Source organism: Cupressus sempervirens, chromosome 10 (genome assembly GCF_028749045.1).
Source record: "Cupressus sempervirens isolate cs-2001-9-10 chromosome 10, ASM2874904v1, whole genome shotgun sequence".
Classification (NCBI taxonomy): Eukaryota; Viridiplantae; Streptophyta; class Pinopsida; order Cupressales; family Cupressaceae; genus Cupressus; species Cupressus sempervirens.
This window is the reverse complement of record NC_143127.1, coordinates 147,922,089-147,994,177: the sequence shown is the minus strand read 5'-3', so window position 1 is coordinate 147,994,177 and position 72,089 is coordinate 147,922,089. Positions and strand designations below refer to the sequence as shown.

General features: G+C 34.7%; 1 pseudogene; it reads left to right on the top strand.

Annotated features, from left to right (window-relative positions):
- Positions 1-33,883: 33,883 nt before the first annotated feature.
- On the top strand, positions 33,884-59,887 carry LOC149533008 (DNA repair protein recA homolog 3, mitochondrial pseudogene; annotated as a pseudogene).
- The last annotated feature ends 12,202 nt before the right edge of the window (positions 59,888-72,089 follow it).

Here is a 72,089-nt window from a genome sequence, read left to right as displayed (position 1 = left end):
TCAAGGCATTGCAAGCTGTCTCTACTCTTGTCAATTCTCTTGATTGTCTTAGATCCACTCCTGCTACTTCCAATCTTCCAAGCAACATTTCCCTAGTAAATTCCTTAGTGTAGGGTATTAGCAGTTGAATCTTTGAGCAACTTGCTTGAATCGTGATGTAAAAGTTTTTAAGATCTTTCACACAACCTCATCTTCTTTCTTGGTTGAACCATATGATTTGATTCCTGCAATAATATATGATATCCTACCAATATAGTTTCTTACGTATTCATCTTTCATCATTTTAGCATCTTGAAATGTACATATCCAATTCTACAATCTTACTCTCTTTGTATGTGTATCACCTTCAAAAATAGATTCTAATGCTTTCCAAATTTCATGAGATATTTGTAGTGACTTTACCTAGCTATATTCATTCTCCAGAAGAGTTGATAGTAAAGCTCCTCTGGCTCTTCTATTGCAAATGAACATATCTCTTTTTGCTTCTTCGCATTCTTCAATCTTCTCTTCTTTCACAATCATCTTCACACTATTTGTCAAGAGCCAATAACTTGGACCAATGTATAAAAAATGAGTCCTCATCTTCTCCTTCCAACTATCATAGTTGGTCCCATCAAATCTAAGACTATCCTTTCTGAAAAGATTCACTGTCAATCTCCCAAAGTTGTTAAGTTTATCCTTCAAGGACCTGATGCTCTAATACCAATTGTTAGAATATATAGTCCACCAATATAACTAAGAGGGGGGAGGGGGGTTGAATCAGTTATCCAACTATTATCACAATTATCAACCTTAAACAAACTTAACCATATGAGAAATATAATAAAAAACCACAACAAGATACTCATGCACAATAACACCAGATATGTTAAATAGGGAAACCCTTGATTAGAGGGAAAATCCTGGTGGGGATGGTACCCACAAGATGATGTACTAATATAAATATTCCTTGTTAGAGGATGGAACCTGTTAGGAGTCTATAACAACATTCAGTACATATTAGTCCCTGTTAGGAGACTTTGAATCCCTATTAGGAGATTCCAACCCTGTTAGGAGTTGTGGAAGATAGTTGGACCCATTGTCCAAATAACTTCAAGGGAAAGACCAATGAACCCATTGTCCAAATGATCTCTGTATTATTCCTTACAGAATAATAGAAATTAATAGTACTTCCTTCCCCTATCCTATCAATTGAAGCTCTGCTCCTTCTAATTTTGTAACTAGATCACAAAACTTGCATCCAATAATCCCTTGGATTTCTTACTCACATTCAGTAAACACTTTTCTCCTTTTCGCACTTTGCACTTTATACAATGCTTGATACACTTTACAAACAAGGAAAGCACATTTCCTTTATATCATATCTTCAAAACAATTACTTGAGTTAGCTTTGAGGATTTCCCAATTAATTATAATAAGATAATTAATTAATTGTAATTATAATAGTAGTGTCGGCTCATAGTCTATACAAAACTTCACATGTGTGATACTAGGGTTTGTGCATCCACTAACATCACCATTTGATTGTCTTATGTCATTGATTGATTGTGCATCTCCATATTACATCTTAGATGGAAGCTATAATATAAACATTAAAAACTACTTTCCAAGCACTTTGTCTATGTATTGCTCTTCAGTAAATCAAGTACAACTTATGTACATCTTTGACTTATGTGATGCACATTATACCTCATCATCAAGACATTATACTAGATATGCCCATGATCTTGCATCACTAGACAAGGAAAACCTTGACCATATGACAAAGATCTCTCTTTGCTGCTCTACCAGTCTTCACAGACTTACTGCTATGTTGACATCAATGAAAAACACAATCATGAATGCAACATGTCAATACTCTCCAATGCTTACAATACTCCCCCAATATAGTATCATCAGAATTCATGCTAACAAAAGTTATGTGCAAACTATAACCAATAACACAAAGGAATAAAGCAGACATAAATAGAACATAATACACAAAGATTTAGCATTGTTTACCCAATCTTGGGCTACATCCACCAAACAGAGAGTCCAATAATTTCAACATGTTATAATCTATAATCACCCCTTACATTTTAATATCATTGTAAGAAGATATATATTCTCTTTATAAAACCCTAATACTAAGTCAATATTACATGACTTATGCCGGCTTAACAAGTTTACACTAAACATACTTGGTGAGTCAAGCTTGGGAATTGTTGGATGAGTCAACTTGGAGTTAACCCCATGCCTGATGAGAAGTATATAGTACTTGTTTGATCAATTACCACAAACTAAGAATATCCCACTTGGGGACTGATCAAGTTCTATACTAATCCACCTCCCACTTGGAGACTGGTCATGTAGCCACATTGCTACCTTTGAAGCTCCTATTGGATTTATGCACCCCAAACTCTATCGTTCTTTTATTATGTTCAACCTAGAAGACTAACCAAAGTTGAAGAGGAGTTCAACTTATGCCTTGGAGTCATCTTTCTAAACATATCTACTAGATTTTCATATGTATGTATCTTTTCCATATCTAAATGTCCATCATCCAAAATTGACCTAATGAAGTGGTACCATAATTGTATGTGTTTTATCTTTTAATGTATAGAAAATTATTAGTAAGATGAATGAAACTCTAGATATCTATACACAAATAATTTATAGCTTGTGAGTTTCTCAATTCTTCCATGAAAGATTATAGCCATATCATCTCCTTAGTTGCCTTTATTGTAGTAACATGTTATGTCTCTATAGTGGATACAACAGTCACCTTCTATAATTGAGAATTCCAACTTATTATTGTCCCACCAATAGTAAATATATATATCTTATAGTACTCTTCCTAGTATCTAAATCCCCTACAGATTATGAGTCAACATAACCTTGTAAATCAATAGTAGAGCTCCCAAAATGTAATTTTTTTTTGGATGTACCTCTCAAGTATACGAGAATCCATTTGACTTCATTCCAATGCTCAATTCCAAGATGAATAATATACCTACTAATGACTCCCACAACATGTGCAATAATTGGTCTAGTACATACCATGACATACATTAAACTACTTATTGCTTAGGCACAAGGTACCTCATAAATGTTATCTTCCTTAAGTCTTGTGTCTTTGGACACCTTTCCTTAGTCAATTTCAAATGACTAGGAAAAAGTGTGTTGACAACTTTTGCATTCTCTATATAAAATATTTGCGACACTTTTCAACATAATAAGCCTAAGATAGAGTCAATTTCATGTTCTTCCTATCCCTACAATTTTTTATACCAGGAATTTTTTTCCTATCCCCAAATCCTTCATCGCAAAAGAACTTTCTAACTATTGTTTAAACCCCTTAATGTGATCCATGTTAAATCTTGAGAAAAGCATAACATCAATGTATAAACATTAAATAATGTAGTTACCAACATCCAACCTCTTTAAATGAAACCAATTGGATTCATTTTTAGTCACAAAACTATCAAATTTAATATACCACTATCAAGGTGCTTGCTTCAAGCCATATACACTTTTATTCAATCTGCATACAAAATTATCCTTCCCCTTGACCACAAATCCATGTGATTATTACATATACATTTCTTCTTATAAATCACCGTAAAGAAAAGTTTTAACATCAAGTTGTTTCAGATGCAAATCTTTAGTAGCTTCAATACAAATAGAAGTCATTTTAATAACTAGATAAAATATATCATCAAAATCAATACGTTATTTATATGTAAATCCTTCTACAACTAGCTTGGATTTAAATATTTTCTTACCTCCATCCTCCTCTTTCAACTTATAAACACATTTAGTTTGTAAAGCCCTTTTACCTCTATGTAATTTACATAATGCCCAAGTTTGATTTTTCAACAAGGAGTCCATTTATTCTATCATTGTAGACTCCAATTAAATATTGGTATCCACCTGCATAGATTCATAATATTATTTTGGTACACTAGAATTTGCTAATAAAATGGAGTACAAAGAGGGAGAAAATATTTTAGGAGTTCTACTTAGCCTTGTTGACTCTCTAACATTCAATAGAATTTGTGGTATAGTTTGTTATTTTTTTTGTTATGGATCATGAGGAACCACTAAAACATCATATTTTAGAGTATTATCCAACACTACATAATCATTTTCTTTCTTTTCAAGTTGTTGCAACAAATCTTAGTACAAAACTTTCTCATTGAATATGACATCCTCACTTCTTACAATTTTATGGTTTTCAAAATCCCAAAGTTTATATTTAAATTTATCAATGCCATATCTAACAAATGTATATTTCTTTGACTTAGATTCTGGCTTGGTCATATTTTTAAAATGTACATATGCAAAAGCTTCACAATCAAAGGTTTTAATAAATGAATAACTCACCTTCTTGCCTCTCCATGCTTTCTCTAGAATACCACAACCCAAAGGAGTAGATAGACATATATTAATTAAATAAAAAAATAGTGTTTACTACCTCTTCTCACATGTTTAAGATCATCCTAGTATACAAACACATACTCCTTGCATGCTTCATTATTGGCATGTTCATGCATTAAGCCAATCTATTTTCTTGTGGAGTCCTTAGAACAATTTTCTTCCTACAAATACCATTAGTGGAATAATAATCTTGAAAATATTTTCTGCAATACTCACCACCATTACAAAATCAAAGACATTTTAGCCTTTTCCTTGTCTCATTCTCAACCAAGCTTTTCCATATTTTAAATATTTCAAATACATTAGATTTCTATCTAGGGAAATAAATCCATAGTTTTCTAGTTGCATCATCAATGATTGTAAGATAACATAGAGAGATGTCAAGGGAAGATACCTAATATTGTCCCCATCCATTTGCATGCACAAGCTCTAATTTCTCATATTTTTTTTCCTCCCCACTCTTCAAAAATCTCTCTATTTTGTTTTCCATACACACCACTTTCATAGAAATCCATATTGACACATTTTATAGACTAGATAAAACTTTACTTTAATGAAGTCATTTCGTACCTTTCTCACTTATGTGCCCAAGCCTATTGTTTCAAAATCTACAACAATTGTTTGATGTTCTTCCTACTTAACTACAACAACTTCTCCTGAACATTGATTATTCTCTGAAATAATTAAATTAGAAGGAACAATATGATCTGTATAAAGATATAAGGTACCTACAATCACACCTTTTTCTACTACTAAGGAACCTTTTTAGACCTTCCAAATTTCATTATTAAAGGTATTTGTGCAACCTTCATCACCTAGTTTCCCTACTAAAATTAAAATTCCCACTCAACCTTGGAACATGCCTTACTATTTGTAGTAACTAATAGCTCCCATCCTACAACTTAATCTTAATTCTTCCCTTCCTAAAAATCTGATAGGGTTCATTATCTCCCAAATAGATTAGACCAAAATCAATAGGGGCTAACAATCTCCCCATTTGGCATTGATGGAAACACATAACATAAGATTTTACATAATATAATAAAAAATATGCATTACATAATATAATAAAAAATATGCATTGACAATAATATAATAAAAAATATGCATTGACAATAATATAATAAAAAATATGCATTGACAATAATATAATAAAAAATATGCATTGACAATAATATAATAAAAAATATGCATTGACAATAATATAATAAAAAATATGCATTACATAATATAATAAAAAATATGCATTGACAATAATAAAACTCTTCAACGCTTTTACTTCAATTTGATTTATGTAACTTGATATGTATCTGCAACAACAAAAATTTCTTCAACATTTCTCCAACATTACTCCCCCTTTGATTGTGATCTCTTATTTCAAGTTCAGTCTTATTTTTTAGCTCCTTCTTTGTAGTAGCTTTCTTTCTTTAGTTAGTTCTCTCCCCCTCTAGGTAATCTCTCTTTTCATTGTTTCTCTCCCCCTTTAACAACAATGCCAAAGGTCATTATAAATTTCAACATAAAATGTATAAAACCTTGGAGTTATCCTTATACCTTGCATGTACAGATTACGTCAAATTCATCACAGTAAACTTCCCAACTTCAGAAATGCTCCTAAAGTGTGAACACTTCTACATCAACTCCATAAAGATATTACAATTCATCCATGAAATTATGCACCATGCCTTTCACTTAGTGAATTTTGGATAGAGGAAGGACCCCCAATTCACCTCATAAATATTCAAAATCATTCTTAGTTAGTGGCTTAGTGAATATTTCAACAATTTGTTCCTTATACTTCACATATTCAAGTCTTACTCTCTTCTCTTATATTTTCTCCCTCAAATAATGATACTTGTTTGATATATACTTTTTTTTGCATGCATCACTAGATTCTTTGAGATATTTATGGCACTTTTATTATCAAAGAAAATAGTAATAGGATCGGATACCTCTTTTTACATTCCTTCCAACAATTGTTTGATCCATAATATATTTGGATAATTGATTACAACAACAACATATTCAACTTTAGCAGTAGATTGTAAAATGCAACTTTGTTTCTTGCTTATTCAAGTAATCAATCTTTCTCCTAAAATGAAAGCTCCACCACTTGTGCTTTTCTATCATCAACATTTCCAAACCAATCAACACCAATGTAGACTTTAAGATTAAAGTCACCTTCTTGTTTATACCATAAGCCATAATTTTTAGTTCCCTTGAGATATTTGAATATCCTTTTCACTACAGTTATATGTGTTTCCCTTGGATTATATGAAAACCTTGCAACAAATTTAATAACTAGGACAATATCTAGTCTACTATGTATAACATACTCTAATTTTCCAATTTTTAATTTGTATAGAATCTGATCAACTTCACCAATAGTGTCTTCCTTTGATAATTTCACTCCAGTCACCATAGGTGTACCCACTAATTTAGACTCATCCATCTTAAATAATTTAAAGATTTCTTTTACATTTTTAGACTGAGTAACATAGATACCTTTCCGAATAGAAAGAAAATAAGGGGTTCCTCTCTTAACGCTATTTTTCAAAAGGAATGATCCAAATTGATTAAGTACAAGAAAGTGATTAATGCAAAAATGGATCATGTGATGGAGAATAGGGAGAAATAAGGTTAAATGGTCTTTCTATTATGAAGGTAATGTGCTTAAATCATGAAATAGATAAAAGACAAATACTAACCTTAAATCAAGAAAATATTGATTTCTAATGTTTGTGTATAGTTTCGGGGAATTTTGCAACCTATTTCGGACTGGAAATGTTGAGTCAGAGAAAACCCAACTTTTTTTTGTCTTTTTGAAGGGAGGTCGACGTTGACCCTGATAGTAGGGCACAATCTTACCCTAGGGGCACAATTGTACCTCAAAAAGTCAACCTTGACCTGCACTACTTTAACAAAATTTCTATTTGTGGATCTCACAAGTTCAACGAAAAGGGTGTCCAAATCTGCTCTTTAATTCATTGTTCCACACCTATATCTACAAGACAAATGATTTGTTTGTTTGGATGGGGGGTTTGCCTTAGTCAAACACCAGTTTGGAATTAACCTTGAAATATAATTGAAATTGTAATATGCATAAACAAAGTAAATGGAACTATTCACCTTGCTTATGTTGAAATCCTTGTGGAGGATTCGAATCCTCGAATCCACAATACAGATGCTCCAAATGAATGCAAAAATGTATGTAAGATGTCTCAAATCAATGGCATTAGATCTTAAACACCAATCTTGGATTTATTATTGCATAGGTAAAGGATTGGATGAATGTGGATGGAGAAATCTTCAACAAGAGGGATCCATAGAGATTGAATCCTTCAATGGCTAACAATGGATCTCCTTGATGAATCTTGAATACTTAAATGCTTGAACATTTGAATGCTTGATAGATAGTAGAACTTCACTTCATAATAGGTGGATGAACTTCATAAAGGGTAGCTCCTAGTTCATAGAAAGTAGATCATAGATGGATGTAAATGTCAAAATGAGGGAAGAAGGCTTCCTTATATAGAGATCTAGGGCACTAACTCCTAAATAAGGTCAACATGGGAGCATTAAATCCCATTTAACCTTAACCCCTAGGAATACACCTCAATTAAATGTAATTTAAGAGTCTACCATTCTGAAATCCAAAATAGCCAACTCGAAAGCAGGAAAAGAAACTTTCTGAAGCCCAAGATCCCAAAACTTCTAGAAATTAAAAAATGAACTTAGGATCAAGGACAAGGTTGACCCTACCCTAGGTCAGGTTCAAGGTTGTCCTTGACCTAGGTTAGGGTCAAGGTTGACCTAGACCTAAAAGGTCATCCTTGACCCAGAAGTCAAAGTCCTTAGTTTTACAGAGCAAGTTGTTAGAAATAGGCTGGAAAGAGAGAGAGAGAGAGAGAGAGAGAGAGAGAGAGAGAGAGAGAGAGAGAGAGAGAGAGAGAGAGAGAGAGAGTAGACTAGGGGGAAAATAGCTAGCTCCATGCAAAGACCCATTCAAGGCACTTGACATGATCCCATACCACTTACTCAGAGGGATAAACACTCTTAACATGAAAGTGCTTCCATTTTAAGATGATACATTTAGCCCCCACTTTAGCAAGAGTATGGACTCGATGCAAACTCTTGGTAAAGTATATCGTAATGAAAAGATAATCTTATTAAAATTGAAGGGACAAAGAGATCCTCAAACCCTTAGAGACTTAAGTCTTGGTCAACTCCAAGATCACAATAAGATACACATCTCTAGAAAAAGAGAAAAAAGAAAAAGAGTGTGATTATCTTGCCCAATGAGAACTTATGTCCCATTGTGAACCACATAAGGAAATTGTGCAATTGGAAAGATGGAATTGAACTGTCTAGTGAATGTGGCTACAAGGATTTACTCTTAAGAATATTCTATTCCACAAGAGTAAAACCAAAAATCAAAAGAGATCCAATCTTAAAGACACCTTCGACCTTAAGGGATCAAACAATATTTGAAACTGGAGGGATCAAGAGATCCTAAAATATAAATCCATACTTTAAGGATTAGTCACTAATCCAAAAAGGGAGAAAAGGTATCTTGAAAAATAATATATATGTATTGAAAAGTGCATGTGTGCAATAACTGAGTAGAGCATATGCCCCCAAGTTATAGCCTTGCTAACACTTGAACAAGAGCAATAACTTTGACATAAACATACACAACTCCACTAATTATGTTTCCACTACAAAATGCCCCCAAATGAAGACAAATCAAGGGAAATACCACATAAACATATAGAGAACACAGAAGGGATATACCTACTATGGGGTCAGTATGATCATAAGATTATATAATTTTATATATATATATATATATATATATATATATATATATATATATATATATATATATATATATATATATATATATATATATATATATATATATATATATGATATTATTGCAAATGAATTGACATCATTCCCCAAAGAAAGTAGAGCTAAAATCACAAAGGAGGAAAGATCACATAACAGATACAAAGGAGAATCTTTTTTTACCATGGCCTGGAGACCAAAAAGAATTAGTGCTTTTAAGTCACGAATCCAAGCAGATTACATAAGGAAACATGTACAAACACTAGCACAAGTACAACATATAGAGGAATAAAGATACATATAGAGGAATAATACAACAGGTTCAATTCTTTTATCACCTTACACTAACAGAGCAACAAAGATCGTATAAAAGAATCTAACAACATTTAGCAAATACATCACGGGAGAACTACAATACAATAGACAAACACACAAAAGAGTACCATGAAGGACTAGCCAATCAAGCGTTCCACCTACTCTCCCCATCTCATTGTATATCATTTAGGGAAGGTGGGTAACTTGCAAGAGGGACTATATCCAACATAGTAGGAATGATAGCCAATTCCAAACAAGGATCCTCTTGAGAATCAGAATGTTTAATACTAGGTGTAAGTATCAATTGTGAGGAAACCATATTAGGTAAATCAATGTCAATGTCAATAGTTTCATATTCATCATTAACATCATCAGTATCATCAAGAGTATCTTCATCATCTAGATTAATCAAAATAGAATCTAAGATATGAATAGAATCATTAGAATTGTGTAGCTTAGCATCATTATTAGCAACAACTTCTTTTAACACATCATGCATAGTTGTATCCAAAAAAGGTAAAGATTTTTGAAGAATAGAATTATGAGCTTTAGCATGAGCACACTACTTTTTACAACATTCATTAGTATATCAATTATGTTTTTCCTTGAAATTTGTTGAGAACTAGGAGGAACAATTATAGGATCCTTCATACGTCCTATAGGAGGATTAATAGGATTATTAGTAAACTGACAAGAAACAAGAGGAACTTGATTAATAGATGTAGAATCCATAGATAAAGGAGGTATGGAAGGTGTAGGTAAAAGACCTATTGTGGTTTCACAATGCACACCCCATTTCACCTAGAAATAGGGACCCCCTACTTTATTTTTTCATCTTTTTGGAACCCTAGTCTAGGGTTTGAGTCTTTTTTAGGGTTTTATCTAGTGTCTTTGTTTAGATTTGGGTCCCAATTTAAAGATACAAATTCCAAAAATAGAATTCTGAGGGGGATAAGTCTTTTTACAAAGAAAAAGGCACACTAGCACACCTCCCCTGGTGTGTTAGTGTGCTAGAATTTAAGAGAATCACAAAAAGAAAGCATCACCCCATGGTGATGCGTAGTTGTGCAACTCCAAGGGGTGCACTAAGGCCCCAGGTCTATAAACCCTAGAGACCCCCTTCCCTCCCCACTTAATTTTATTTCCTTTAGTTCTCTGTGTCGCAGCATTGCATCTCCTGAGGTGTGCATCACTGTCTCCCACCTACACATTAAACTCAAAACAATTTTAAAAAACCACCTAAAAGGTGTGCAACTACACACCTTTTATTTTCAAAACAAAACTAAAAAACATATTAAGAAAACTTTAAAAGACAAAAACAAAAACACCATTTAAGGTGTGCAGTAGCACACCTAATTAGGTGCACCACTACGCACCCTTAAATGAAGAGACATCATTTTTACATGCACTAAGTGTTTAATAGGGTGTGCATTAGTGCACTCAATGAGGTACATTGGTGCACACCCCATTTTCTCAAAGTTTGATAGATTTAGGTGCACCTAGCACACCTCAGAGTTATGCTAGGTGTGCCATTTTTTTTGCATTTAAGGGTTGAAATTAGGTTTTTTAGGTGTTTTCATTAGTAGTTTTTTTTGGGTTTTGTTCGTGTCAGTATTAGGGCTTGATTTAATTATTTTTTCTTCAATTTTGGACTAATGGACATTGTTTTTGTGTAGATTCAATGGCTTCTTCATCATCCTCCCCTACTGAAAAGATGGTCCTAAAACCCATGGTGTTCAAGTTTCAAGGTGTTCTGACCAAGTCATGCTTTCAAGACGACTATGCAGGGATTTGAGACACCAAACTTGGTCATAAAAACTTAAGCACATTCCTGAAATTGTGCAACAAACCCATTGAAAGATCCCCGATGATATTTGCTTTGATCTGACCAGGACTTATCAGTGCAACATCATATCTAGTATCAATCTAATCTTCAAAATTGATCATGACACTATAAAAAAACTATGTTTTCGAAGAAAGGGTCGTGAAGAGCATAACTAGAGAGATCATCCTACATCTTTGAGCTAAGAATATAGAGAAGGTTTTCCATCTTCCAAGAGAAGATCAATTCAGCAGATTGACCTATCACCAAGTGGAGAGATTGTATAGGTAACATGTAGAGGAAGCTTTTGAGATCATCCAATCCTCATACCTCATTGGGAAGACTCCTCGACGGTGTAAAGTGGAAAAATTGGACATGATGAGAGGATTCATGAAAGAAGATATTGGATATTCTATCATACTCTTGAGTAGAGTAATGGGGTTGCCAGCATTGGGACACTTGAACATCTGGATGGTACATTTTATTGAGATGATTAAAACAATAGAGATGCCACTTGATTGGGCTTCCATTCTTAGCAAGAACTTGGGTGGACAGTTGGTGGTGGTTAAGAATAACTAAATTTTTTATATGACATCATATTTGGTGTACTTGTTAGCTACAAGGGCTACAAACTATCTAGGGCTCTACAAAAAGGGTAGCATGCAAGATGCAAATGCATGGCCCTATATAGTATATCCTTAGCTAGTGAAGAAAAGGCTCCTAGAGCATAGCAAGGAATATAGGATACTAAATGATGCTTTTATTTTCACAATAATCTAGTTCATTGATGGTGATTATGTGAAGAGGATGTTAGAAGAGGCAGCTGCAAAGATATCAGAGGTTGGAGCCTGCTACATCTAGTATCAAACATTCACCTATTTGAGGGTAGTGGGTACAACTATCCATCTCAAGAAGCTCCCTAGGTATCCAAGTGACAAACCTATACTACTAGACATAGCTTGAAAACACTTGACTGTATATGATAGAGTCAAAAAGTAGCATAAAATAACTTGGGTGTGGCCCATTACTATAGGGCCATTCACTGTGAATCAGAGATAGGATATTCCATCTTTTGAGTCTAAGTGGGATCAATATCCTTTGGATGAGTATAATTCTCCTTGGCCCTTTTTTTATAACATTGGAAGAGTATAATACTTGGTTGGCAAGACATTTCAGCATGAGGATGCAATTGAGAACCATTGGATGAATGCGATGGACGAGTATGATATCCGAATAAGGGATTATTGTAGGATGACTCTTTATCTGGAAACCAATGCTTTGAAGATTAAGGTTCCTTTAAAGGTTGTTCAACAATATACTAAGGATATCTTGGATCCATTGTTCAATAGGGACAAGATTGGTGATCGACCAATTATGAATGTTGAGGTTGATAAGGAAGAAAATGTAGACATTAATCACTAAGCTAGGCATGTTATCAAATTGACAAAGGATTGGATCAAAATACCTTTCAAGTTGGATCCAATTCCTCAACAGTGGTCTTTTATGCTCAAGCTCACCCAATAAGAGGTTGAGGAGCTAAGGTTATAATACCCACATTTATAGTTCAGTCCCTTGTGAGGCCAGAAACAATACACCAACTTCACAGACAAGTTGGATATTATAGGGCTCAAAAAGGTAAAGGGAAGAGGACTTCTCCCAAACAAGCTGATGTAGAAGAAGGAGCTACTTAAGCACTGCCATAACCTAAGGTAGAAAATGTACAAGGGTCAAAAAATGTAGAAGCTACTATAGCTCAGGATAATTCTCAAGTGCCGCCAACTGAACAAGGGCAAGAAGAGACTGATGCTAAAGTACAAGAGGTATCTCCCACTCAACAAGAGGTACAAGCCTCCCCTTCTACTCCTAAGAGAGAAAGACTAATATTTCAATCAAGAGGAGACAAAAGGCCATTAAGAGAGTTATTCCCTTTCAATTAGTCCTAAGAGTTATCCTAGAAGAAGGAGAGGAAGAAAATAATGATGAGGATGAAGAGGATAACCTTCCTTAACTCACCTCGTGAGAGCCACAAAATAAAAATGAAGAAGAAGCTCCACAATCACACTGCCATCCATTCTTGAGAAGCCCATTTAGTCTACAACCTTCGAGGATGAAATGTAGCAATGGATAGATGAGCAGGATGTTGAGTGGTCTGATGTCTTTAAGATGTCAAATTTTGATTTTATGCCCATTGGCACTGAATTGGTGGGAGACAAAATCAGAGATACTCCAACTTACCAACCTCAAAAGGGGGATTGGAGTCAGTTGCCACTAGAGCCACAAGGACCTGAGATAGCTCCACCATCCCCCATTTGAGTTACATTTTGTGTAGATAAAGGATCAACTACTCTCCTTCCTCCAAAAAGTGAATAAGAACAAGTCCAAGTAGAACAGGAGGAAGAGCCATAACAAGTATCCACTAATGAAGTTTTAGAGGAAGGACAAATAAGTGAGCAACCCCAACAAGCTTCCCAAGACACAAAGGTGAGGACTATGGACTCCATTGATATAGAGACTCCCGATGCAAATCTTTTACAAAAGGAGAGGACTCTAGAAAGGGGAGATAAGGGGAAGAGTATAGTCGAGCAAACTCCTTCATCATCAAAAGGCAAATCCCTGATAGAGCATGTTCCAAGATGGCTAAGAAAAGAGGTGATAAGAAACAAAAGGAAACAATTTACTACTGAGGTAGAGGATAGGATGGAATTGATCGAAGTTCTAAGGAAGCCTGAATCACCACCAAAGGATGCATGGGCATTAGCCTTCAATATGAGTGATCAGAACCAGGACTTATTTGCTCACATGGCTATCCCTCCTTCGAATGTAGATGTCAAAGAATTAACTCCAAGAGATTATTAGATTAGGGAGGTCATGCTTGGGAAACCTATGTTGAACATGGCTACGTTGATGGCGATAATAGGAATGAAAGAAGTTTAAACACTTAGAACAAGATGGGGCAGGATTGATAGCACTTCAAAGATAGAATGAGATCCTAAAAGGATATCTAAGAAAAGTTGTTAGTCCCTTAGATCCTAAAAATCTTGAGGAAACTTTGAACACAATAGTGGAGAAAATGGATAAGGAATCAATGTAGTTTGATCCATTTTTGAGAGCTTGTTATCAATGGCAAGAAAGTTTTGAAGAGAAAGGTGTATAGATTATACATGAAAATCTGAAATTGTTACACCATATATAGGATAATGAGGATAGGCTAGAGGCCATTTTGAATCAAGATTTTGGTTTGATGGACGAAGTACATGCTTGGGGTAAAGATTTTCAAGCACTAGAATTGATCAAAGGACAAAGGTATTAGATATTGATGGATATATATACAGTAAAGGAATTAGAAAAAATTGATGACTGGATAGAGAATATTGTGGATAACATTAAAGTAATGGAAACATTACATGCAGAGATTCACAAGCTCAAGAATCAAGCCCAAGAGAAAATTTTGGAGGCAGAGAAACATTATAGTGATGTGTGTTTAGATATTTTTGAGGATGATGCAAGGGATAAATTGATAGCTATAGAGGTAGTAGTTGAGAAATTTTGAAGGACTTGGAGAAGTTTCTAAAGATCACGACATCAGATAAGCATTTAGAATAGAAGAAGCATTATTAGAGTTGGATGTAAAACTCAAAGATTTTGTAGAGACTCGCATTGAGATGGGCAACTACACGCAAAAAGTGAGGACAAATATGAAACCTTTGATTTTCTAGATGTAGCTCAAGTCACTATGATCATCAAGAAATTCAAGGGCAAATACCCAAATATAGCTTTGGTATAAAGGGACATAAAACCCAAAAGCCAAAATTTCAATTTTGACACTTAGTGAAATTTTGCATTTTTGGAACCTACTTCCAAGGTGTGCCAGGTGCGTAGGTGCACTTTTTAGAGGTGTGTCAGAAGTTTTGAAGAAGTCAGAGGTATGCCAACAGTTAACTACTAGTTCTAAATTTAAAGCTTTCCATGTATCAAAAACACATTATGACAATAGTTTAACTCCTATAGATGCCTAGTAAAGATGGAGCTTCTATTTTTGGCACTTCCAGACACTTCTACATCAACTAATGGCTTACTTCTTCTTATTTTCTCATGCTTTCTTTGTTTTAAGACATGTAAAGGCTCATGCATCCAATTAATGATATAAATATGGATAGAGTCCTACTTAGCACTTGTTAGATAGTTAGTTTGTACATAAATAGATTTGTTTAATTATTTTAGAATCACATGTTTGTATAAAGATACCTCTCACTCTCAACACAAATTGAGGATACAATTTCTTATAAATTCGGGAATATAATATGTATTTAGGGTCACCATTATTTTGATGCAATAATATATGCTTTTGGTGCTTGCATTTAGAGTGTAGTGATTCTTGCCTAAGTGTGTTATATTTTGTGAATGTATGTTCATAAAGTGTAATTGAGCCAACAATTTCATTGTGTTATTTTTGGTTGTGCGATCTTTTAATTCTGGTGTTTGCTATGGGTCTACACATTTTGCTAATGTACTTAGTTTGAGAAGAGATCACCATATTATTCCTACATAAATTTTCATCTCACATGAGTGCACTTTTTGTGGCCTTGTGAGTTGATGAAAATTGAAACATCTTATGATTATTGAATTCCCATCGATGATTGCATCAGTGGAATTAAGGAAGCGCTACTCCTATTTTCATTGGTTACTTACCAATCTTTTCAAAGGCTTAACTCACAAACGTGTTGTTTTCGTGGGTTATGTCTATTAGGATTTTACTTTTCATGTTATTTGCTTAAATTTCTTGTTACTCTATATTTTTTATTTGCTTTACTAACCCCTTGGTTACATTAGGAGTTCATATAGTTGCATTATTAGATTGCATTCATCATGAAACAAAAAATACAAAAAATATATTTCTTTTGTGTGTTTCATTTATTTTAGATAGCAAGTAGATTCAAAAACTTATCCAAATTGTTTAGAACTAGCAAAGGCCTTCTCATGAACATTCAAATTTATCTTTGATTGAGCAGATTCCAGTAGGTCGCAAGATCGCCCAAAACCTTGGAGCTGATCCCAGATTAACTTTTCAAGAGAGGAGTTTGAAAGGATAAAAGTCATTAAGCATTGTACAAAATGACAGCTCAACAAGACCATGGTTAAGATGCCTACAAAATAAACTTAACTTAAGAATCTTATGATATAAACTTGATATGAGCAAAAAAGATGATTAGCTCGAAAAGGACATGAATTAGGTAATGAAGGCCAAAAGAAGTCAATGGTAGTAGAATCCTTGGGCCTAGAGGTATGATATAAACTATGATTAACCATCTTCACTTCATCATCATAAATAAACTTAAGACATTTATCAATAGGTGAAGCAACAACATGCATGGAATTTAACCATGGTAAACCAAGCTTAACTTGAAACTGATCAGAAGTAGGAACAACAACAAAGGTGGTGTTCAAAATCTTTCCACAAAGTTCAACCGATAAATCAATAGAACCAAATGATGGATAAAGAAAACCATTACAAGTTTGAATCCATACATCCAATGTATCATAAAAATCACATTACAAAATTTTCATAAAAATATATTTTTTTATAATAACATTGACTAAGGAGGTAGGATCAACAAGAAAACCACAAATAGGTATCTCAACAATCTTAGCATAAATATAAATGGGACCATTAGGAGCTTTAATAGTATCAAAATCATCAAAGGTAATCAAAGGTTCCTGAGGTCATTTTTTCTTAGGTTGTTGTCAAGGTTTAGGTTAAGGCTTCAATTTAGGCTTAGGTTTCAGTTGACATAGAGGTGAAAATTAAGATTGAAGTGGAGGTTGAGATTGAAGTGGAGATACAGATTGAATCACATGCTCCACTTGATTAACAACATGATTAAGATTATCCATCTTTGAATCATACACAATATCCATAGAAGATGGCTGGGCAATAATATTAGTATCATGTGTAGGTAAAGGATTCGTATAAATTTGCAAATTTTGATTAGGGGGAGAAACAAATTTATTCCCACTACCATCAAAATTATCAATAGATAAAGTGTTAGAATCAATTAAGTCCTAATCCTTATGTTTTAAAGAATAACATTTCTCAGTATCATGACCATTCTGGTGATGATATTGACAAAAAGCTTTCGGATCAAAAGATTTAGCCACCATTATAGCAGGTAAAAGAGGTCAAATATGAGGTAAAGTAATCATATTAGTAGTTACCAACCTATCCATAATATAATGTAAAGATTCAAAGAGAGGAGTAAACATACAATTCAATAGAATAGAAGTGGATGCAAAAGTGACATTATGAGATGCAACAACAACTTGATCAACAACTACATTTTCTTGTTTATTTATCTTGGCATAGTTGTTGATTTTTTTAACGTTCTTTGGATTAGAAACATTTGTAAGCTTTACTCTTAGATGAATAACCAAGGAATATACCTTCATCTCCTTTAACATTAAGTTTACCATTCCTTGTATCTTTATGAATGTAATACCTAGTTCCAACTATTTTGAAATAACTTACAGTTGGTGTATGAACATACCACAGTTCATAGGGTGTCTTGTTTGTTCATTTATTCAATTCAACTTAGTTGAGAGTATAAACAACAACAATGATAACTTCTCTCCAAAATATTTGAGAGACCTTATCAGTCATCAAAGTCCTTACACAATCTGCAATAGATCTATTTCTCCTTTTAGTGAAACCATTTTGTTGTGGTGTCCTCAATGCAGATAACTATCTCTCAATACCATTCTCAGTACAAAAGCTAGTGAATTTAGTAGCCATAAACTCACCACCTTTATTATATCTTTAAATATTTCAAAGATTTTTCAATCTCCTTTTCAACTCTAGCTTTATACCATTTGAACATATCAAATACATTTGATTTCACCTTCATGAACATTACAGCCATCATCCTTGAATAGTCATCCACCAACAATATGAAATATCTATCACCATAGTAATTGTCAATATCAATTACACCACATAAATTAGTATGTACCAATTCCATAATATCATTTTACGTATGTGTCTTACTAGAAAAACTAGACTTTGTCATCTTATCGAGTTGACGTTTATTAAACATAATATTTTTTGGTTTTTGCAGATTCGGTAAGCCTCTTACTTTTTTCTTTGTATATATTTTCACCATGTTTTCAAAGTTTACATGACACAACCTTTTATGCCATAACCACAAATCCTCAATTCTAGAAAACAAGCACGTTTCAATTGTAGGATCAAGGTAGGATAAGTTAACTTTTGTTTGCATTCATGTTCTAATAAGATTTCCCTCATCATCAAAGATTTTGACCTTCCTTTCTCAAATGCTAGCTTGTGACTTGAGTTATTTAGTTGTGCAACACTCAAAAGATTGTATTTAAGTCCTTGAACCTAATATACATCATCACATCTGATCTTATCATTCACCATTAGTGATCCTTTACCTTTCACTGAGTATGGAACATTATTACCAAACTTAATACTTCCACCATCATCATTTTTTTCAAGCTTGTCAAACTTACTTAGACCACCAGTCATGTGATGTGAGCACCCACTATCAATAATCTATGAGTCTTTCTTACTGACATGTGAAATTGGGGTAGTTTCATTTCCATATCTTTCACCATTTAGATCTTCCTTGATTACAACATAAACCATTTCAACTATTTCTTTGTCATCATCAGAACTAGACTCATTCTATTCTTCTTTCACAATGTACCATGAATTCTTTCCTCTATCTTTGTAGTCCTTTTTCTTCTTGTACTTGAAATCTTTCTTATATATGTCAGACTTACCTCCATTAGGACATTTGGCAAAAAAGTGACCAACCACATCACATTTGAAACATATGAAGGCCATTTTACCTTTGTAGTTTCCTTTACCTCTATTACATCCCAATTTTTGCCCTAAATTTTAAACTAATTATAGTTGTTGAAACAATTTATTTTTTATCATGTGAAGTAATTTATTTAATTATAGTTGTTGTATCAATTTATTCTTTCTTGATCATGTGAAAGCGAGTTAGTTAAAAATAGCCATTGTATCAATTTATTTCTTCCTGATCATGTGAAAGCGAGTTAGTTAATTATAGCCGTCGTATCAATTTATTTATTTCTGATCATGTGAAAGTGAGTTAGTTAATTATAGCCATTGTATCATGTGAAATGAGTTAGTTTATATATATATAATGAGATATTTTCATGAACATGTGAAAAGAGTTAATTATTCTGACATTGATGAAATCTCTAATGGTCATTAGATGATATTGAATTAACAATTTATAAATCTTGAATTGATGTCTTGGCAAGAATGTTGTTTTGAATGATTACAGGAAGAAGACTGAAGAGAGAGGGGAAGCATTGCTAAACGGGGTCATCAGAAAGGGATGGTCGAATGGTCCAGTTATCAGAATCGACAGGTTTGACCTAAAATGATCTTGGCAAGGTTACTAGGACTTGACAACATGTTACATGGTGGAACTGCATGAGCTATAAAAAGGAACATTATAATAATAATATAAAATAAACATAAATTCTTACCTTTAAAGAATCATCAAGTATTATCATTATTTAATTATTATTATACATTCTCAAATACAAACATATGTGTATAAAAATAAGATGACACCAGTACATTATAAATTATAATCTAATGATGCCACCTTATCAATATGCACACATGAACGTAGATAAGAATATAACATAATAATAAAATAATATTAACCCTTTAACTTCTTATTTTTCTTCTTTTCTTCCCTCCTTTTCTTTTCTTTTTAATCGATTTTGCATGGTATTTGAATGAGTTCTTGTAACCGAAAGAAGCCATAGAGTTAGGCTTTCTCTATATCATTGAGTATCATATTCATATGGCAAGACATCTTCTTTCTTTCTCCCTACTGGCAGTGTCTCTCTCTAACTAATTGAGATTATACTGATTGAAATTACTGCACTCTTTTTCCTTCTCTTCCACATCCCTTGCTACGGAAATTAGAGTCATTAATTTTGCATAACCAGAGCATTCAGGGATATACCTACGAAGCCGAGTAAGAATATAGCCGAACAAAGATTATGCTATTTACATTTTCTTAATACTGAGTTTGTTGAAATCACATGTTTCCATTATGTACGATTATGTCCTTAATGCTAAGTCTAATAAATCACATAACTTCATAGCATATATTCTTCTTAAATGTTGAGTTGTGAATCACACACTTCCAAATGTATATAATGCAAAGTTTGTTGGATTCATATAGACTTCAAGAGTCGAATGCACATGCCACAGTAACATGTTTGCTTTTATTCCATAAATCACACCATTCATGCATAGATTCCATATAGATTGAGTTCCAAGTAATAAAATTTAGATCATAACATATGGAATCTGATAAACAATGAAGTTACTTTAGCATATCAATCATGAGTAGTAAATATCTCAGATTTAGAAATAAAACCATAAAAGTGTATATAATTGTTCATATCATACAGAGATAAAATCATGTAATTAAACACCAAGGAGTTCACCAACAATGATGCATGTTAGGGTGAAGAGGTGTAAAGCAAAATCTAAGGAAATGAACTCATGAGCACCTAGGAATCACCGGCTTGATGGCCTGAATGGTGAGGAGGTGTAGAAAGTCTGCAAAAATAAGAAAGAAATTAGTTCAATCAAACAATATGCTTAAGAAATACTATAATAGCTCATGCATGTTCCAGTTATGTAAAAAGTTGTCAAGTTGAGTGGTGGAGATCAGGTTTGTAGACCCAATTTGAAATCCTTGGCCAAGGTAGAATTTAGGTGGATATGCTAAACATGTGATCTTTGTTGAATGTCCAAACACTTTAGTTATTTTGGAGAATAACTATTGGGACTTCAACCCACTGGGTTTCTCTGATGGCTAGAATCATGAACATCCCAAGCCCGATCTCAAGGTAGGGAGGGCCATTCTATTAAATTAGAATATGTGGGGATAAGTAATGGTCCACGGTTGGGAGTTTAAGCCTATGTCAATGCTTTTCCTCTCACCAATGCCAAGGCTTGGACAACAAGTTTAAGAAATTCTTTCATTTATATAGTATGTTTCTTTCACTTTTTACCTTCAAATGATTAGATGGTTAATTTTATTTTCAAGATAGAGAAAATGCTTACTTTATGAGAATTTCAATTGATATAATTAGCCATTAATTTAATTTTAGTTGAATAATTAGAAGTAGTTAAAATGTTAGCAATACTTTAAATTCCTTTAGTTATAATTAGATGGTTGAAATCAATGTCATCTGAAATGAATTCAGTTACTTTCCTTTGAATTTAGATATTTAAGATTGTATAATTAGGTTGAGAAAATTTGTATGTTACAACCTCTTGATAAACTTCTTAAAAGCAATGCTTCAATCTCATCTAGATCATATTTAGTTTAAAAATCACTTTCTTCTTTACTTTTCTTCTATTTCTTTGAATTTTTGATGGTTAGTAAAGACTTAAATGTATTTCCCATTGTAACCACATTGTTGTCATAATTGCTCAACACAAATGCAGTCAACCGAATAACTAAACTGTCAAGTGTCAGATCATTTCCAAGAATAGCTCTTTCTCTTTGAATTACATAAAATTTAATAGCATAAATAGGTAGAAGAATTATGAGAACCTTACTTACAATTTTAGAATCCATGATAGCTCCTTCAACAGTGTTGATTGCACTTACAACATCCTTTATTTGGTTTAAATATTGTGTAAAATTTTCTCCTTCATTTATTCACATGTCATCATACTTACCTCTAAGAATTTAACCTTTGGCTCTTCTAACATTATCATCTCCACTATGTACCATTTTTCATTTATCTCATATTTTTGTAGCATTGGCACAGTTCTTGATATCATCAAATTCAACATCAATGAGAGGATATGCAATCTCAATCATCAGACTATTGTGATTCTTTTTCTCATTCATTTTCTCCATAGTTAGGGGACTATCAGGGGTATTATATTCATTCTATAACCAATATGTAACATCATCTCCAATACCAAAAAGATGAAGCTTCATTTGGTCTTGCCATGAGGAAAAATTCTCCTTGTTTAGCTTTGGTACCTCTCTCTTATACATCTTTGATCTTTATCTTGAGTTCCTTTAAAATTATTTTTGCAAGCACACATATCTGATACCAAATTCTTAGATAACTAAGGGAGGGGGGGTGGGGTGGGGGGGTGTGAATCAATTATGTTCACTTATCATATAGTCCCTTCAAACATTGCAGTACCAACATTAACTTCAATCACTCGATGTAAACATTAATCAACTCTTTCAAATAATTTTTCCTTGCATTATCGACTGACAATAAAATTCTAATAATTACCTAGTGATATCTTAGTTATTATCGAGTTGCAATAAATTGTAAAACATGTTAAAACAACGTGCAACACAAATAACAATCACACATTTAATATAATGAATTTAACGTGGAAACCCCGTGAAGAGAAAATCCACTTGGGACTGGCAAGCCAAAAAATTTAATCTTTTGAAGTGATCCCTACTAGGACTCAACCTTGTTAAAGGTTAAATACACATTTTTAACGTGACCTTTTTAGAGGATTTTACCAAAAGATCATCTAGACCTTATCACTCCCTGTCCTTCACTAAAAAGAGCGGCCTGATTTAAAGGACTTACAAACACGACTAATTGATGTTACCATATAGGATTTCACAGACTTGTTAGGTCTACTCAGTACTTCTAAAGTTTTCTACTAGAATGGTTAACTTGGATGATTCACTCTTACACTAATTCTACTTCTTATCTTTTCTATTGCTTTGTTTGGTTCACCTAGCTCAACTCCTTACTTTCACTTTCTTCATATGTTTGCACTATGATCTCATCTCATCAATATGATCAACAACAACATTAGTCAACATCAACTTTGAACCAACAACCTAAAACTATCTTTGTCTCATCCTTAAATAGTTTTCTCAATGCTTCTAGATCCTTCCATCTTTTGCATCTTGATCACAATTATCAACCTTAGGTTCATGTGAAACTACTAGATTTGAAAACTTCATAAAATGAATCTAGACACTCAAAAAATATAACTTTCATAGAACTTTGTGCACGTCCTTATCTTTATTCAATTTCCTTCATCATATCCTTGTTGAATTTTCTCAGTCATAAATCTTGTAACAAACTTTGAATTGTGTCTTAGATCTTCTAGAACTTTCCAAATTTCTATCAAAAGTCGACCTTAGATTCCAGTTTTGCAAACTTGTTCATCCAGTTGTCACTTAGTAAACATAACATTTACTCAGGAAATGTAACACTTGGTTAATACTAACTCACTTGAGTAACACTATGTTTTCCTTCTTCCTTTATCAATTGCTCAGGCAATACTGCAAACACTTGGTGAATATAAGCTCCCTTCATTAACCTAGTAACTCAGTTACCCTTGTGTTCTTCAATACTTTACAACAACACATGATTGTAAATTAATCAAACCAATAATACATTATCATTATGTAGATCATTCAAGTATCAATTGAATACCTTACATATCACTTATGTCATCATCATATGTTCTTCGATTCCTCTTCATTAATCAAATCCTCTTAATCAATCTAATGATATGGTAGTTTATCGAGTTAGCATAATGTCTAGCCAACTAAGACTTTGACATCAATGACAATATAACAATTGATATGACTATTACATACATTCATAGCACTTACCAGCTAGCAATCTCCCACTATTAATTATATTATCAGTTGGGGCTAACATCTCCAAGCATAAAAAATAGGGTCTCCTTCAATTAGATCCCCTATTGTTATAGCATACCCATCAAATTTGTGTCTTTATTGATATTTTTAATGGTGATCACCTATTCTCCTCCACTTCTCACTACATTTAAATGTTAGTGTAGATTAATATACATCTAAGAATGAACATTCCATAGGAATCAATAGTTAAATCTATTAAATGACCATCAAATCCATTATAACAACAATAAATTATTAAAGAATGAACAATTTCTTGACTGTGATCAGCACAAATGTATTTTGTTTCTTATGTGACAAAGGTTGCTCCCCTTAATACCATAAACACATAACAAAAACAAAGAAATAATAGCACTTTGTGAGAACAAAATACATGCTTCTTATTATCACTCCAAATGTAGAATTACAAAATTTTGAAATATAATATGCAAACTCACATGGGCATCTTCCTTACAATAATTTGCAAGATATAGCTATGAACTATCACCTAGAAGTGCCTAGACATCACGAGCCTTCCTTATATAGGTAAATTTTCACCATTTGGGAGGGATCTAAACACGAAACCTAGCTCTTGAGGCTGAAAAAACCCCAATTAAAAATTAATTTTCTAATTTATTACACAAGGTTGGTTATAACTATGTTTTTAGGTGCCCGAACTTTTGGAGGCCATATCTTTTGCATACAAGCTCTGATTTTCAACTATAAGTACTTTCATAATTGTTAGCTTCTGAACTATAATGCTTGATACATGCAAGCACTAGTCAACTTGGGCACGACCTTGTTCCAGAGCCTCTAAGGCCTTCATATCTAAGCTCAAAGGTTTCATACCCAAAAATCTCGATAACTAATGTAATACATATGGTATGCCAATGCAACTCCACTAGCATGTTGATATGACTAAGATGAACCCCTACTTGTAAAATCAAAACATTTTGAGATCATATAACCCACTTATTAAAAATAGTAAGTTTCCACAAATAGCAACTCTGTACTAAAATAACCCTTACTGAAAAATGATAAAACAAAAATATTTGTGGGTGATGCAAGATTGCCTTTACACTCACATTAGACACTTGGGGTAATTTAAGAAGCGACCCTATCATGTCTTAGGTATTTAGAGGAAAACCAAGGCGGTAATCTTCCTCCCTCACCAACCACAATGAATCCTCAATAGTTCATCCTTTCCACTTGATCATATATTCTTCATATTCCCCATTCCTTGTACTTATGCCAACTCAACTATCAAATATCTACTTTTTAGTTAAAGTAGCTGCTAGAATACTCTACTGTGCTTCTACAAATTCATCTCCATCACCTCCTTCATGATACTCTATCAAATCTAAAATGTTAAATACTAGTGAAATATTTAGTTCAGCAACAACCATACTTCATAGGTATTTCTAAAATTATGCTTATTCAGTGTCTTGCATGGTCCAAACTTATTTATTTTCAACTTATTATGTGTACCAACTAGAAATATTTCCTTCCTCAAATCAATCATGACTCCATCCCCAACCTAAAATTCTTTATACCTCCTTTTCATATCTATCTTAGCCTTGTACTATTTATTTATCTTTACAATCTGCTTCCTCACCTCCTCATAGATGTTCTTCAAATGTTAAACAAAATCCTCCACTTCAACACTACTTGTCTCTCCTTTATCCAACTGCCTTAGTTCAAAAATATTTCTAGGACTGTTCCCATATACAATATGGAATGTTGATTTATGATTACTCCTATTGACATAATTATTGTATGCAAATTTTTCATATGATGAAATCAAATCCCAACCTTTTGGTTTATCTCCAAGCAAACATCTCAACAAGTTTCCAACCTTTGATTCACAAATTATGTTTGTACATCATTATGTGGATGATGTGATGAATTGAACTTGAAATCTATCTTCAACTTCTTCCACAATGCACACTTGAAATATCCAACAAACTTGGTATCTTGATTAGAAACTATGTTCTTTGGAAGACCATGTAGTCTCACCACTTCTTTGAAAAACAACTCTACTACATGAATAACATCACTAATCTTCTTGCAGGAAATGAAACGTACCATCTTTGAAAACCTATCAACCAGTACAAGTATCTAATCATGCCCTTATTGATTCCTTGGTAAACTAAGAACAAAATCCATGGTGAAATCTTCCCATGACTTCTCTGGTATAGGAAATGGCTGGTACAACCTCATTTTCTTCTTCACCCATTTTTCCATTTGACATGCTCTATAACTCTATACAAAGTTCTTGACATCTTGCTACAACTATGACCAATAATAATTCTCAGCAACAAAAGTAATGGTTTTATCTCTAGCAAAATGTCCAGCCAATCCTCCACTATGTTTTTCTTATTGACTAATTGAGGTATAAACATGATAACCAAGATACTCGGGGGGGGGGGGGGGGGGGGGGGTGTTGAATCAAAATCTTAAGCACTTTTTCTTGTCACCAATTTATTCACACATTCACTAGTTAAACTATGCATGTAAAACTTGTAATAATGAACTTGTTGTATCATGTAAATTTGATCTATCACATGCATGAAAATAAACACATAACACAATATTGGTTACCCAAAAACCCTCCAAGGTGAAAGTAAAGCTAGGGTGGGGATGACACCCACAAATCTTCACTACTGCAGTAATAAAGTTAACCTATTATGGTTACAATGTTTGATCATAAAATATGATCTACACCATGAGGGGTCTGCCTTTTTAAAAGCTTAAGAAACTACTAGGTCTCACCTTGTTAGAGGATTTAATACTTACAATAAAGTAAGGACCCTATTAGGAAATTTACAAAGATCTATTAAGACCACTCTGTTAAGAGGTTTACCCTGATTCAAGTTGGTTAGAACTGATTCAGTACATGACTCTCGGTATGCTCTTTAAGTTGATTTCAAGTCTTCTCCTTGCTAACTAATCCTTTCCACTGATCCAATAATCCTTGTCTTCCCCTTCATTGCTATGATTAGGTCACTTGCTTTGTGAAATGATAACAGAAACCTTTCACTAACTTCTAAATTGATCTCAATCCTTTACTTTGCTATTCACATATTACTCCTTTTTTGCATGCATATTCTTCTTTTTCTCCACTCTCTCTTACACTAATCTAGGTTAAGATCTTCTCTATTTAAAGATTTTCATAAAGATTTCTTTAGATCCTTCCAAAATAGCCTCTCCATCTGAATCATTGATCACTAAACATAGGTATATGTAATCCACATCATTCACGCGTAAAACTCTCTGTAACAACCTCTATAAATATTAAATATTCCTTCCATGTCAGATTTAAAACATTTTACTTCAATTTTTTTTTCCATTTGTGACTTTTATGCAAACTTTGCATTACTCGACCCTTACTATTTTCTTACACTTGGCATTGTTGTTTCTCAATCTGTATTATGCTTAGCAAAAATTGTGTCACTTAAAACTGGTATGCTTGAGACTTTCTCGGTCATTATTGAGCTTGGCTGTATAGAAAATAGTTGGTGACCATACACTTTCTTGGCTCCTATAGAGATCTATACATATTTGCTTATGTACATGACAACCTATTTAGAGTAGCTCAGTCATAGTGATGATTGTTTGACTCTACCTTGTAAATTACTAAGTGTTTGACACTAATAGACAACAATAGTTAGAGATACCAACAATCTTGCCCTTTGACATTAGTGGAAACAACACTTTGTCATATTTACATCATTACAAATATAATCTGATATAAGTTCTCCCTGTAGGTCTTATGACTTATGCCAACAATGTAAAATGAATATGTCACATCTATTTCCCAAATCCAATTCCCCCCTTCAAATCTATTTCCCCCTTGATTTTGAACACTTACGTCATGGTTGATGGGGTGGAATTGGTGGAAGCAATCCGTATTTGTCAATGAATTTTTTGTGAAATCAAGTGATTATGGATAGTACATGATCCCATGTGGTTCTTGTTACTCCCAAAATATGATTCTGCAACTATAGTCTTACGACTAAATCAATTAAATTGTCAACCACTAAAAGATTGTGATCTTTTGTGATAAGATCCTAGGATTATTGCAACTCCCTTTACATGACCTCTAGATGAAGCATCACCATTTCTTGAATAGAGATCAATTTAAATCTCATATTATTGTTAGTTGACTAAATCTCAGCCAATGTGAATTGAGCATTGAGTAGATTATTGTAATTATCTATGCTAGATCCTACTGAATCTAAAATAATGTTGTTGGATCTCTTCATCTCAATTTTAATTTAGTTTATTTGTGCATGGAGATCACTTGTGAATCTTCGCACGTCTAACAAAATGTTGTACAAATGTTTTACCTTTTGAATTAGCTTTGTTATAACTTATATTTTCTCTTGTAATTTCACTTTTTGCTCAACAATGGTTATGGAAACTTTGTCCACAATGATATTCTTGAATCTTCTTACAGACCAATCCATCAATATTTCATTTGATTCCATATTTCTAGCATTGATTTGATCAACTATATTTATAATCTGGGTGATGATTGGTGCATCTTCATAAAAAAAAAATTAATATCAAAAGCATCAACAAAAATATGCTTTACATCATAGAGTACCTTCTTTTTCTTAAGCTCTTTTCTTAACTGTTCTTGTCTTTTCTTCTTTTCCAAAACCTCTTGTAGCAAACTTTTTTGCTCCAAGGAGAGATTTGCCAAATCCAATTGTGGCATCTCAATTATTTCATCTAGACTAACTTTAATAGCTGGTGAAGTATCCTTTAGTGATTTTTCTCTTCTCCTCAGTGAAGGAGTGTTGTTCCTTGACACTACTTTGGGAGTTAGTGAGGGGTTTCACCACTTAGTCACCCTTGTGCATCAATGCTCAAGAAAACAATGGTCACACTCGGTTGAACTTTACTTATTTATTTGTTTTCCTCAATATGAGGTGTTGAAACAATCTTACTATCTGCACTTGTGTCTTTTTCCTCGATTCCTACCTCTGTATCTATGAGCCTTGAATTTTTGGCCTTTGGAGTGTCAACATGTACTGGTGACATGCTACCTTGTAGACTCGACACACCTACGTTTTCTCCACTATTGTAATCATCTTCAATGTTTATAGTATTTGTCTCTGCTGCCTTGGTTGACAAATAAAAAATGCTTTTCCAAAGAAATTCATCATGCTGTGCTACAACTTCCATTTTATTTTGTAAGATCAAAAACATTATGTATTTAGGAACAAATATGCTCTTGTACTTTTCCAAAAATGTATCCTGTTGATCCTAGGATAGATTAGGCATAACTCTGACTAGTGTGTTAGTTCTTATCTTTTTCTCTTCCACTTCTACCTACTTCCATCTTCTTTCTAATCTCTCAAATAAATCCTTAGGTATTTTCTTCTCAATTTCACTAGGAGCTAACTTATGATTAGAAATCATATCTACCATAGCCTCCTTAATTTTGGTTTGGTCAACATTATCCAATGTATCATACTTTACAAATCTAAAATTAGATAATCTTGAAGACCCTTGTAGATTTGCACATACTTCTTTAATAGATTTAGATAGCCCTTTTGGTGGTCCTCTGACCAATCTTCTTCTCTATGTTCTAGGAGCATTGGGCTTGGTAGTCTTTGCTACTCTTTGTTTTGCAGACTACTCAGCACTAGAAGCTACCCTGGTCCTTGGCTTGTTTCATGGTGGAGGAGAGAGGGGTGTCACTACCAACTTCTTGTTTCCTTGAGCCTTCTTTCTTGGTAGATTAACAATATCTAGAGCTTTATCCTTATCACCTTCTACTTCTTCCTCTTCCTCATCATCACTGTCTTTGTCTTCATCCTCTCCAAGACCTTGCGTTAACCGCAGTGGTTCCTTTATCTTGCCTAGGGTGCTTAGCTTTTCTTCTAGGTCTTCAATCATTCTTTTCCTTTTCTTCTCCTTAGAAGAAATCTTGATATTTATGGTTATTCTTGCTTTAGCTTCCTCATATTTACCCAAAGGTTTAGCCTCAGTGTCTATCTCTTCTTTCAACAATGTAACAATCTTTGCACTCACCAGATCACTATCAATTTCATAGTCAAAACTTTGTAACCAATCCTTCCTTGGCTTCATTGAATACACAAATGTTTTGTCTATATTTGCAAGAAATAATATGCCACTATAATACCTTGTGACCAATTCTTTTGGTATCATCATCATCATTTTCATTCTTTTCTTAAATTAATCAAATTAAGCATCCATAACATTCTCAAAATTTACTCCAAGATGTATTCATTTATCTGTCTTTTCACTGGTTTATCTTGCCCAAACAACATTACCAACACCAGGAAACTACTTTTGGATATAAAAGAAAATACATACCATGAGGGATCCAAACTTACACATTGAATTCTTTTCTTTCCTTATAGATGAAAAATTCTCTTCGAGTTGTACCTTTTGTAGCTTAGCAAGATCATATTCATGATCTTTCATCACTATCTTCCACACTTGATCCAATGCCATACACAACATACTATTCAATCTACTTGACTAGTATAATTTGTGAGCTATAACCCTCATTGCAAATTCAATTAGTGGATCAAAATTTTTTGTAATGGACATACCTTGTCCATTTCACTTGACTCTAGTGTTTGCTTCAACTTCTACATAACTCAGGCATCGCATGGTTTTCTTCTTATCTAGGATTGGATAGCTTATGACTCTATGAATCATTTTATTTGTGATCTCCATGGGTCTATTTTATAACCAATACTTCATGTCATGGATTATACTCAAAACAATCTTAATCCATTCAATCTTGAAGTTCCTTGGGAATTCTAGGGCACAAGTTAACCCTTTCCTCTCAATAACTTTATATTCATCCTTCAAGATTCCTTCATTCAATAATTTTTCATATGTCTCTCTTATCTCATAGTCTCCTACTTTTCCAATTTTGCACATGTAACAACTCCTAACAACATGGATTATAATAACTTTGGGTAGTATCAAGGATAGTGCACCCATTGAATCTCCTTTCATCTCAATTTCTGGAATATGACAAAACTTTGGTGGAGGACAAGGGTCACTCTTCGCTAGTTGAATTTTGCTAACCTCGTGGCTATTCCAATGGTAGGCAAAACTTCCATATTCATTATTAGGGTTCAAATAATCTTCTTTTACCTTTGAATTACTCAACACGATTAAGATCTTCACTTGTTTAGGATTCTTGTCCAAATTGCTCTTGAAATCTTTTGTTGATAGCTCAAATCACTAAATTATTTTGTGCTCTTGAAATTGGTATGCAAGGTATGAGATAATGTATTCAAAATTTGATATATACCTTCCTTTGATTGATTTAGGGTCTCCATTAATGCTATGTACTCAGGTAGGTGGAAGTGAGTTGTCTCGGTTGATATTGGTGACTTTTTAACTAGGTATTTACTTTACAGCTTGATTTCTTCCATATCATCTATTCTCTATAATTTCATTTAGTTTCTACCATTACATTATAAAGTGCTCAGTCTATGTTGCAATTCTCAGTCAACATAAATTTGTTTACTGATGCTCAGCAACCCTTCATGAATTTGTTCTTATACATCTTTGTATATACAGATATGAACTTTTGCATATTTCATGTAAGGAACTTATGTATGATATATCAATTGATTCCACACATACCTCTCTTGCTTAGTTTGAGATGACTTGGTCACCTTCTCCATTGGATTGGGTGACCTCAACTCCATTTGCTCCACTATTTCCATCTTCTATTCTCTTTTTCCATTTTTGTTTCGTTTCCTTCTTATTTTCTCAATGTCTGCTTTTCCTTTTTCCTTTGTCTTTTGTTTGATTTGCTGAATGTACTTGAGTCCTACAATTCTTTCTTAGATTTCCAAACTTGTGACATTTGGAGCATGCATTGTTAGGTGCATTATTATTCCTCTAATTTTTCCGGTAAGGTTTTTCTATGATTTGCTTTCATATTCTCTATGCCCATTGTTGGGACTCAAAATTGAAGCCTTGATTTTGAGTATCATTCAAAAAATCAAGCCCTATAAGCGATTTTTTGATGCATGTGTACCTGGCTATTTGTTTGAGGTCTAAAAGGTGTTTAATGTTCTAAAAACTTGCATTTAGTATATCCACTCATCCCATAAAAATAAATTTCCATTTCGGGTCATTCTGTGAAGTTCTGTTTTGAGTAATGTTCAAATCTGCATTTTCGCCTAAGTGTCAAATAGAGACAGGAAGTCATGTTTGCAATTGAATATCTTGTACCCAATAATGTTTCATGACTTTCATTTTTGGGAGTGTTTAGTATCCATACCAAAGAACCTATGTTTTATATTTCAAGTCATTTTGATATGTTTTGATTAGGTTTTTAATCCCTCAAAGTTGGTCATTTATTGTTGTCATGTTGATGCAAATTGTTCAAAATTCTGGGAGGCCCTATTTGACTTATCATAACTTTGACCTAGTTGACCAAAATGAGAAAATTAATTTTGCATTGCATTCTAGAGGTTAGAGACTTGCTATGTTTCAATTTTGAGCTTGTAAAAATTTTTTTTGATTAGTTTTTGAATGCGATTCCAAATGCAATTTATGATGTTTTACTGGTGTCAATAAATACAAATTAGTTGGTACCCTTGTTCATGATGTCATATCTCTGAATTTTTGATAGGTGAGATCAAATGGATTGTACCATTATGTTCTACTTTAAAAATACTTTAAGTATGCCAATTTTCAAATCTTGACAAATCCGTCTGCACACTTTACCAGGTCCATTCCATTTGTAAAAACCACCTTTCTACTAGTGTTTCCAGTCTACAAATTCTAAGTAGCCCACTTTGATTGGTCACCATTCTTGCACTATATTTTTTCATGAGCCCTAATCATAGTTTCATATTGTCCTCATGATAGTGAACTAATGCCCAAATTTTTGTGTCCCCAAGTATTAGTTTACCCAGTTTTCGAAGCCAAAATAGAACACGATTTATTATTTTCTGACATGTTTGCTTGTAGGCAGTTTTGAGAAGGCAACTTTGACAGTCAATATCTTTTGACTAAGAATTTTTCATGAGATGAGATTTGACATGGTGCAAGAATGTGAAATAGAGAATTAGTGTGTTGATTTTGGAGCTTGGTCAGTTGTCTTGGTAAGTTTTTAAAGCCAGTCAAAGGAATTCTCGACACGAAACTGACAGTCTGTAGCAAAGGTTGAATATCAATTTTAAATGATGTAACAGTGATTGAATTTTTCTTTTAATTAGTATCATATGACTAATGGATCAATCTGATAGTTTAGTTTTCTAGAAATGATTTTTTTTTAGTCGAACCCACTTTGGGGCTTGACTGTTTTCACTAAACTGATAAGATGCTTTGAAGAATGAAGTATTGAAAGGGATTCCTAAAAGTATCCAATGCAATTATTTAAATTCAATTTTGTCAAACAACATAAGTTGCCATAATTATTCAAAATGCTTACCAAGTTTTCACAATGCCATTCAAAGTCAATGATGTAAGTGTATCAATTGATAAGCCTATTGTATAGAATGGAGTTGACCGAGTAGGAATTGTTGACTGCCAAATCATGAGCGAAGATAAGATGGAGTTTTACTTTTAGGAGATGTTGTTATGGAGGTATAAAGAAAGGGGAAGAGGTAGGAAGAAGACCAGATCAAACTCCAATCAAGAATTTGGCACTGAGATATTTGATAAGGAAGTTGCCCTTGAAACAACTTTGACTCAAATAGCCAAGGATTATGGGAAGGAGGCTATCATGTGGCTTGGAAAATCTTCTGGCAGTAGACATGTGCCTATTATATCAACTAGGTCTCTTGGGTGAGACATTACACTAGGAGTTGGTGGACTTCTAAAGAGACATGTAGTTGAAATCTATGGCCTAGAGGCTTCAGGGAAAACAACCCTTGCTCTTCATGCAGTAGCACAAGCCCATAAGAATGGAGGCTACTATGTTTTTGTTGATGCAGAACTTGACCCATGATTGGTAGAAGTTATAGGTGTTGACACAAAAAATTTGCTACTTGCTCAACCTTATTGTGGTGAGCAAGCTCTTTTTCTGGTAGATACTTTTATACGATGTGGATCAATTGAAGCTATTATGGTTGATAGTGTAGCAATACTTGTGCCTAAAACTAAACTGGATGGTGAAGTTGGGGATACACATGTGGCACTGCAAGCAAGATTGATGAACCAATGCTTGCGGAAGTTGACACATGCTTTATCTTGCTCACAAACACTTTTCATTTTTATAAATCATGTGAGAGCAAAATTAGGTGGATTTGGTTTTGGAGGCCTAGTATAAACTACCTTTGGAGGGAATGCATTGAAGTTTTATGTATTTGTTTGATTAAATATCTGTATAATTGGAGGTGGCTATGTATTAATCCCCTTCACATCTTGGTCCACCTTGAGGCTAAAGTAGCAATGTAAAGGCTCACTCTAAATAGACATCGATCAAGTATTGAGGAGCAAGTAATAGACAAAAGTATTCAGAGAGGTGTGGGGAAGATGGATGCCAAAGGCTTGAGGTTAGAAATGATGTGTGGAGGGAAACATGTAGTTTGAAGCATGGGGCATGGAAACTACTAGATTCCTTTGATGAAGAAAGAAGAGAAGTGTGAAGAAAGTAGTAGAGCCTAGAAAAGTCGCAAGAACAAGGGGCTTTTGAATTTTTAAATCCCACATTTGCTGGGGTATGTTTTTTTTTAAATCTTTAAATACCAAACCACTCACTACTCATGTTGTCTTAAAGATAAATGGGGAAGCCCAGACTTGCACATGAGGCCTACTCAACCAGATGGAGAAGAGATATAAATTTTGAATGAACATGCATACCAAAGAGATGATGTCAATGATGACATGGAACCTAAGAATGAACCAGAGGATGACATGTGGTGACATAATAACACATGACGGTCTAAAATTAGAGGCACATGATGGTGACACATGATAGATTGGAAGGTGTCACCATATCACCAAAGGAAACATGCAAGGAAGATAACCATGTGATATGACAACCGGTGATGTCAACATAACACATGGGCCCATCGACCAACTAGTAGTTGACACATGATAATGAGTTGGATGAATAAAAAATTGATACATGGTGGAGGGTTTAAACATGGCACATTTCTCAAGGTGCTAACATGGCAGAAAGTGACACATGTCACGTGGTTGCTATGTTGCAATGATGTGGCAAAATGTTGACTGGGATAGTGACATAGCGACCAATGACATGGCTCAATGATGTGGTAGAACATGTGACCAATGAGGTGGTGACACATGGCACCCACATGGAAAATGATATATGATGAAGTAGAAGTTTGCTAGTCAGAACATGACACATGGCAAGGCATGGTCAACGGGTTTGACCTAGAATGAAAAATAGAGGGAAAATTTCAAAAGGGTTAAAAAGTTAATTTTTTAATATTTTCTCTTGGTTGATGCATACAGGATCAATTTTAAATGAAACTTGATTTATCCTATAGTTTTAACTTTAGAAAAAGTTAAATATTTGCCAAATGTAGTTTTGAGGCCATAGTAGGAGCCCATTTTTCAAACTAAGATTCTAGGCATTTCTGGTAGGCTAATATAGGAGTATTATATATCGCCAAAATTGGGAGAAAATGAACTTTCTGTTTGTGGAGTTTGTTTTCACATAGGAGGCCACTAGTTAAAGTTATGCAAGGATTTGTCTTAGGTGCCTAGTAGTCAGCTCAATTTAGTTGAGGCAGTTCAGATTAGATTCCCAGTGAAAGGGTGAACTGAATGAACATAAAAGGTAGCATAAATGTAGTTATGGGTGAGTTTTGTCATATCCAAATCAGTTGAATCAAGATTTTATAAGTACTTCATGATGCATTTTAGATATTTTGGCAACATAAGTTTTTTCATCATTGAGGAAGAGATATTTTAGGTTGTTACAAAAGCAATGATGAAAACCAAATCAGATCTCATGGGTAGAAAGATGAGAGAGGTTTCACAATAGCAAAGAATGGAGATTCAAGTGGACACATGTCATTTTGAGATTAGATTTGGGATTCCATTTTTTAACTATATCTTTATCTTTCTCATCCATTGTAAGGGTTGGTTCCAATTTTGGAGAAAGTTACTCACTGTTGTGATACCATGTGCGTTGCAATCTTGAGTCTTCTTAGATTTGTGAAACCAGGGTTCTAGTCTTGATGTGTTTTCATCACCGTGATACGACATTCTTTAACATATTCTCTCTTGTATGAACAACAATAGTTAAGATAACATAGATAGTTCTAATCTATTAGGAATTTCTATGTTTTAATTTTATGCATATGAATATTTTCAAGGAAATGAAGACAAATGAACAAGAATCTCTTTAGTTTCATTTTGATTCTCATCTCCTATCTTTGTAATTTGCAATCTTATGTGGTTTAAGGACAAAGAACTAAGACCCATTTGCATCTCATTAATGTTGTATGTCTGATATATTTTGTTGTTGGAACGAAGGGTCAAGTAAATGCTTGATGTGTTTCATAGGGTTGTTGGTTATTTGAGAAGGATACTTCATAAGAATGAGGTCTTTATGAACATTGATGTTTGATTCACAAAGTGATAAGATAGATCTGATATCTAGGTGTATGAAATATGTCATTAATATCATAGATGTATGTGCTTGATTTGTGGAATTGCCCAATAGATAAGGCATTGATCAACTACAGGATCAACTTGTTCTTACTACTGCATATTTGGTGTTTTGTTGAAATCAACATCATTAATCAAATATCTTTCCCTTTAATGTTGAAGAACTGAAAAGGATGCCCTCACTTAGCATATAAATTTCTTTGGCCATGTTATTAGCTAATCCATGTCTGAGATCTTTGCATAAGTTTTAGAAGATTAAGGGTTTTGATCTACTTTATTTAGATTCACTATATGATTTTGATAACTGGTACCATATAAAGAATCTATAGGTCCACTTGCCTAGGTTTGGTAGAACCTAAAGTAGAAGGGTCTAGCCTTATAGTTGGCCTAGTGCTTGAAAGGGTATGTTGAAGATGGGAAGTAGCTACCCCTAGATGTATCTTGTTCTAATCAAGGTAATTTGAAACCATGTTGTTTCAAAAAAACAACACCGATACTTTTGATAGTTATAGTAATATCCTTCAAATCTAGGTGTAGTAGATGCATTCCTCATCCTTGACCTACACTCATGTATTTGATGTCCTTGTTTCTTGCAGTAAAAATAGTAACCAGTAAACTTAGGTTTAGGATTTTGCATACTATGTTTACTTCAACAAATGTTTGTAGTATGATGAATTTTTCCATAGTGATAGCATGTTGGTTTGTCCTTTGGTTTTGTATTCCTCAACTCTCTAATCCTGGATGATTCTCCTTGTTCAGTGCATGAATGTCTAGACCCATCATAACAACTAGATGACTTCATAAGTTCTTCAAAGTACTTCATTGTCTCTTTAGGTTTATTGAATCTCTCCATAGATTCTTTTTTAGTTTTTAATTCATTCTTCAGTATATGTCCTTTTATGATTTGAGATTTGTAATTTCCACATTCTTGTGATTCAATTCTTGATTTGCAAGAATTAGTTGATGTTGTGGTGTCCACAAAACACGCCCCATTCCTATATAGGAATGGGGACCTCCTACTTTTTTCGACTCCTAGACTCATAGTTCAAGAGTCGGGAGAAGAAATTTGATTATAGTTAGAGTGTCAAAACAAAAACAAAAAAAAAAAGTTAGAAAATAAGAAAAAAATAAAATTAGAAAATCAGAAAAATTTAAAAAAAAAAAAATAAATAAAATAATAATAATAATAATAATTTTTTTTTGCACGTGGGCAGGATGCACTTCGTGCATCGACGTGCGTGCCAAGGCCCATAGCGCACCCTGCCCAACGCAGCACTATAAAACCCTTCGTTCCCCTTCAGTATTTCATTTTTTCATTGCATTTCTAACTTCTCTGCTCATCACACACAGGTGAGTTAAAGCATTTGCGCCGCAGCTTTCTATTTTTCACACCGTGCGCACCATTCACGGTGGGCATTGAGTGTGCAATTCATAGTGGGTGCTGCGTGCGCCACTCAATGCAGAACATGGCATGACGCTTTGCGCACTCACGTACATCCACTTCCTCCAGCCCGACTTTAAGCTCCACCTCACCAATGCACGCGATGCTAAAACTCACCACCATGGAACACTGCGCCCTCCACTTCCATCTATGGCACTAAACCCTACAACGCCCAATACCACCATTTTTTCGTGGTCTCGATCACCTCATTGCCACGCTAAAAAAATAAAAAATATTGAAAAATATCTAAAGGGCACTTTTTTTTTTTTTAATGCTTATTTTAATTTAAGAGTTATACGTTTTAACTTTGGATTAATAAATGTTTGTCTCATTATGTACAAGTGATTAAATGGCGTCCACATCTGGAGTAGCACCCAAACTAGTAGTGTTCAAATTCCAAGGTGTACCATCCAAATCGAGATTTTATGATGATTACGTTGAGATCCGAGATACTAATCTAGGACATAGACTTAGGGGAATTCTTGAAAACTTGTAACAAGCCAATTGGGAGGTCAGATTTGGTATCATCCTTGATACGTTCCAGGTTGGTGAACGCAATGTCACATCCCATATTAGTGCAGTCAGTAGAACTAGTAATGACATTGGCACAACATTTTGTTTTTGAAGAGAGAGTAGTGAAAAGTGTGACAGGAGAAGTGGTCCTTGATCTTCGACCTGACAACATTGAGAGGGTCTTCCATCTCCCAAGAGTAGATCAATTCATTAGGCTCTCCTACGAATCAATAGAGAGATGGTATAGGGAACATACAAAGTAGGCGACAAATATTATACAGTCATATTATCTCATTGAGAGACCTCCTCAAGGAAGGGTAACAGGCAAAGTGGATACGACTTAGGGATCTACAAAGGAGGATATTGGTTACTCCATCATCCTTTTAAGCAGAGTCATGGGTTTATCTACAGCAGGCCACCTTAATACCTTCATGATCAACTTTAGTAGGACCATCAAAACATCAAAGATACCATTGGACTGGGCCACCACACTAAGGAAAAACTTGTGTGAGCAATTGAGGATGGTGAAGGACAAGACGAAGTTTTATATGATGTCTTACATAGTATACCTACTTGCAGCAAGGGCAACAGATTATCTCGGATTGTATAGAAAGGGCAACATGCAGGATCCCAATGTCTGGCCTTACATAGTCTACCCTCAACTGGTGAAGAAGAAACTATCTGCTCAAAGCAAGGAATATAGAATCATGAATGATGCATTCATTTTTGTGATCATTCAATTCATTGAAGGAGATTATGGAAAGAGGCTACCTGATGAAGCAAAAGCACATATAAAAACTCTCAGGGCCTCTTTCATTCAATTTAAGATGTTCACATATCTATGGGTAGGTGGTGCCACTATCAACCCCAAGAAGCTCCCCAGATATCCGAGTGACAAGTTAGTGCTACTAGAAATTTCTCGGCAAATTGAATTAGCATATGAAAGGCTGAAGAGACAAAGAAGACCTTGTTGGACATGGCCTCTCATCATTGGACCATACCAGGTAAAATAGAAGCAAGACATTTTGACTTTCGAATGGGAATGGGAGAATTATCCCCTTGAGGAGTACAATTCCCCTAGGATACATTTTGATAATGTCGAGAAAGTAGAGAGTATGGCTGGAAAAGAGTTTCATCATGAAGATGCTATTGAAGATCATTGGATGAATGTGACAAATGACTATAATATCCACATACGAGATTATTGTAGGATGACTTTATATCTGGCAGAGAAGACCCTCAATCTAAATATTTTAGAGGAAATAAGGCAACAAGATTCTAAGGAGCTATTGGACCCCCTGTTCAACTTAGACGAAATCAGAGTAAGACCCATTATGAATGCAGAAGTTGATAGGGAGGAGGGTGATGATATGAATCATTGGGCAAGACATGTAGTTAGAATGATGAAGGAATGGATCAAGCAACCTTTTTCATTTGATCCCATACCTGACACTGTAGTCTTCCATGCTCAAGCTCTCCCTAAGAAAGGTAGAGGAAGGAAAGTTACAGTTCCTACTTTTGCACTTCAATCTCCCATCAGGCCAGAGATAGTATACCAACTTTACCGCCTGATTGGATACTATTATCCTCCAGAGAGGACAGGAAAGAATAAAAGGAAGAGGACTTCCCCGCAAAGAATTCAAGTAGAACAGGGCAAAGTGCAAGCACCTTCCCATTAGCAATGAGAAGAGGTACAAGGATCTAAGGATATTGGAGCTTCTCAAGTCTAGGATAATCCTCCATTTCCTCCCTTTTGCCTACCCAATTGGAAGAGGAAGAGAGTCAACAAGTTTCTATACCTCCAGCACAAGAAGAACAAGCTTCCCCTTCTGCCTCTATAAAACAAAAGAAGATTAAGATTCGAATGAAGAAAAGGCAAAGGGTGACTAAGAGAATGGTGCCTTTTCCTTCTGTTCCTGAAACCATCCTAGAAGAAGAAGAAGAGGAAGAAGAGGAGACAAATGAAGAGGAAGAAGTGCCCATACAAAGAAGAACCCGACTAGCTAGAGCCATGGAGGAAGAAAGGAGAAGGAGTACCTTGTTCATATCACCATCCACTCAGGTAATACCCTTGCAAGTCTCTTCTTCAGAAGATGAAGTGCAATAGTGGGTGGATGAGAAAAGTGAAGAAGGGGATGATGTATTTAAAATGTTCAATTTTAACTTCATGCCTGTGGGAATGACATTAATTGATGGCAAGATTAGATGTACTCCTACCAGTCAATCTCAATAGGAAGGTTGGATGCAGATACCACCAGGCACACAAGGTCCTGATCCTGCTCACCCATTTTCACCACAAGCTACGGTGGTAGATAAAGGTTTGGTTACTCTCCTATTTCCAGGATCAGAGGAACAAGTTTAGAAGGAACCTTCGTAAGAAGAGCAACCAAAACAAAGGGTGACTGATGAAGCATCAAAGGAGGGAAAAATAGCCGAATATTCTCAATCACCTCTCCAAAATACCGAGGTGCAAGCTGCCGAATCTACTAAGACCGAGCAAACAGAAGGAGAGCCCTCACAAATAGAAACAACTCTGAGGAGGAGTGATAAGGGGAAGAAAGTTGCAGAACATACCCCCTCGTCTTTAATAAGACCTCTGACAGAACATACTCCAAGGTGGCTACAAAAAGAAGTGATAAGAAGCTCCAGACCCAGATTCCAAGCCTTAGAGGAAGATATTTATGAGATTGCAGAGATTTTGAATAAACTTGAGTCCCCAACACATGAGCCAATACCATTGGCATTTGTTACAAGTACACAGAATAGCCCAGAGTTGTTTGCACAGGTAGTTGTTCCTCTTAGAGATACAGATGTAGAAAGCCTTGGTCCCAAGGATTATCAATTGGAAAATATCATGTTGGGAAAACCCACACGGGATGCATCTTGATTAATGGTTACCACGAGAATTAAGGAAATCATGAAGAACATGGGGGAGGATGAGATGGAAATCCAAGCACTTTGAAGGTAGGTTGAGATCCTAAAGGGATATTTGGCTGAAGTCATTGGTCCTCTTGATCTTGAGCTCCCCGAGGAGACCTTGAATACTATTCTTAGAGAAGGGGGAGTAGCCCATATGGGTCCATTTTTGAGAGCCTGTCAGCAATGGTGGGAGAGTTTTGAGGAAAAAGGAGTCATGATTATCACAACAAACCTAAAGATGCTACAAGCTACACAAGAAAATGTGAATAAAATCGTGGCGATTTTGAGGTAGGACTTCAACATTATTGATGAAGTATGGGCTTGGAGCAAAGATTTACAAACACTACAAGCCATAAAGGGAAAAAGGTACCAAGTTTTGATTGATGTATATATGGGAGATGAATTAGATATGATTGATGAGTGGATAAAAAAGATAGCAGATAGCAACAAGGTAATGGAAACATTACATGATGAAATTCATTAGCTCAACGATCAGGCCCGAGAGTAAATTTTGGAAGTAGAGAGACACTATAGTGATGCCTGTTTGGATATTTTTGAAGATGAGGAACACGAGAGATTGCTACCTATAGATACAATAGTGGAGAATTTAAAGAAGATTTTTGTGGAAGTTGATGATGAGGAGGACATCTGACAGGCTTTCAAAATCGAGGAAGCATTGTTAGAGTTGGGAACCAAACTTGGGGATTTTGCTGATACCTGAATTGAGGTAGACAATTACAGATGAAAGGTCAAGGACAAATAAGGCTTTGGATTTTTTGGATGCAGCCAAAATCACTGAGATTATAGAGAAATTCAAGGGAAAACATCCAAACATAACTTTGGGATGAAGAAGAACAAAACCCAGATGCCAAAATTTCAATTTTGACACTTACTGAAATTTTGAGATTTTGACTCAGTCGAGATCCACAGCTTCACGGGTCCACATCTCCATAATTCTAGAAGTGCGTCGACAGTTAATTACTAGTTTCAAAAATAGAGCTTTTTATCCATCAAAAATGCATTCCAATGGTAGTTTAACTTTGACTAATGCCCTGTGAAGGATCAGCTTCTAATTTTGGCATCTCCAGACACTTCCACCTCGACTCAGAGCTTTCGCATGCTTTTTTCTCATTATTTCTTTGTTTTTTAACATGAAAAGGCTCATGCATCCAATAAATGAATATAAAATGGATGGAGTCCTGCTAAGAACCAATTTGATAGGTAGTTTGTATATAATTAGTTTGAAAGTATCGTATTGCATGAAGATATCTCTCACTCTCAACACAACTTGAGGAGATAATTTCTTATAAATACCCTACTATAATATGTAATCAAGGTTGCCATTATTTTGCAATAAGATAATGCTTTTGGTACTCGCATTTGGAGTGTAGTTATTGTTGCCTAAATGTGTCATTGTTTTGTGAATTTTATTCATGAGATTATCATTGAGCCAAAGGTTTTATTGCGTTGTTTATAGTTGTGTGATCTTTTAGTTCTAGTGTTTGCTACAAATTTACAAATTTTGTTGATGTACTGAGCTCAAGAAGGAATCACCAAATTGTGCCTACATAACTCTCTGTCTCGCATGAGCGCATTTTTCGTGGCCTTGTGATTTGATGTAGAGTGAAACATCATTCAGTTATTGAAATTTCCCATCGATGATTGCATCAGTGGAATCTTGGAAGTGCTACTCCTATTTTCATTGGTTTCCTATAGATTTCTTTGAAAGTTTAATTTGCAGTGTGTTGTTTTTTGTAGCTTATGTCCATTAGGATTTTAATTTTACGTTATTTGCTTTGAATTTCATGTTATTTGCTTTCAGTTTCATTATTTTCTTTGCTAACCCCCCTTGTTAGAATAGGAACTCATTTTAGTTGCATTGTTAGATTGCATTCATAAAAAACATAAAATACAAAAACTTAGTTCTTTTTAGTGTTATTTTGAAACAACATGCATATTTTTCATTTATCCGAAGTTAGAACGAACCAGCAAAGGCCTCCTCGTGAACAATCACATTTATCTTCAACTGAGCAGATTTTAGTACATCCTAAGACAACCTAAAACCTTGGAGTTGATTCACAAGATCGGCTTTTCAAGAGAGGAATTTGCAAGAATTCCTGTCGTTTAGCATCATGTAAAATGACAGCTCAACAGTTAATTCATCATGTCCAGTTGTGTATTTGTGAGCTTCTGCACATTTTATATCCTTTCTTCAAGTCTGGTAGCCATTACTCTTTTTTCTTCCTTAGCCATAGTCCTATCTTCTTCAACTTTCTTCTTTTGTTTAGTCACTTCACATAATCTTACTGATTGTATTTCATGTTCTCTTTTCAGTCCTCTTATTTCTTCATTCAAAAGTTTGTTCTTTTCAAGTAGATTTGTAGATGCTTTGTCATTTTGATTGATTAATTCAAACAGTCCTTCAATCTCAACTTCTTCATAAAAAAATTGTTTTCTCTGGATAGAAATTTCCTTTCTCCTTTTTAGGGAATCCTTCAGATCTTGTCTTTCTTTCTCAAGTTTCTGTAGTATGAGTTGGATGTCAATCACTTGATTGTCAATAACCTTGTCTAGTTTAAAAGCCTCCATCTCCAAGATCTAATTTCCAAGCAATTAAGCTTCTCTTAGTGATACCAATTATTGACTAATGGAGGTACAAATAGGATAACCAAGATACTAAGAGGGAGTGGGGGGAGGTGAATCAAAATCTTAAGCACATTTTATTTTTGCCAATTCATTCACACATTCACCAGTTAAACTGTGCATGTAAAAATCGTAATGAAGAACTTGCTGTATCATGTAAATATGATCTATCACATGCGTGAAAATAAACACATAACATAATATTTGTTGCCCATAAACCCTCTAAGTTAAAGATAAAACTAGGGTGGGGTTGAAACCCACACATATTCACTAATATAAAAATAAAATTAACCTATTATGGTTACAATGTTTGATCATAAAATATGATCTACCTTGTGACGGAGCTACCTTATTAAAATATTAAGAGACTGCTAGGTCTCACCTTGTTAGAGAATTTAACACTTACAACAAATTAAGGACTCTATTAGGAGATTTAGAAAGACCTGTTAAGAGATTTACCTTGATTCAAGTTGGTTAGAATTGATTTAGTACCTAACTCTCGGTATGCTTTGTAAGTTGATTTCAAGTCTTCTCCTTGCTAACTATTCCTCTCCTCAGATCTGATAATCCTTGTCTTCCCCTTCATTGCTATGATTAGGTCACTTGCTCTATTAAATGATAACATAACCCTTTCACTAACTTTTGAACTAATATCGATCCTTTAATTCATTGTTTGCATATTACTCCTTGTTCACATGCATACTCTTCTTTTCTCCACTCTCTCTTACACTAATTTGGGTTAAGATCTTCTCTATTTAAAGAGTTCCATAAATATTTTTCTAGATCCTTCCAAAATAACCTCTCCATATGAATCGTTGATCACAAAACATAGGGATATGTAATCCACATCATTCATGCATAAAACTCTTTGTAAAAACCTCTACAAATATTAAATATTTCTTCCATGTTGGCTTGAAAATAGTTTACCTCAAAATCTATTCCATTCCTAATTTTTATGTAAACTTTGCATTGCTCGACCTTTACTATTTTTAACACTCAACATTGTTGTTGCTCGGCTTGTGTTGTTCTTGGCACAAACTATGTCACTCAACACTTGTATGCTTGAAACTTGCTCAGTTGCTGTTGAGCTTGACTCGTATAAAAAATACTTGGTGACCATACACTTTCTCAAGTCCTATAGAGCTTGATACGTACTTACTTGTATACATGACTCAACCTATGTAGAGTAGCTCGGCTACAATGATGACTGTTTGACTTTGCCTTATAAATAACTAAGTGTTTGATAGTAATATACAATAATAGTTAGAGATACCAATATTTCCTTGATGAGATTCTCGCTCATAGAAATTCTGACAATGCACATTTGACTTCCTTTGAACACCATTACATCCTAGATTATGAAATCCAACCACTTTCTCCTATCAAGTGTAACAACTTCTATGCAAGCTTTCCAGGTTTTACCAAATTTAGGATTATCCAAATACAAATTCTTGAGTTCTTTGAACCTAACCACCTTAATCTGCCCCTCTATCAACAAAATGTATCTTCTGCTAAGAGAATCTACAACTCTGTTAGACTTCCCACTCCTATGTTTCAAAACAAATGTATAACTGTGAAAAAATCCATCCATTTCAAATGTCATTCATTCAACTTTCCTTGACTATTCAAATATTGCAAAGGTTGATGATCAATATACTAAATAAACTCCTTATGAAGAAGATAGTGTCTCCACTTCTTCAATTCTTGAACTATAGCATTAAACTCCTGATCTTAAATATTTTGTTTTATTTTGGCTTAATTCAACTTCTAAGTAAAATAAACAACATGTCTACCTTCTTGGCTCAAAACAATTCCTTTTGTAGTACCACTAGCATTACAGTCTACTTGAAACACCTTATTAAAATCTAGAATCACTAAAACAAGTTGTTGTGTAACTTTATGTTTCAACAAATTAAAACTATTATCTTCTCCTATAGTACACTTAAATTATTTCCTATTTCCTCTCATTCTTTCAATCAAGGGTCCAAAAATATTGCTAAAACCTCTTATAAAATTTCTATAAAAACCAACCAGTCCATGAAAGGATCTTACTTTAGTTGCACTCCTTAGAGTAGGCCATTCAAGGATAGCCTTCACTTTCTTAGGGTCCATTTTTAGACCTTCCATTGAAACTAAAAATACTAGGTACACCACCTCCTTCTTCCTAATATTATAGTTCTTCAAAATATCATTTAGGTAAACAACAGAAAACTTACCCAAAAACTCCTTAATTATCTCATTCATGAACCACATGAAATTGCTTGGTGCATCGGTTATCTCAAAAGGCATGATTAACCACTCATACAATCCTTCCCTTGTTTTGAAAGAATTCTTCCACTCATTTCTTTCTCTAATCTAGATCCAATGTTACCCACTTTTAAGATCTATCTTTGTAAAATACACAACTCTACTCAAACAATCCATTATATCATCTATCCTTGTCAATAGAAATATGTACTCGATTATGATCTTGTTTATAGCTCATAAAGTTGTACATGTCCTTTAATCTCCATTATTATTTGATGCTAATATTGTTGGTACAACACATGGACTCAGACTCTCTTGAACCAACCCTTTCTATAATGACTCACGCACTTGTCTATTCAAATTTTCACTTTCTGTTGTTGTCATTTTGTGCATTGTCTTATTTGGGAACCTAGCTCCTAGAATCAAGTCCATCTAGTGATTGATTTTCCTCACTAGTGATAATCCATTAGCTGCATTATCAAATACAATATCTAGAAATTATTCCAATCAATTTGCAACTCCTATAGGTACCTCTTCTACTTCTTCTTTACCATCTTTTAGAATTGTAGAAAAATACATATGCTCATGCCTCATACCCTCTTAAAAGATATTTCCATCAACAAAACATACTCTAGAAGCACTACATACATTTTCATCTGTATCCTTCAATGGCTTCAACTTATATGATGAAGGGAGCTCCCCTTAATACCATAAATAAATAACAAAAACAAAGAAATAATCGTAATTAGTGAGAAAAAATATGGGCTTCTTATTATCACTACAAATTTAGAATTAAAAAGTTTTGAAATACAATATGAAAAACCACATGGGCAATTTCTTTACAATACTCTTCAACATAGAGCCTTAAATTACCACCCATAATTGTCTAAATGTCACTATGGGTGTTCCTTATATTGGAAATTTTTCACTGCCCGAGAAGGTTCTAGACACTAACCCTAACCCTTAAGGCCGATAAAAACCCAATTAAAAATTATTTCCTAAATTATTACATAGGGTTTTCCGTAATTATATTTGTAGGTACCCTAAATTCTAGAGGCCATAACTTTCAAACCATACGTCTAATGTTTAAGTAGTTCTCAAAATCATTGGATCCTGAACTATAGTGCTTGAAATGTGCAAGTGCTAGTCATCCCAAGTACAACCTCATTCCAGAGCCTCTAAGGCCTTAAAATTTGAGCTCAGAGGTTTTGTACCCAAAAAACTCAATAAATTTTGCATTACATATGCTTTGACAATGCAACTCCATTAGCATGTTGATATGACTAAGATGAATCTCCACCCATGAAATCAGAACATTTCAAGATCATATGAGCCACTTACTAATAATTGAAGGTTTCCATCAATAGTCACTCTATACTAAAATAAATCTTATTAAAAATGACAAAGAAAAAATATTTTTGGGCGATGCAAGATTGCCCTTACACCTAGGAAGCTCTTACATCAGACACCTAGGGTGATTTGAGAAGTGACTGTATCATGTCTCAATTGTTCAGAGGAAAACTAAGGCAGTTAACCTCCTCCCTTATAAGACATGATGAATCCTTAATAGATTGTTCTTTCCACTTGACCAAATATTCTTCATATTCCCCGTTCCTTGTACTTCCAACAACTCGATTTTCCAATATGTCCTCAATCTGCTTTGTAGTTGAAGTAGCTATTGTGATACTTTACTGCACTTTTGTGACTACATCATCATTACCTCCTTCATGATACTATGTTAGATCTAAATATTAAATAGTGGTGAAATATTCAATTCAACAGACAACTCTACTTTAGAAGCATTTCCAAAATCATGCCTTTTCACTATTTTGCATGGTCCAAACTTCTTCATTTCTAGTATATTACATGTACCCACTAGAAATCTCTCCTACCTAAAATGAACCATGACTTCATCCCCAATCTAAAATTCCTTATACCTCCTTTTCACATCTACCTTATCCTTATACTATATATTCATCCTTGTAATGTGCTTCCTTGCCTCCTCATGAATGTTCTTCAAATGCTCAACAAAATCCTCTACATCAGTACTACTTATCTCTCCTTTATCCAACTGCCTCAATTCAAAAGCATTTCTAGGACTACTCCCATTTACAATCTGGAATGGTGATTTACCAATACTCCTATTGACGAAATTATTATATGCAAATTCTATTGATCTCTAAGCTTAATTTTCCTATTAATGTCTAACACTTAGTAATTTTCAAGGCATCATTGGATGGTCATCACTACAACCAAACCATCCCAAGAAGGTCGAGCTACAAATGACTTGTCCATATTTCATCTTAAGTTGAGAAAGTCAAAGGTTGTTGAGCACCCTAATAGAGACCGAGTTACCATACAACCTAAGTAACATAGAAGAGATTGAGCGTTTGGGAAGTTAGTTAATGTTGACTGAGTCAGTATATGTTGAGCGAGTAGAAGTTGAGTGACAACATCAATATTCATTATGACTGAGCATTAGAACATTCAAGTGTCGAGCACACCAGTTTTGACATATCAATTTTTAATTGCACAAACACCTATGTAAATTATTTTACCTGAATTCTACACAATAGTTAAAGATTGTAGAGATAATTAAGGAGGTGATTACACATTTTTTTAGATATCATTAATCCCTAGAAAATTAGATTAACCAATTAGAAAATCAGAAGGGAAAATGAAAAAAGGATGGATTATGGATCTTTGATCCTAATCTAGAACTTTCTATGTTTATCTATTTAAGAAGGGTTCCTACCCTAGGATCAAAGATGAGGAAGAGAAAAGGTCGAAGCGAAGTGAAGGAGTGAACAAGCTAAGTATAGTGTGAGGGAAGGCTAAGTCTGATAGGAGATCAGATAGAGAAACCAGAGTAGTAAAGGACATAATAGAGATATCAGATAAGGAGATTAGATTGAGATTTTTAAGAGAGGATATTTGTAATGAGCTTTTAGAGAAAATCAAAGGATTAGGTGCTGAATCTATTTTAATAGATTGAGTCAAGGAAAATCTCTTAACAAAGTGGTTCTAATAGACCTATTTCAAATCTCCTAATAGAGTCCTAACTTTATTGTCAGTGTTAAATCCTTTAACAAGTTAAGACCTAACAATCTTAAACATTTTTAATTGGGAAAACTCCTCATAAGGGCAAAGTTTGTTGTTCTGTCAGTAAAGATTTGTGGGTTTCATCCCCACCCCAGTTTTACCTTCAACTTGAAGCATTTATGGGTAACCAAAATCATTGTGTTATGTGTTGATATTTTACATGGATGTTAGATAGATTTCATTTAATAATTACATGTTTATATTCATATGGTACGAGATTAGAAATATGAGATGGATTAGGTGTGAATACACTTAATCAATGAAAAGTTTTATAGATCCTAATTCACCCCCTCTCAATATCTTGTTTCTCATTAAGATTTCCAACAATTGGTATCAGAGCTTAATTTCTTGATTGAAGCCTAATAGCTTGAAAGCACAAGATCTTGAAATGGAGGAATATGCAATGGGAAAAATCATTGAGAACCAGATGATTGAATTCCATATCATACTACATCAATTTGAAGGAGTGAAAGATGAGTTAAGGAAATCCTTAAAGAAAAGGAAAGATTTGGCCATTCAACAGAATGAAAAACTCTACAAGGAAGCTGATACACAAGGATTGCTTAACCATGGGAATATTAATGATAGTGATGCAAAAATAGTAGATCTATTGGAGAAGAACAACATCCTGAACAAAGAATTCAAAGAACTCAAGAGAGAACAATAAATTCAATTAGTATGAAAAAAGAAAAATTTCTACCAGACATGAAATCCTTTTCTTCAAGGAAAAAATGGTATGCAAAACCCTAAACCTAATTTACTAGTAATTGTTTTAATTATAAGAAATAAGGACACCAAGCACATGAATGTAGGACAAAGAAAAGTGATGCACCTAATTCATCTAGATTTGAAGGATATTGTTATAAATATTAGAAATGTGGACATAAAGCTCATGAATGCAAATCAAAGGAAAAATCTAATTGGACATCCGAAAAGAAAAGACATGCACCTAAGCAAGGTGACTCTTACAGTTGGGATTACAACACATGGTATAATTGTCATTATTGTGGAGAGTATGGGCACATTCCAAAAAATTACATTAAGACACATTCCAGAGGTAACTATAATAAATGGTTGAATAGAAACCTAGTGTGTTTTAGTTGTCTTAAAGTTGGACATGTTAGTAAGAACTACAAGACCTAAGCACTGACCTCAAATAGTGAAAGAAATAAAGGAAAAGGAAAATTTGAGCTGAACAAAATATGTAAAGAGATTGTAGAAGATGGAAGTAGTGGAGAAAGAAAAGCTGAGAGCACCCAATCTAATGGATTAGGTGATTGCACCACATCAAACTAAAGAAAAGAAGGTATGTAAGGTACTATATACTTAAATGATATATCACACATTAGTTCCTAACAAGTAAAGTGATTAAAAGTTCGTATCAACATGAGTCAAGATGCACTAGGAAAGATTTGAGAAGAATATTGGACAATGGAGTATGTTTTACTATCAAGTATTGAGCATCAGTAATACAGGCTGTATTGACCAAGCATTGCAATAGAGACAAAGAACTTACATAGACCGAGCTGATGTATTGGCAGAGTGAATTGGTAGTGACTGACCAAGGTGATAGTGACTGAGTATTTGAATTAAAAGAGGCAAAAACACAACTCGTAAAGGTTGAGACAATTATTGTGCACCTACCTAAGTATAAGAACAATTATTACATACCTAAATGGATAGATTGAAGGTATATATCGAATATTGACATTTATTTTTATTTCACCAAGTGATTTTTAGAGCTCAAGCAATTTTAGCAATATAGCAAGCGAATCACAATGTGCCTTTGGTGAATTGATGGATCATAGTAAGATAAGTTTTAAGTGTTGAGTAGGTTATTTTAAAAGATATTAAAGTAAATTTCTTTGAATCCTAGTCTAGAGATGGCACCATCTACGTCTATATCTATGGAAGAAATGTTGAAAGAGAGAAATGCATATATTGTGAGGAATGACCAGTGTCCACCAAATTTTAAAGGATATTTGAACATTGCATTGAATGGTAATAAATTTGGCACCCTATCATCAATTCCACCAAGGATATTGATGGTTCATGATGTAAGATCATGTTATACGTGTAAAGTGGGAGAGATTGGAGTGTATGAACTTCATGAAACATATGATAAATTGTGCGATAATGGAGTGTTGAAGGACGAGTACAAGATTATTTTTGAGAAAGGGTTAACTAGTGCCCTAGCCTTTTTGAAGGTTTTCAAAATCAAATGGATCAAGATTGTGTCGAGTCATATATATGACATGAAGCTATGCTTAAAAGGTGGATTAATTAAGATTAATAAGGCTATCATAAGTCAAGTTACTAGTTATCCTACTCTGGATAGACCTAAGTCAGTAAGAAGTGCTACAAGGAACATTGTCAAGTAGCAAATTAAGGTAAAGTGGAAAGATCATGGCATGTCGATCGATGGGATTGATGATCCTATCATTGAGTTCATAGTACATATGATTACACACAAGTTCTATCAGTCAAGCCAATTTAATATTGTGCCTTGCATGCAGTAGACTTGGGATACAAAATTGGGAAGAAAGATCATAGTTATGATCTAGCCAAGTTGCAACTGTAACAATTGACAGAAAGTCTTGGAGCAATAATGAAAGCCAAGAACACATCATGTAAGTTTGATTCCCTATTTGTCTATATATTTTTCTATGTAAATAAGTCATTGCCACCATTGGAACCATAACATTGGATAGGAGAAAATTGGCCATAGAATAGATAAGTGACTTGATAAGTCAATCAGGAAATTTTTTTGAGGTAATATTGGACCACTATTTTGAAGAATTCAAGAACAAGATAAAAAACTAAATGAGGATACCCAAATCAGTTGTAGATAACTATTTTGATGACATATGCTTTATGGTAGATGCTAATTTTATATATGCATAGGTAGTAATACTAAGGTTTGCATGGTTGAGGCCAATGCAATATGAAGTTAATGTTGATGAAGTGACAACAACAATGACTGCACTGCTATCTAAAGAAATTGATGTGAATGTCAAGTCATTTAGCACATATGACACTACCAAGGAAAGAATGAATTTAGAAATGAAAGAGCCCAAGATAGATAAGAAAAGAAAGAAGGATCTTGAGGGAAAACTTGACAAAGTTCAACTTCAAATCACTGAAGGAAAAGGTGAGGATGAGGAATCCTAAGAAGAAGCCCAAGCCAAGTCATCTAAGGGAAAAGAGGTAACTATTACTGATCCCAAGGCAATAGAGTAGAAGAAAATAGTGATTATGGATCCAAAAGTTAAAGAGGATCATAAGAAGGTTGTGAAGAAAGTTGTCACAAAATTTGAGCTAGAGCCTAAAAGAAGAGTAGTTACAAGGTCAAAGGTAGCTCAACTCCTATCTATAAAGGATAAAGATAGTCCAACAAAGAGGAATTTGGCTAGATCACCAAAGAAAAATCTCCCTGAGAGGTCAAGGAGAAAACTTGTTGTGACATAGGAGGAGGAAGATGATGAAGAAATAGAGTTTGATGATCTGAGAAAGCTTTAGATTGTACCCAGACCACCTCCAATAACTGTGGATAAGGAATGTCAAGAAATTAGTGAATTGGCAAGTTTGGTAGGATTTAAAGACATTAATTTTGATTCTTTAAATAAAGAAGATCAAGAGAACCTTGAAAAAGATATGATTAATATAATGATACAATTCAAATCTACACCTATAGAGTTAGGTTAAGGCATTCTTGAGAATTTGTATAATAAAATTGATGCTAAGTGGAAGTGGGCATTAGCCATTGAACAAAAGATCAGGGAGACCACTTTGACACAAACTATGCTAGATTTAGGGAAGACACATATGTCTATAGCCTTGAAAGATTTTGTGAAGAGATTTATGCCTAAGGAGAGGGCTTATACAATTTTGATGAATATGGCTCATGAAGTTGTGCAAGAGAGCATCCTAATATGGAAGGAATAATTTGGATTGCTTATTCCATTGGCTAATAAAGAAGATGAAGAAGAAGAGGATGATTTGGGAGAAGTTGCAAAACTTGCAGAAGAAATTAGAAAATTGGTAAAAGGGTGTGAACAACAAGATGATGTCACAATTGAGGACATTTCTGATTCATCCCCATAGAATCAAAATGTATTGACTGAGGATGATCTAAATAATTCTACACCAGATGCCTCATATCCCTCCCTACCATGCATCAATCCAATATTACTTCAAGTACATGATTATGCAAGGATTTAGAGTGCAAGTACTAAAGGTTTCAATGTTTCATTAGTTACAATAGTTTATAACATGAGTGTCAAGCAACAGGCCAAGGCAATGATTATGTTTCCATAATTCACCCATGTCAGAGATAAAAGTAAGGTAGAAACAAAGAAAGAAATGATATGGAAAGAGAAACCCAAAGATCAAGAGGCTATCCAAGCTCTTATTCAATTTCTGAGTGCCATACCGACAAAGATCTTAACTATTACACTTATACAATGGGTTAAATCTACTTAAAATGAGAAATCACCTTGATCGAGTGCGAAGGGGAAACAATTAAAAATATCACTACCTTGTGATAGAACCTCTCAATCTCAGATGATGGCACATATAGATGATGCATCGAAAGAAATAATGAGTTTAGATGAATTCATCACATTACCTATGTATGACTTGAATAATATGACATTGGAGAAGATGGAAGAATTGCAAACCTTGCTACATTGTAAGGCAAAGAAAGAACATTTGAGGAGAGAAAACAAAAAGAAGAAGGTATTTCATAGCATCAAAGATATTTTTGTTGATGCATTTGAAATTTCTAATATTAATATGCAACATCCAATTTTGGACTAGTTAGTTTATATAGTTGGTAAAGTTTAGACTAAGGATATAGAGACCAATGATAAATTGAAGAGATTGTCTGAGAAGAAATTTGAGCACAAAGTTTTGCAGAAAGTTTCAATAGAACTTGCAATTAGGCAGGTTGAACTTTCTACCCTTACCACTTAGTTGGAAGGAATTTTGAAAGTAATTCATTCTTTGTACAAGAAGCTTTGTGATGTTGAGTTCTTTACTTTGGAGAATCAATGATCTATTGATATGACTCAGGTAGATATGAAGGCACATATACATTCATTGGGAAAGAATGCAAGTTCAAGCTCACCTTCATATAATAAGTTGACATTTGATCAATAAAGGTTAACCAAGTTAATGTCTAGAGATAGTGGCACAAGGAAAAAATTGATCTCTATTAAATTCATTCTACTACCACATTTGGAGATAATTCAAAGGGAATTATCTATAGCTTAGAATTTAACAAAGAAATATGCACATCTTTCAACTATAGAGAGCTTAATTGATCTAGCTTCTTAGCTAGAGATACATATTCAAGTCATGGAGTCTAGAAGAGATAGATGGAATAAAGGACATGAAGAAATTTTGGCTAGTCATCACTTTTTTTTGGATGAGTACAAGTTAACCCTAATGAACCCCAAGCCATGAGTGACAAAAATAAGGGGGAAATATTCTACATGACATAAGAGGAAGAGGGAAATATATTCATGATGAATATGAGAAGATGACAAAAATTAGAGACAACATTATCCGATGAAATAACATCATAGTTTACAAACATGTATATATTGTATAGCAGAGATAAATCTTTGAAGACTAAGTTACAGTCTCAGAGGGAGCATTATTTTTGCATGAAAAGCTAAGTTATGAAAAAGTGTTTTTTCCACTAATGTCAAATGGAGGGATTGTTGATCTCTAAGCCTAAGTTTCCTATTAGTGTCTAAGACTAAGTCATTCCCAAGGGAGCATTGAATGATCATCGCTATGACCAAGCCATCTAGAGAAGGCCGATCTACAAATGACTTGTCTATATTTCATCTTGAGCTGAGAAAGTTAGAGGTTGTCAAGCACCCTAGTAGAGACCGAGTCAGCATACAAGCAGAGTAACACATAAGAGATTGAGCATTTGGGAAGTCAGTTAATGCCAAGTGAGTCAATATATGTTGAGTAAGTAAAAGTTGAGTAACAACACCAATGCTAGTTATGACCGAGCATCAAAACATTCAAGTGTCAAGCAAACTAGTTTTGACTTGCCAACTTCTACATGATATTTAAAGATTGTAGAGATAATTAAGGAGGATATTACACATTTTTTTAGATGACATTAATTCCTAAAAAAGTAGTGAACCGCCTCACAATAGGTGTTCCATAGTCATGCGCTAGGCCTGGCTTAGGAATAATCTATTCAAGCTAAGGACTACTTTTCCCCTACTATGAGGTGCATTTAGATTGTCAACCCAGGGATGTATACTTGAAATGGTCAGCACAATATGTGCACTAGGTACCTTGATGAGTCATTATGCTTGTGCTGTAGGAAAGTAAAAATGCAAAGGAAGGAAACTACACTACTGCTGTAGAAAGGAAACTATTGAATCTATGAATGTTGAAAAAACAATGACAAGATAACATATATTCCATCTTGACTCATCCATTAGACTGTTCTTGCAGATGCTGCAGGAATGTTCATGAAGTGTGATGCTACAGGAAGGAATTAACTAGCTATGTCTTATTTAAAATACTGCTAATGCTAGTAAAATGAATCTATTCTATTCTAATCTAATCCATCTTCCAAGTGGGCCCCCTTGGTTGGCTTCTCTAATCTACCAACGCAGGATAGAAACTAAAGAGAACTAATTCATTTTATTAATCAGTCATTACATAATTCAGAATTGTAAAACACAACTGCAACAAACTGTAAATCAGTGTTTTCTTCTTACTCGATAAAACTTATAAAAACCAAAAACTGAAAAAACTAAAAAATTCACACACAGGATTCGATCTCGACATATATAGGGAATCTACTCTTTATTACATAATAGAAAAGTAACTATCCTAAGTTAAGTCCGCAGGAGAGAATATAGGAGAACAACTGAAAGCGGAAAGGAAGGATAACGAAATTGAGGAGGGAGTAATGAAGTCGCGGCATCCACTTGTTACAATGTAAATGCAGAGAAGGTAATGGCTTGTAAAAACTCCTCTTTATTCGTTGCCATGTTTCCTAGAGTGGTTATAACTTCCTTTTCGTGGTTGTTCCTTGATGCTCGTTTCTCCTTGAATGCTGTCAGCAACCAACTTCTGGATTCTTCCGCTCATCCTTTAATCCTTATCATCAGGTTAGTTATGATATAAAACATGTTTGCAAATAAAAATCCATCAAACTAAATTCAAGCATAAGAACACACATTTGGATATTTATATGAAATACTGCATATTAGATATAATTTAGGCAAAGGATGACATAGTTTTTCTACCCCATAAATCATCAAAGGTTTATCAAACATAAGCTTATAAGTGTTAAAACAAGGATGAACAAAGTATCATAAAGTATCTTAAACATAACAAAATAAAGGCATTTTTTAGACTCATCATCTGCCCCCTGTTAAACTAATGCTTGTCCTCAACCATTACACTTCTTTGTCAAAGATCTGAGCTCCCCAACTTTTGTCTTTCCCTTTCTGCTGCTCTTGAAGGTTTAATAGAAGCCTCTGGTCCTTTCCCATACTTCTCGCCTGTGGTCTTCCTGCAACTTATCAAGTTTGTCAACATCAATATCATACAGGGGCCATAAAAGCATTGGAGGTTGCATGGTTAAAGGAAACCATAGCTCTGGCCTTAGTTGCTTTCCTAGTTCTAAATATTTTGGAACTCTATATAATGCTACTTCCAAATTAATAGGACTGTGTTGCTCTAATTTCTTGAGAGAATTAGGTAACCGTGCTCATCTACCTCTTACTCCGGTCATAGCTCTTTGGAACGCAAAGTAGGGCAAGTTTTCATATTCGGCATATACTTTGGCTCTAGCAGAAAATACCTTCTTTCTAATGTTTGGATTACTCTTCTGATAGGTTAATGTAAACCAGTATCGAAGTATTTCTTCTGGTTATTTACTTTCAACCCTCAAGGGTAAAGGTTTTGTTCTCTCCTCATCTCTGGGCATATGCACCGAGTTGTGGTGCCAAAAAGGTGACAAGGAAATTTTTTTTTCCTATTTTAAAAAGTGCGTATGCGCTTTTTAAAAATAAAAAGTATATATGATGGGCTGCAAACCCACAGCCCATCATTTTCATCAGCATTTTCTTCTACTCCCATCATTTTCATCAGCATTTTCTTCTACTCCTACAGCGAGTAGCGCGTACGCGAGTTGAAGACTCAACATTTGCACCACCATTTGCCAAAATGCCTCCTCGTCGATGAAATCCAAGACCACAAGTGCACCCACGACGACACCGTAAGTGATATAAACCTAACTTTGCATTGTTTGATATATTTTTCATATTGTTTTGTAAGTTTTTTATATTCTTTTGTAGGGTTTTTACAAATTTCATTTAGATTTGTTTATTTATTTGAATTTCAATTGATTTTTTATCAGGAAATGTTCATAATCAACCAAAAAATCCACAAGAACATCAAAACCCTCAAGAACCCCAAAACCAAAACCCTCCTCAAGAAGAAGAACAAATTCCACAACCCGAACCAATTGCAAGACCTCAACCAGGCACACAAGAAAATATAAGAAATGAAATAGAGAGAGGCAAAACTGAATTAGGAGGAATCATTTCTCGGTTGAAAGAATTCGGACAAACCAATCCAATGAGAGCTCAATTGGCATCATCCCTTGAATCCATTAACACTCAGATAGCCTCAGTTAGTGGTCAGTTAGATATTTGGCGGGCTAAGAGGGATGAACAAAAAAGATTTTATGCAAATAAATTGTCATATGAAGATGTTAGAAAAAAGGAAATACCAAAAGGTAGTATATGTGCATTATTTAGAAAACCCGGTGAGCAAAATACTGTTAGAGAGGGTACTAAATGATTCCCCATCCATTGGTGCATACATGATGCTATTAGAAATAATTTTTGGGATAGATGGTGGATGGTTTTTGATGCCCCTCCTTGCAACAATCACGAGGTCCCCATGTATTTTTTGAAGAAATTATATTGTGAGTTTGTCCTTGGGGAGATCCCCAATTATTTTGATATGTTAGACTCCCAGGGTAGAGGTGGGGGGTCATCATTTGAGAGGCTAGGAGCATGTCATGACCCTAATGTAGTTAGGGCAGTCGTGGTCCATCCACAGCACGACCATGTGATTATTCCTTTAGTTGTGAAGGAACATGTAGAGGCTAGCACTCTAGGGACCATTAATGCTTTGACGCAGACCCTCATCCATTCCATGATCCCATTAGTTGAGGGGGAGCCTTCTATACATCGTGGTCACATGTGCACTTCATGCAGATCCCTATACACATTTGGCACTCATGTTGGAGATGGTGCAGATGATGGGCTTGTCACTGATCAGTTCCTGAACGAGACATTTGGCATTAACACACAGGTAAATTACTAATTTGATCACATTTCATACGTATAGTGAATGATTAATTAATTAGGATTTATTGACATTGTTCAAAATTTAGGGTCAAAGTGTTCCTGGGCCTAGCAGCGATCCTCCAGGCCCATTTTTTGTCCCTTCGATGAGTCCTGAGGTATGTATCAATTTAATCATTTTAATTAATACATATATTTATTACGTAATCATATTAAGGATTGACCAAAAAAAATATGCATGTGCATCAGTTCTCCATAGGACCCTCAACCTTTACCACAGATGCAGAGTAGAGACATCATACGAGCTTCACACAGGTACAGTTGTTTCATGTTAATTTAATTCATTTGATTATATTTATTCCATGTTTCATGTTAGATATAACGTGTATTGTATGACATGCAACTCATGATGTCAGACACACCTCCTCATCTGCGACAGTCTGTTGATAGTGGAGTGGCCGCAGTTGTGGCTAGCTCACAGCCACTGACGGAGGTATGAAAGAATTTTCTTCATTTTAGTTGTTGTTTATAATAGTTAATCTCAAAATTTCTAATGTTATTTATAAGTGATTATATTTATTGAATTGTTGTAGGGTCTTGTCATGCCTGATCGTCCACGAGCATTTGAGGTGGACTTACAGAGTGACTATTTGTTGGCGGTAAGAAAATAATTGATTTTGTGAGTACATATATTTTATTTCAACGTATAATAAATATTGATTCATATCTACTTTCTTTGTATCAGTTGGACCTGGAGAAGAGCCTCAACAAGAGGTCAAGTGAGCGTGTCAGGAGGGCCCCGTCATCTCCACTGTCTCCCTCCACACGACGGCAGAGGACGTCGAGAGACTTGTTTCCTTCCCCTCGTGGGAAGGAAAACATATTTGATGTACATATGACATTCTATATTTGATGTATGACATGTTTGATGTATGAAATTATTGGTTAATATATGATATGTTTGTTCATATATGACATTATTGGTTATCATAATATATTATGTGTTTGTTAATGTATATGACATTATTGGTTATCATTTTATATTATATGTTTGTTCATGTATGACGTTAAATTAGATATGTTCGTGTATGACATTAAATTAGATATGTGCATGTATGAAATTAAATTCAATTGCTAGAGAGTTTCCATTATGTCTACCAACTAGTAGATGTTCTTTTTTGCTTTATTAGTATTTCTCAAAAACTGCAAAGAAGCTGTTTCTGGTGAATAGTTGTAAACAATTGTGATCATCGACTTCATGTACTCATGGTTTTGGCTGCGAACACTTGTAACTTTGGCTATAAGCATCCATGGCTTTGGCTATGTGCACTAGTGGCTTTGGCTGTGAGCATTTATGGCTTTGGTTGTAGGCACAATATAGCCTTGGCTGTAGGTTGTCTTTCTTGCTGCATGTTGAAGTTACCTTCAAGAATATCATTAGTCTAAGATCATTACAATTAAAATACTATGACATAATACCTTGGAAATAATAGTCTTTAACCCATTACTTTATTTGTTAAAACATCATGTAGTATCTACTGTAGTCCTTCTACTCAAATATGTTTTCAAAAATACTTAGTATGGCAAATAAATGTCTATGGAAAGCTTGTCAAATAGGATATTGAAGAACTAAATGTGGATAGTCATTAGTACCCATCAATAAGAACACAAACATCTTTCTCAAGCAAGCCATATGACGTTAGCAAGTAATTTATAAATTTCCTTTGCAAATAACTAGAAGATGCTATGAATCTTAATACAGAGTTAATCACGAACTCATTATTCCATCCAAGAAGCATATATCACCCTAAGCCAATTAACCGACAGGATAAAAATTAATTCAATTTCAACAAAATTTTGAGTATAACAAGCATCTTAGGGATTCTTACAAGAATTAACAAGATGTTCACAAGAGCATTACAAGTTCTTGTAATGCTATTTCACATATTGTAATCATATTCAATTTAAATGGCCATTTGTGTTACAAGCATAAATGTTCTTTAAGGTCTTTTAATTCTAGACATGAATTTTATTATTAAGCTTTTTTATGACAACCCACTCAATGCATATATTGTTGTTCCACATTATGCTAATTTGACTTTCATTGGTTGATTTGGGTCTAGACATGACATTATTCACTACCTTTTTTATATATTATTTTTTTGTAGTGAGGTTCTGGCCTGAATGAATGTATTAATCATTGAAGTTGTGAACCTTGGTCGAGATCCTTACAAATATATTTTCAAATTGGACCTCAAATAGTTTTCTCAGTCACCCCCTGTACACAGATACTGAAATTGTAGTTAATTACAAAATTAATACTGAATTAACACAAGTTTAATTGAGAATTATTAAGTTCCTCAATAGGTTAGATTATTATTGACCGGGAAGCTTTATCTTACAGCAGTTGGTTTCCTAAATCTTTAGCGCAATGACAGTCTTATGGAATGTGGAATTAGGTCTGCTAGCTAAGGAACGTTCTTTAAAAGGTAGAGGAAACTCAAGACTCACGTGTTTCCAATCAATATAAATGTTTAAATCGCTTCTCTAATTTTTTCTATTTATGATCTTCTTAAAACTTAACTTTCTAAATGCATTGATGGGGAAATAAAGATCTTCTAGGAACTAAAGGCTAATCATGTTTAATACTTACAATTCTTTGTTTTTATCTAATAATTTAAAAAAGATTGTACAAGTGTTTTCAAAGAGAAACACTTGTCACTAACATCATAAGAAGGAATATCCAAGGAGACTTACCACTGATCCCCCACCACCAAATTCAAGAGAAAACAAAATTCCACTACTAAAGAGATAGTAACAATGATCATCCCTAGTCTCTCCCTTATCACAAAATGATTACCATCAAAATTTGCATTTCCAATTGCGTCATGTGCGTTGAAGCGATAGTAACATTTTCACTCTCTTACCTAATGTCTCCCATTTCTGAAACTCCTGGGGAAGGGCAAGGCCATCTTCTCAGTACTTCAAAATACAACGAGTTCCATTTTTTCACATATTGATAATCGTTGACTTAAAGTATAGTCGAAGTGTTGACAGCCCATAGATATGCCCCGTCAAAGATCGCAACCCTATGGCATTTAGTGACCCTTAGGGACATTCTGGTTCAGCGTGCCTGAGAACGTTTGAGCACTGAAGGGGACAGGAAGAGGTTGGGGAGAGGGTTTACTCGGCCACCCGGAGCTAATGGAGCAGACAGTTTGATCCCACGACGAAAGATGAGAGAGATTTGGCAGTTGGCAACTTTGTACTGGCCAACACTACAAGTTTCAGCATCACCCGAGATGGCATTGTAGAATGAAAATGAAATGTGATCTTGAAAAAGAAAGAGAGGTTGTTTTAGGTCTCTGCAACATAGTCCTGTAGGAATTGGAATCTCATCCATATCTCGCACGAGCTTCGAGATATGCCCTGTCAAAGATCACAGCCCTGTGGCATTTAGTGACCCTTAGGGACATTCTAGTTCGGCATGCCTGAGAACATTCGAGCACTGAAGGGGAAAATACAAGGTTGGGGATAGGGTTTACCCGGCCACCTGGAGCTAATGGAGCAGACAGTTTGATCCCATGACGAAAAATGAGAGAGATTTGGCAGTTGGCAACTTTGTACTGGCCAACACTACAAGTTTCAGCATCACTCGAGATGGCATTGTAAAATGAAAATAGAAAGTGATCTCCAAAAAGTGAGAGAGGTTATTGTAGGTCTCTACAACACGGTCCTGTAGGAACTAGAATCGCATCCATACCTCACACAAGCTTCGAGATATGCCCCATCAAAGATCGCAGCCCTATGGCATTTAGTGACCCTTAGGGACATTCTGGTTTAGTGTGCCTGAGAACGTTCGAGCACTGAAGGGGATAGGAAGAGGTTGGGGATAGGGTTTACCCGACCACCCAGAGCTAATGGAGTAGACAGTTTGATCCCACAATGAAAGATGAGAGAGATTTGGCAGTTGGCAACTTTGTACTGGCCAACACTACAAGTTTCAACATCACCCGAGATGGCATTGTAGAATGAAAATAGAATGTGATCTCCAAAAAGAGAGAGAGGTTATTGTAGGTCTCTACAACATGGTCCTGTAGGAATTGGAATCTCATCCATATCTCACACGAGCTTTGAGATATGCCTCGTCAAAGATCGCAGCCCTGTGGCATTTAGTGACCCTTAGGGACATTCGGGTTCGGCGTGCCTGAGAACGTTCAAGCATTGAAGGGGACAAGACAAGGTTGGGGATAGGGTTTAACCGGCCACCTAGAGCTAATGGAGCAAACAGTTTGATCCCACAACAAAAGATGAGAGAGATTTGGCAGTTGGCAACTTTGTACTGGCCAACACTACAAGTTTCAGCATCACCCGAGATGGCGTTGTAAAATGAAAACAGAATGTGATCTCCAAAAAGGGCGAGAGGTTATTGTAGGTCTCTACAACATGGTCCTATAGGAACTAGAATTGCATCCATACCTTGCATGAGCTCCGAGATATGCCCCGTCAAAGATCGCAGCCCTATGGCATTTAGTGACCCTTGGGGACATTCCGGATTGGCGTGCCTGAGAACGTTCGACCACTGAAGGGGATAGGATGAGGTTGGGGATAGGTTTTACCCAGCCACTCAGAGCTAACGAAGCAGACAGTTCGATCCCATGATGAAAGGTGAGAGAGATTTGGAAGTTGGCAACTTTGTACTGGCCCACACTGCAAGTTTCAGCATCACCCGAGATGGCATTGCACAACAAAAATGGAGTGTGATCTCCAAAAAGTGAGAGAGGTTATTTTAGGTCTCTGCAACATGGTCTTGTAGGAACTAGAATTGCATCCATACCTCGCACGAGCTCTGACATATGCCCCGTCAAAGATCGCAGCCCTATGGCATTTAGTGACCCTTGGGGACATTCTGGATTGGCGTGCCTGAGAACGTTCGAGCACTGAAGAGGATAGGACAAGGTTGGGGATAGGGTTCACCCAGCCACATGGAGCTAATAGAGTAGATAGTTCGATCCCACGAGGAAAGGTGAGAGAGATTTGGCAGTTGGCAACTTTGTACTAGCAGACATTGCAAGTTTCAACATCACCCAAGATGGCGTCGTAAAATGAAAACAGAGTGTGATCTCCAAAAAGTGAGAGTGGTTATTGTAGGTCTCCAAAAAGAGTGTTTAAAAATGCAAAAATAGCGGGGGGTCCTTTGTATGGTTTGGGAGTTTGACCGTTAAAACTAGAAATTGTCCTAGTAGTAAGTGCTGGTAACAGTTTTGAAATTTGATTGTTGAGTGTTGAGAAACCTCAAGTTTGGGATTTTTCTTGTTGGTTTGAGTCTATAATAACCATTTCCATCTGAAAAGTCAAGTGTTGAAACCATTTAAGAAGTATTTGCATAGTTTTCCCTAAAATTTGAGTGCATAAAAAGGGGTATGTGATTGCTCCCAAGGTGGATTTAGTGTTTTCTCCAAACAAGAGTTGCATTTTATGTTTGAAGTAATCTAATATAACCAAATTGAAGGTGTTTGAACCATTTTGGGGTTCTAGAGACGTTGCAAAGTAAGAGTTCTAGAAAGCCCTAGGGTAAAGGGGCTAGAAAGGAGGGTTTTGTAAAAACCATTGTAAAGTTGATCATGAGACCAAAAAAATAGAAGAATCCTTGAATTTGAGTCATGTCTTAAGACTTTTTTGGGTCATGGGAGTTCCAAAAGTCAAGGGATTGTGAGTTGCTTTGTAAATGGCCTCAAACTAGGCCTAGTTGGCAGACTGAAATAGCCAGTTTTGAGTGATATTTTACAAAACAAGTGTAGTTGGTTTTGGAGTATATTTTAGAGTGAGGATAAGGGTATTTTAATCACCCAATAGTTTAGGAAGTTCTGTGGGAAATTTTGGAGAAAACAACAAATTAGTGACTGGCAAAGGCTAGTTGGAACAAGCCTAGAAGAGGCAAAATTGAGAAAGTGTAAGAGATGAGTTGCTGAGAGTGTGCAAGGAGTTGGAACATGTTAGATAAGCTGTTTTGAGATGATCCAAGGTGATGAGGCCATGATATGATGCCAAGGATGAGTTTTGATACTTGCATAGGGTGTTCCAACCAAGCTACAAATGCATAGGATAGGACCTTGTAAGGTACTTGCAAATTATGGTTCTAATGCCGACAAAATAGAACTCCCACCAAACTTGGAAATTTACCTTATCTTTAATGTCAAGGACTAAGTTCAATATAAAGGGCCTACATTCATAGAAGGACAAAAAAAATCAAAGGTTGAAGAAGTCACTATCCCATTATAATCTCAGCCAAAAGCTGGAAAGGTTATGGATTCAAGAATCAAGAAGAAGACTTGTCATGGCACCTGTATGGAGCATCTTATCGAATGGAAGGATCAACTAGAATATGAAGTAACATGGATAGATGAGAGTGATTTTGGAAAGAAAGGTATTCCTACGAAATTCCTTCAGATTTATCCACCATGAGTTCTTTGTCACATGGGGAGAATGGTGCAAGAGCACCTAGTGAGTTTGAAAATTTTGGCCTAATTGGGGCTCTAGACCTAGTAGGTCAAGTAAGAAAGAAAAGGACATCTATGATTTGGGTTGGTGAGTGGAGTCTTGTGATGATTAGGAGAGTTTGGAAATATCAAGTTGAGGACCATATAATAACCCTAGATATTGCATTGGGGTTTGTGCCCAATTTTTCCTAGTAGGGAGAGAATGCCTTCATTTGAATATTGGGGTGATTGAAGTTGACATAGTCAATTGGTGTGCATAGATCCTAGGGAAGGGGATAGTTGGGAGATATCCTCTTGGGAATAGGGTCAGGAAGAAACCCTATAGGATCAGAAGAAGTCATTGGTTAGTTTGGGCATAGTGGCCTAAACTAGCAGGGTGGGTCTCCTTACATTACTGTTGGTTAGAGAATTCCAATTTTTATTTGTTCAAGGCTAAGAGACATATAAAAAACTACATTTTCAATTATGATCTCAAGGCATGCATGGCAGTCCAAGTACATGGATGGATGATGAAATAATTATTCTTGAATTGGCTAGACCACTTTGTAAGAATGATTCCATGTGGGTTGTTTCTCTCAAAAAGGCGTCTTCTAGTATTTGATGATCATGGAATCCATATGACATGGAAAATAATTGATAAAGCAAAGAAGTTGGGCATAGATTGTGTGTCACTTGTAGCGTATACCATCTATAGGTGTCAATCATTGGATGTTAGTTTTTTCTCACCATTAAAATCTTACTTAAAACATATTTTGAATGTGTGGTTGGCTAGGAACCCTCAAATCAATATTGGTCGTGAGGAGTTAGGAATGTTATCTAGCAAAGCCTCCAATTTGGCACTTACACCCGATAATATAATGAGTGGTTTCCATAGGATAGGGATATGGTCTTTGAATAGGGAGGTTTTAGTGAATGACATAGGCCCAAGAAAGTGCTTCATTGTTGATGAGGATGGAAAATAGGGATCTAAACCACAACCCACAAGTAGTGGATTGGAAGAAACAACTACTGTAGATGATGCAAATATTGATGAGTTGTAAAGCGAGGGGGAGGAAATCACTATTGAATCCTTCCTAAAAATCAATGGCTTATTAGATGAACCAATTAACACTTTGTTGAGGAGTTATGGACAAAATATGAAGGGACTAGGTACAATTGCACCTAAAAATACCCAACCAAAAAACCTGAACCAACCAGTGGACTATTATAGGAGATAAAACCTTAAGCATACAACAAACATTGATATTAGATTAAGCTTGCTAATGCAAGATTCACAACTAGATTGGTTGTAGGAGGTTGTCACAAACCTTGGGTAACCAAATACTTGTGGGGATGAAAATGTTTCCCTTTTAATTCCATCCCCACCACATGTTGACCCCAAGGACGTCATCTAATGCTTTGCAAATGGTGGCAACCATGATGAAATAAACAGTTAACAATTTTTTGATACCCAGGCCCAAAATGACTATGATGGAGATGTTGATTTTATACGTTACATGCCACTAAACAGAAAACAACATAGTGGTTTACCCAGTAGATTCCTATAGCTACCAAAGAAAAGGATACAAAATTCTAAGGAACAAGAGAGACTAAGAAGTTATTTGAGGCTAATGCACTTTACATGAAGGAAATATTCTGATATACCTCTTCTCCCATAGCATAAATCACATTCTGATATGTTCAATGCTCTAATCCCTAGATTAAGAAATATTCTTACTTAATAAGTGTAACCCCAAGCATTGTCACCATAGTTGGCAACAAATGGTGAGAGTCCCAATCAACTAGTGAAATAAATGACTAAGTTGATGGAGCTGAATCCTACATTACACACATCTCCTAGTAGTGGACAGGAGGATGTTGGGATTGGGAGCATAGCACCTATTCCCTTTCCCAGTTTTATGGACAATTGATGGGAACTCAAGTAGATGGGAGAAATTCCAATTTTTTTGAAGCGATAAAGTTTTGTGATGTATTTAGAATATCTAAGATAGACTTATTTTTTATGTGAACTAAACCGTTCTTACATTACTATTTAAATGTATTTGTATTGTTATAATAGTTTGATTGTTGGTCATGGTGTACTACTAGCATACCTAAAATTTTAATTAATTTTTTTGGTAAATTAAGTCGAGAGATATCTAATTTAAAATATGTAAAGTCTAGAAATATAAATAGTTCATCATAGAGATATTATAGAATTAATTTATTTTAAATAATATAAATAATCATAACAAATAGATAGAAATAAAAAATAATAATTTTATACAAAAAGTTTTAATTTATTTTAAATAATTAAATAATAGAAACATCATAGAATTAATAATTCAGTATAATCATAACAAATAGACACTAAACAATCCCAAATTCAAACATACGAAGGTCCAACTAGAATAATGACTTTAAATAACCAAATACCAAAGCGAAACAAAGGAAATGGGACTTTTACCTTAAATGAATAAATTACATGAAGAAGGGTGGCTGGTTGTTTGGAAATCTACTTATTTTTCTTCTCTCCCTCCTGTCATCCAAGAGAACATGTAATGAAAGAAAAATATCATCACAATAAGAAAATATGAAAAATATTGTTCTAGCTTTAAAAAAATTGGAGACATCAAAACATAAAATCTAGATTCTAAACAAATCAAAACATAAAATCTACGATTTAAACTAAATTTCATCACTTACACATCATAACAATACGGTCCACCTTAGTCATGTGGATAGTCTTGGGGAAGAGGTTGTAACAATGTATTTGGATCTAGTTGATCACTCTTTCTCTCTCTCTCCCTCTCTCTGCATTCAATCTAATGAGGCAACTGGATCTGCTCGACATTTTAATGTCTCAAGTATTGCCTCATGGTCTGACTCGCGAACTTTTCAAAGATTCTTATTATGTGGTTTTCCACCATATTTTATCAAGTGGACATTTGATGCAACAACAAGATTTGAATAATGAAGAATCTTCCTCTCTGTTTGCCAATCCTCGAATAACCACAAGTTAGGGTTCTTCATAGAATATCGTCTTAAGCCATGTGCCGGTTACAACCACCACACCGACATGGTACTCTAAACCTTCACCATCTATAACTGAGTGATCCAATTTTTGTTTGGCTTAAACACAACGACACAAATAATAATCTATCCCTTCATTGTCTTCAGGTGCAATAACAAGAAAAACATGGCCTGCAGTGACAAATGTACAAAATGCGGTCATTAATTCAGAAAATACTTGCGTAAAAGTTATAAAGTTACATATTGAAATTAAAAAGATATATAAATATATATATTACCAGGTTGCACTAGATCAGACAAGCGGTCAAAGTCAATAGACGATTCCATCTATACCATTTCCAGTGCTTATGGGGGACGATAGGTGTCAATTGGGTCCAAAACCCATATATCCCATTTGTCCACCCATTCTGTCGACTTACAGTCATCCCAATTTTCCTCTGCACATGATGGACAATAGCATGCCATTTTTCGTGTGTGGATACTCCATGAACCTGCACCAGAGCTTCTAAAAGAGTGCAACTCACTAGATCCTGTTAGTGTGCAACAATCCTGATATGGTGCAATGTTAGTATTATCTATCAACCAAAAAAATCTACGAACCGTAGAGTCACCTTCCTTACCTGGACCCATTGTAGCGTTACACCACTGGACGATGGATTTTGCATTTGTCAATATTGCTACATCTTTGTACTTTAGTTCTTCACGAGCTAAGGCTCTTTTGATGCATGCACCTGCACCATCGTGCTCTCCCTTTCCATGACCAGCTTCTGTGAAATTCGACATGTATTGAATTCTACACAACTTGTGCATCCTGCTCAACCAATAGAACATCCGTGCATTCTTGAATTGAGATGCACAATTGTCTGACCAAATAATGTGCTGACGATATGTGATGCCCCTATTAGCCAAATCTCCATAAAATAGTTGAAAACAACCATGTACAAACTTCATAGAATGTGATTGATCATCACTGATGTAAAAATGGTACTCCTTCAAAATCTTCCTGTCATCCTTTGTACTTGTAGGTGAATGCATGAATGTTACGTGAACAAATATGGAAACCTGTTGAGAAGTATAATACTTTTCTTGCACCTCATTTTGTGGTTGTAGTGTGTAGTTCTCTGTGAAATCTACAACCGAAACAATGGTATCCAATGGAAACGTATCCTTGCACAACTTGAATTGCAAATCCAACCATCGAGCTCTATAAGTATGCCTTGCATACTCGTAAATAATGTTTTCACAAAAAATCTTCATGAACTCATACACTGGAATCTTTTCAATGACTAAATCACATCTTTTACCATGTTTCCCATCTTTTAGAGCATATGTCACTGTCTTAAATTTTTCGTAATCTACTATTTCATTTCCAATTGCATGTGTACTATCCATATGTTGACAAGTTGATAACAGTTGCAAAGAACCACAAAATAAGCACGTACCATCCAAGCATGATGTCTTGTAAAATTGTTGGCCGTCCCTTATTTCACATAAAATGTTGGATATGAATTTCCTTGAAGATCTTGGTGGCTCATTTATGTCACAATCTTGCAAAAAAAACTAAGAATGCAAAATTATGCATATATGCCTAAAAATATCAAAATGGTTAGAAAATTCAATATGTATCCTACAACAACAAGTTGTGTGTGTGTGATTTATCTTCACATAAAAATGTTTACCCATCTCAAAATTTTTTTGACTTATTCGAATTTGAGGATACATACCAATAAATTTTGCAAAAAATTGTGTCTGAGTTGTGTCCAAAAAATGTTTTGCATGTGGCTCACGATTTTGGCTACCAATCCTCCTTCTTACAACATCTCTTTGATTAGGGGAAACACGTGTGTTATTTTTCCAAAAATCTTCGATCAATGATTTTAAGGCTTCACTAATTTCTTTATCCTTTCACAGTAGTCTACCACTAAATGTCCATAACTCATTTTTTGTTGGATCTTCCAATCTCTCACGCCTTAGCATGGCTCTCCTTAGAGTACCTCTACCAATTTTTAATGTTTTGCTTGTCTTTCTCATGAGTTGAGCTTTCTTCATTTGGCTACTTACTATTGTCAATGTAAGTACTCGTCTTGCAATATTACTATCTTTGGTGCATGATTTAGAACCCACTTTGTCATAAGCATTCATTAGATTCTTTACAATATTTTTTTTATTTGAATCATCCATCGTTCTTAGCCCAAGAATCTTCATGATACGCCTAAATTTTAAATTCCTCATCATTTCAAAAAATAATTGGCATTGACCTGTAATATTTAATTCATCAAAAAATAATCTCCACATACGATTAACTTTTCTTTGACAAGTACGCTTGCTAATCTTGTTAGGCATTGATTTCAAAATGTTACTATCAATATTAATCAAATATTTTGGTCTTCTAAAACGAATTCTAGAAGGTGTTATAATCTCTTCAATTCTCTCAACATTTTGAACATCAACATAAGGTTGAGTGTATTGCATACCTTGAACCGAAGATGATGTGCTTTGACAATAAGATGCAAAAGATGAAATATCACCTACTTGATGTGTTGATGTTGTGCCTTCAACATGACATGATGGAGTGTGTATATCGTCGGATCTACAAATTGGTGTCTCTTCAACATGAGAGGACGATATGACTTCAACATTGGAAGATGGTGTAGCGGACGATATGACTCCAACATTAGAATATGGTGTAGCTTCACAATTCAATTGTCTTCTTGAGCGTAACAGTCTCATTCATTCTCTTTGTCTTTTCAATTCTTCCTCTTTGTTTCTTGGTACCGGTGGTTCTTGATCCTCTTCGAAAGTCAATTCTTCATTATTGCTTTGCAATTTTCTTTGCTCATGTAGTAATTTCATTTTATCTCTTTTAATTGCCAAATCTCTCTCCTTATCTTCATTTGTTTGATTTTTTGGTTTGTTCCTTGGCATGATGATGATTTCTACATGTCAAATTATTCAAACATTTGAATTACTTAAAATGTGTAAATTACAAATTATTCAAATACATATAAAAATTATAATTATTTGAATGAATACACAATATATATATAAAATGACTTGTCAAATTTCTAACCATTTTGAAATAACATTTCATTGAAACATACAAATTTCAATGAATTCACTATATATTAAACAACATGTCAAATTATAATCAAATTTGTATCTATATATCAACAAACAATATTTAAAATAGATTGCACTAACCTTTTCTATACAAGGAATATTCAAAAAGTCTTCAAATCGTGTATCCAATGATTGAATTTGGTGTTTACTAGCTTCCAAAAGTGTTTGCCACCTTGAAATAGTGTTTGTTAGCTTGAAATAGTGTTTTCCACCTTGAAAGAGTGTTTGCTGTGTTGAAACCCGCAATTTCTGTCAGGATAACAGAGTGCAGAATAAAACAAAAGTAAAGAATGAATGAAATGGGCCCCAAAGTTGTTTTTTGACCATTTTTAGGTGATTTCACATAGCGCGTACGCGCTCCTATGTGAGAACACATCACTCTCCACCCTCCCTACTCTCTCTCTCTCTCCCTACTCTCTCTCTCTTCCTACTCTCTCTCCCCTCTCCCATCCCCTACACACTCTCTCTCTCCCCTCTCCCATC